The sequence below is a fragment of the Kogia breviceps genome, chromosome 17 (genome assembly GCF_026419965.1).
Source record: "Kogia breviceps isolate mKogBre1 chromosome 17, mKogBre1 haplotype 1, whole genome shotgun sequence".
Classification (NCBI taxonomy): domain Eukaryota; kingdom Metazoa; phylum Chordata; class Mammalia; order Artiodactyla; family Physeteridae; genus Kogia; species Kogia breviceps.
This window is the reverse complement of record NC_081326.1, coordinates 27037042-27098810: the sequence shown is the minus strand read 5'-3', so window position 1 is coordinate 27098810 and position 61769 is coordinate 27037042. Positions and strand designations below refer to the sequence as shown.

Sequence of the window (61769 nt, the reverse complement as noted above, 5' to 3'; positions counted from 1 at the left end):
TATTCTATTGTTTTTCTTCCTTAGGAATGTTGCCCATTCTCAAGCCTCTGACCTTCAAGGGTATAACACTTTTCCATTCATACAGAGAGAAGAAGTTGCAGAACAGAGAATAACGTTTGTTTCTTTGGAGGTTTTCTGTGACCTGACTTAGGTGGACAGCTACAAGAACAAAGGATTCCCACACCAAGATGTCTAAAACAACCAACCACGCCCCTCCCTCAACTTGCCTTTAAAAAGGTTTTGCTGAAACCCTTCAGGGAGTTCTAGCTTATTTGGGGGTATGAACCACCCATTCTCCTTGCATGGCCCTGCAATAAACCTTTCTCTGCGCCAAACTCAGACGTTTCGGTTTGTTTGGGTTCACTGTGGGTCAGGCACACGAACTTGCGTTCGGTAACAAAATGAGATAATGCCAACCCTTTCTAACCATCTTTCCCTGCTTTATTTTTCAACCCAGCCCTTATGACCTAATGATATGTTGTTTATCACTAATCTGTACGCTCCATGAAAGCAGGGATATTATCTGCTTTTTTTCATTGGTATAACCCATGTACCAAAAATAGTGTTTGACCCTTAATGATTGAATAAATAAATGACTGAATGACAACAAAGCACTTAGCACAGTGTCCTGCCATAGTAAACATTCAATAAGATGAATTTTTGTGATTATGATTATACCCTGACATACATTTGCATTTTAAAGATGGCAAAGTTAGCCTCAGGTGTAAGGGAGAATTGGCTAACATTTGTCTTGTGTGTCCTATTTAGTTATCTTCTGCTCATTCCTGCTTCTCCATTAAGCTCAGTTTTTGACTGTCCCGAAAGGTGTTAGGCGATTGGCTTACCCTTCACACTAGTATTTAAGAATTAGGAGAAAATGCAGAATGACTCAACAGCAGAAAGATAAATCCTTGATTGTGTGGTTTGAGATTAGTGGCTGAAATATTGGCACCAGCAGTGGAGGTATTTTGGAGGAGGGGAAGGGATAAAGCTCAGAAATGGCTGAGGGAATCGTTGGTCAACACACCATTCTTTATTCTCCAGCCCTTCCCCCCTTCATTCCACCTCTTAAATCACACCAGTAACCTGTTACCTTCTGACTGAAACACAGCTGGATGATGTTTTCTGGGTTTATAACATGAACTTTGTCTAGCCTGGGATCTGATTACTTGTTTGCCCTAAAGAAAATCTCCCTAAGCCCATGCTCGCCAGGGCTGCAAGTGGTCATAATCTTGACACACATGTGGGGTGGCATAACTAAGGAGAGTTCCTTCTATCTAAGCAAAATCCTGGCAAAGACGCCCTCTGAAATTGTCTCCTTTCATTCAGTCTCATTTTATACCTTCAGAGGTGCTCAACTTGCTATAGTTTCTTAACCCAGATTCTGTTTTCTGTATCATCAGAGAAATACGCAGATACCTTCTTATAGGTTTTCATATCTAACGTGTTAATCTATTTTGGTTTTGATCCCAATGATCGTCTCCATTTTATCTATCTATAATATTTTCTCTGTAGGGTATGTTTTATTTGCTTTCAGTATACTTTAAACTGTATTTCATTTTGTTTTGATGAAAATCATTGATTTATAATTGCTATCAAATGCTTCTTTACCTGATGTAGCTGATGAACAGCTACCAGAGCAGGAAGTTATGAAAAACATAGCTTTGTGAGGATGCTTCAAATTCCAAATAAAGATTAAATGTCTGCTAAATCAAAAATAGTGAAAATACTATAATACATTTAATTCTGAAGTGAAATACTAGGTCAATGTGCCCAAATTCAAACCTCATTTATTATAGGTTCACATTGTTTCACGTAATATGTATCTCTTTAAAATTGATCTGCGTGATTGTTTCATTAAATAAAAGAGTTGTTCATATTCAATTCTTTTTTCCTGTACTTTCTCTATTGAATTTGTAAGTTATGCTCAATTAAAAGGAAATAATTGGACTAAAAGAAAATACTCTCTTCAGTTTTTCTATTTCTACTGATACTGATTTGAAAATGAGGGTAATGCCATTTGCCCAATCAATATTTTCTTCCTAGTATTTTATTCCTGGGGGTGGGGGAAGCTGATATATTGGAATATTTATCTGTTTTATTTTTCCTGTGTGCATTCAAAAAAAGTCTCAAATGCCTTAGAGAAACAATATTATTGTGTGTATGTGTATTCAATTCAAAATAAGACCCACATCAACTTTCTGCTCAAGTACCATAATTATATGGCAAAATTTGATTTTTGTGACAAAGTTTGCTGTTATTATTCCATTTTTGCAGATCCAGTCTCACAGCTTCCAATTCACAGTATCTGGCAGCTATTTAAATTACAAATGAGAATAATCATAGGCCAGGATTATCATCTCTTTAATTCTATATATCAAAGTTCCCTTAATTCCTTTGGAAACCACATCAACCAATAGAGTCATGTGAAACATTGTTTTATAAGTAAAACATGTTAGTCTTTTACATAAAATTGTGACTGTTTTTTTTTTTTTTTTGCGGTACGCAGGCCTCTCACTGCTGCAGCCTCTCCCGCTGCGGAGCACAGGCTCCGGACGCGCAGGCTCAGCGGCCACGGCTCACGGGCCCAGCAGCTCCACGGCATGTGGGATCTTCCCGGACCGGGGCACGAACCCGTGTCCCCCGCATCGGCAGGCGGACTCTCAACCACTGCGCCACCAGGGAAGCCCAATTGTGACTGTTAAGCCTCACTTTCTCTTCCTGGCACTTGATGACAACCATCTTTAGATTGAACTGAGGAGGATACAAATGGAACATATGTAAATAAAGTAGTAGGAAAATATTTTGATTATTATAAATATGTATTTTTTCTCCTCAATGCTTTGTGAATTTTACAGCCATTATACCAATTAAATGTTCTTTTTCAGTGGTGTGCTGGAGTCGGCTTGTACTTGTTCACAAGAGCTGACCGTGACGTCTTCTCAACTCCAAGTTTAGTGACATCTAGTTGTTGGCTTGAAATTAGTCATAGTAGGAGTATCTATACCATGGGAAGTAGCAAATAAGACAAACCAGGGCCTTTTTTTTTTTTTAAACCCGGAGAGTTGGTTGCTAAACATTTACCAGCATTCCACAACTAGTATTGTTACCATTGTTAATTTCCTGATTTTGATAATTGTACTAAATGTGTAAGAGAATATCTTTGTTTTTAGTATACAAACCCCGAAACATATAAGGGCAAAGAGGTTTTATGTCTACAACTTACTCTCAAGAAATTTGATATGGTTATATACATATAATCTCTGCACATAGAGTGACAAAACAGAGAGAGAATAATAAAGCAAATATGGTGAAATATTAACATTTGCAGAATTCAGTTGGTGGTTATAAGGAATTCTTTGCATTATTTTTGTAAATTTTTTGTAAGTCTGAGTGATGTCAAAATAAAAAGTTAAAAGCAGTGTCCTTGAGGCTGAGATAAAGTGCTACAAGAAAAGGAGAATGCAAAAGAACAAGTGAACGCCAAGGGCACATTCTTGAAAGGTTGTACAAGGCAGTGGACAGGAGCACAGCCTCTGGAGGGGGGGAAGGGGTTGGGTGGAAGGTGGAGGTGTGGGGGTCGGGTTTGCCTTGGTTCAAAGGACAAAGATCAACTCTGCTAGCTCTCTTCTGTGGACTTGGCCCACTTACCCTCTATGTGCCTATTTCATCTGTAAAATGGGGTAATAATAACATCTATGCCATGTAGTTGTTGTAGTGATTGAATGACTTAATGTATGAAGCACTTGCATTAGGACCTGGCCCTTAGTGAGCAACTGCTATTGCTTTTGTCAGTGGATGTGAGTTTTAAAACAGGACATCAAAGTTTCCAAGAGCCAGGTGCTCGGTAGAGAAAAATGCTCTCTGAATTCCAAAATCTTGACTTGAAGTGTCAAGAACGAAAGCTGTGGGCTTAAAGCAAATAGTATACCACAACATTATGGAGTATGAGACTATAAGATACAGATAAAAGAACAGTTTTAAGTCACGAGGTAAGGAAATTAGAAAACAAAAACCGAAACAGAAACTCAACAACCAAAAATACGCCCCCTTGGTTTGAGAAAAACATATGGGGAGGATTTGGAAAGGAGAGCCAGAGAGCTTAGATAAAATGCAAAGCTTTATTCCCTGCCTGCCCGTTCTCCCCTTCCCTGGATGAAATCTTCGTGAGTATCAATGATGATGGTAATATTTACTGAGCAGTAACTATATGTCAGAGTGTTCTAAGTGCTTTACATGGATCATCTTTATAATTCTCCCAACACCTCATTGTCAGTGGAATTATTAACTCCATTTTATACATGAGGAAGTTGATGCAGAAATATTAAGTAAATTGCCCAGGTCACACACTTTAAAAATGTTGATACAGAGTTAGAAACCAGACAGTAAACTCCAGAGACTGCACCACCTCTAGTGAACTTTGGGATCAGAAAGAGTGACTCGTGCCTTGCATCCCATGCGGAATTCTGGGAGGAGAGAAACCTGACAGAATATTTACATGAGAGTCAGCCTTCAAGATGTCCTACAGTGACCTCCTCCTCCTGGTGTTGGCATGCTTGTGTAGAGCTGCTCTGCAGTGTAACAGCGTGCCCAGTAGAATGGCATATAACTTCTTAGTCTAGGTCACAAAAGACAGTGTGGCTTCTTCTTTGTTCTCTTTCTCAGATCACTGGTCCTGGGAGAAGCTAGCTGCCATGCACTGGGGAGTCTTCAGAACCCCTACTGAGAAGCCCACCTGGTGAGGAACTGAGGTTTCTGCCAGTAGCCAGTGAAGCCCGAGGCCTTCTGCCAACAGAAACATGAGTGACTTTGGAAGCAGACCTCCTCCAGCCCCAGCCAAACCTTCAGATAACTGCAGCCTTACTGACATTGTTACTGAACAAAAGTTCATGTGCCTGACAAACAGTGAGGTCAAATAAACTGAAATGTCGGAGTTTGGAGCAGAGAAAGGTTTATTGCAGGCGCAAGCGAGGAGAACAGGTGGCTCATGCTCGAAAGCCCCGAACTCTCGGATGGTTTAGGAGGAGAAGTTTTTATAGGCAAAATTTGGGGTGAGGGTTGCAGAGTGTGTGCCTTTCTTCTGATTGGTTGGTGGTGAGGTAACAGGGCTATACTCCAGGAATTTTGTGTTCAGCCTGAAGTTGCCATCCTCTACCTGGGTTGGGGGGCCTTAGCTCTGCAGAAGAACTCAAAGATATGGTTATGTGTATTCCTTGAGGTGGAACCAGGACCCTGACCCAAGACTACACTATTTTTTTAATCTATATCTATATCATCTATATCTATATATTTTAATTGAAGTATACTTGATTTACTATGTTGTGTTAATTTCTGCTGTACAGCCAAGTGATTCAGTTATACATATGTATATTCTTCCTTAAAATATTCTTTTCCTTTATGGCTTATCATAGGATATTGAACATAATTCTCTGTGCTATACAGTAGGACCTTGTTATTTATCCATTCTATATTTAAAAACTTACATCTGCTAACAGCAGTCTCCCACTACATCCCTCCCCAACCCTCCTCCCTTTTGGCAACCATCAGTCTGTTCTCTATGTTGATGATTCTGTTTCTGTTTCATAGATAAGTTCATTTGGTGTTATATTTTAGATTCCACACACAAGTGATATCATAAGGTATTTGTCTTTCTCTTTCTGACTTACTTCACTCAGTAGAATAATCTCTCGTTACATCCATGTTGCTACAAATGGCATTATTTCATTCTTTTTTATGGCTGAGTAGTATTCCATTGTATATATGTACCACATCTTCTTTATCCATTCATCTGTCTATGGACATTTAGGTTGTTTCCAAGTCCAGGGCTGCACTATTGTTTCTTGACTGTTCCTCCCTTGGCTCTGCATTCCCTCCCTTCCCTGATTAGCAACTGAATCTGCCCTGTGGAACTCAGGAAAAGTCATGGAGGCTGAATGAAGCTTATTTCCTACAAACAAGAAATGGAGGACACAGAAAGGATTTGTACCTGGGAGCCCCAAAGTGTCCTGCTTGGTTTCAACATCCTGGTTGCAGCTTCATGAGAGACCCCAAGCAACAATCAGCCACCTAGGTTGTTCCTGAATTCCTGACCAACAGAAACTGAGATAATATACTTTTAAAATTTTAAACCACTAAGGGTTGGGGTATTATGTTTTGCAGCAATGTGTGACTAATACAGTCTAGCACCAACAGAAGATAACTTCCAGAGAAATGGTGGTGTGGCATGTTTGTGAAAAGAGAGAATGATCTGGTCTACTCCTCCTCCTCCAAATGTTTCTGGTTAAGAATTAAGATCTGAGAGGGGAGCCCAAGACTAGGGTGATGGAACCCTGTACCAGGGTCTGCAGAGTGGATCACCCATGCCAAGGCAACAGACTCCATGTAACATCAGCTGAGGATGCATATGGGAAGCAGTGGAGACAGAGGCTGATACCCAATGTCAGGTAGCTCAAACTTCACTCTCAGTGCAGTCGTACCTGAGACAGGTCAGCACACACTTCCACTTCCACAAGCCCAAGACAACTCTCTCAGGAACTTATAAAATCCCAGGAACTTTACCACTGGGTAAAAGGGGTAAAAGCAAAGAGAGAGATGGGACAGTCATGACAGACTAGTTTTAAACTGAAAGTGACTAAGTTACCTTGAATGGACAAGAATGAATTTTCTACCACAGATACAAATTAGGGCTTGAGAATAAAATTAACTTCAGTTATGGAGAAATAAAAGTTATTTACAGACTTTTGCACAATCAATGTTTGTAGTTACAAATCTTCACACCCATTATTTCACAATTCGTAGGGACTTCCTGATACCAGAGCAAGAAAAAAGAAATAGATCGTTAGTGTCACAGAAAGGCAATGCCAATTTTCTTCTGTTCAGAGTTGTAACTGCATTATTTTTGGTGATGAGAAATAAGCCTTTATGGAGAACAGGATCTCTTGCTTTGCGCTAACGCTGGCTAATACTCCTGATACACTTACAATGTTCCAGGGAGTTGTTCTCACTGTTTTACAAATATTAAACTCATTCTGTTCTTACATAGAATCTATGTGGTGCTTATTAGCATCAGCCCCACTTAAAAATGGGGAAACTAAGGCACGGGATGATTAGGCAAACTGCCGAAGGTCGTACATAGCCGGTCTGGTTCTGGAGTCTATAATTTAACCAGTGCCTTCTCATGCTCTTCAGAATATAACTTATATTTCTTCAAATACTTTATTTCCAGTACATCAGGTTTATCTTAAGAGCTGTGACTATGTTGGAAAAGTGTATGATTTGGACCCAGATTTAATGTGGATTTTCCTGATGATACTAGACCAGGAACTTATTGGCTGATTTCTAAAATGGGGTTAATTGCACTCATCTGCATGCACAGATGTTTATGGAGATGATTCCATTAGTATCCGGTTTTCACTTTAAAAGTGAATAGCTTTAGGTGTCCTGGCTATGGAGAGGAGAGCCCCACAGATCTTTAAGGACTGCCTTGTAAACATGTAATCAGAGGATCTGATGCTGCCTGAGAATCCAGAGCAGGTTTTAAATAGCTCACAGAGTGCTAAGCTGGTCTTTCCAAGTCCAAGTTATCAAAAATAGTTTCCTAGTTTGTGTGAGTAACCTTTCCTGGCCACAGACACTGAGCCATAAAGGCTATTTTGCCTTTGCCTGTCGCCAGAGGCAAGAGCAAACTCCTGACTTTTTCAAATATGAACTATAATTTAAAGATCTAAATAATCTCGAACACAGTGCTAGCACACAGCCCTGTGAGGCCCTTGGGTTTTCCTGAATTTAATGGAATCACTCTTTCCAGAAAATACCTCCAAGATAAGGAACAAGGCCTCAATGGCCAATGTCCTACTTTCATCAGAATATTCAACCAGAAACAGAAGCAGTCACAGAGGCCTGAGGATTCTTCTATAGACAAATCGAGAATCTCTGATATTGTTGATTAACTTGTTTTACCTGACTTGTCTAAAATTTACTGGAAGAAGCCTTAATACAAGTCTGATGGCTTTGCTAACTTTTTTCATTAGTCCTGGAAGATAGTTCCATCCAACATTTCCAAATCCATTTTATGAACTTTCCCCTTGAGAGCAGTTCTGACTAACATCTATATGTGAAGCCAGCAGGGAACAAGAAAAATGATTGTTATGCTGAGATATTTTCTAGGTTGGTAATCATGTGGACATGTTGTGAAGTATGAAAACTAAACAAAAACAAAAACAAAAAACAAACAAAAAAACCTGAGAAGATAAACATTCAAAGTACTCAGGGAGTGGAATTTTGGCACTATTCTCCACTTTAAAAAAATCTGCTACTTTGGTCCAAAAAAAGTAGTTTCAGTGTTCTTTTCGGTAAAGAGATTTCTAAATTCCCATCTGGTAGAACTTGTTATAGTCACATGAAATACTGGGTCATAATCTTTTAATACCTTTTTTTAAAAAAAATATTTTTTACTGAAGTATGATTGATTTACAATGTTGTATTAGTTTCAGGTGTACAACAAAATGATTCATATATATATATATATATATATATATATATATATATATATATTCTTTTTCAGATTATTTTCCCATATAGGTTATAACAAAATATTGAGAAGAGTTCCCTGTGCTATACAGTAGGTCCTTGTTGGTTATCCATTTTATATATAGTACTGCATATATGTTATTTTTAATACCCCTTTCCCCCCAGTTTTCCAATGAATATTTATTATTAGGTAAGCCATGATTCAGGATCCTGGGTCGGGATCACATGTACCCAGGTCCTCCTTTGCCACCCGGGGAGAAGGATGGAGGACAGAGGAGGTGGGTGGAGCCAGTTTAGATCTTCTCAGGACGTATCATCCCAGACTGACACCCAAGATATGGGGTTGAGGGACTTGTACACATGGTACCATTTGCACCCTGAGATATGGCTCCCTTTAGGTGTCATTGCCTTCTTACAGGGGTGCAGGTCCAGGGAGTTCTGCCTGCAGTTCTAGGTCTGGTTCTGGTTGGGGAAGGGGCTGTCAAAGGGGCAGTGTGGTGGATCTTGATTTTGGCCTTGATGTCTTCAGCCATAGTGTTGACTCCAAGACATGTCCCCAAAGCAGCTGGAAGCTCAATGTCTGATACCATTGTTCATCAACAAAGGACTTGGTTTAATTTTCTAGGTGAGTTTGCTGCGATTTAATGTGGTTTATTTTGCTGATTCATAATTATAAGTCAACATTTATTCAGAGAACAGAATAAATAGCATTTTATTTTCCTTATTTATAAAATGAATAGATATTTCTTGAAACTTTGCATTACTCTTTTTAATGTGGACAGCTCATTAGGCCTGTTGTTTTTTAATTGACTTATTCTTGAATCATGTAGAAAAAAATTTTAAACTATGCATTTGGGGCACTCATCATGTACTTTAATAACTTCTGCTGTCAGAACTTTTCTTGCACATGAATAATGCTTACCATGGGTCCATTTCAACTTTGTGGAACCCTTTCCGGTTCACAACCACCACTGTTTCTGCCTCTGTTTTTCAGTTTTCATTTCTTAAGTGAGGAATCTGATTGGCCTAGCTCATCTTTTTGATCAGGTCTTAGAGAGCAACACAGGCCACTAAACCTTGTATGTGTTGGGTACATTTGGGCCAACTGCTCGCCCCTGGTAGACACAGATGCTGGGGGAAAGTGAGTTCTCAAGGAAAGAGGTATGCAATGCAGAGCAATATTGGCGTTTTTGGTATAATACAAAGTAGGATACTAAAGGTTAACCTAGCTCCTAGAATATTTAGTTCTTTTGAAATAAAATCTTTGCAATTTATTATGGAGCACTTGAACTTGATTTATTTCATAAGGATCTTAGGACAAAGAAATAAAAACAACTCTTGAAAACTATTGCTTACACTGTTGGTTGGCTGACCCAATAGTTCTTCCTACCACTTAAACTGGAGAATTTCCCTAAATTTTCTTGATTTTCTGGCAAAAGAAACATGTGAAGCAGCACTGCTGGTCTTGGCTTCCACTTGCCCTGGTGCTAAGCCTGAGCTCTAGCAACCATCTTGTGACCATTAGGGACCTTGGCAGGGGTAAGTCACTGAACTGATGTCTACCTCAGTCTTCCTCTGATGCGAGAAAAAAAGATGACTATATTTTTAAAAGCTACTCCAATTTCCTGTAACTTGATTTGCATGTAGTCCTAACTGATACAATAAAATATGGTTATACCGTATTTTATTGGTATAACCATAAAATGACCAATAAAATATGGTCATGCCAACGACTTAGAGGACTGATGATGATATTGAAGCCAAAGTGGACATCGTCCCATTTTTCAATCCAATGAAAAATTTCAAGACCAATTTCAAAATTGAAAAGTGCATTTACTAGTTTGACATTTTTCCTTTTCATTTATCATTTTTGTCTTCATAAGTCTAATTGTTAGTATCACCTCATATGAACTAGGCAAATTATATTGTCTTACAAACACTGGTTTTTACAGAATGGCCATTTCTCTCAAAGCATTATTATAAATGAATATAAAAACTTCTACTTTGGAAGAATTGAATATAAAATTTGAATATAAAATGTAATTAATAACAAAGGATAAATTAGATCTTTTTCCTTTCTCCCTTTCCCTTCATAGAGCACAGGCCCCGGACGCGCAGGCTCAGTGACCATGACTCACGGGCCCAGCTGCCCCGCGGCATGTGGGATCCCCACGGACCAGGGCACGAACCCGTGTCCCCTGCATTGGCAGGTGGACTCACAACCACTGCGCCACCAGGGAAGCCCCCTTAATGTTTTTTTTTTTTTTTTTTTAATCTTTCCACTTTCCTTTAAAAAAAATCTTTCCTATAGTTGGTACTTTTCTTTTATCAGAGTAACGTGATATACTTCTCATAAAGAATATAGACATTTTTCTAAGTATTTATGCACCTTTGTGGTAGACATTTTTTCTTTATGCATTTTGTGGGGATTTTGCCAGCATGTTATACAACAAAGCCAGTAATGGAAACGTTTTTCAGATTTTCAGTTTCAAATAGTTTTCCCCGAGTTTTTTTTTCTGTAAAAATATAATCCATGTTTGAAGTACATGCCATTATGTCACAGGGGATTTTTGATCCAAGCCAAAATATGAGATCACAAATAATAATCACATTTGATTATTTACCAATATTTTTCCACTCACATATATAAAAACACTGTGTACTTTAATGTTATATCTACTTGCTAAATATAGCTCCATCAGTGTCTGAGAAATAAGATAGGATTAAATAATATAATTTGTTAAGTTATAAATATTTTAAACTGAACAGGATCAGAAAAAAAAAAAGCTTAATGTTGAGTAAGACATATTGAAAGCAAGCATAACCATTTCCTTGCACAAAAAGGGCCACTTAGTATATAAATGGGAGAAAAAAACCAGAACATATTTTCCAGAAGTTAAAATAATCTATTGAAACACTGTTTCTCTGTCTGTATTAGTCAGAAAATCTGAACAGATAGTATTTAACCAGAATCCAAAGTTCGGGGGCAAGATTGTTGAAAGATCTCTAAGTTTAAAATCACTGTTTGTTGAAGTAAACCTTTGTTCCCAGTCTGTAAATTATTAAAATAAGTAAATAATGAGATCCCAGGCCTCCTCATTAAGCCTTCTTGTAGGCACAGTGAGCTGTTTCCTGCTGCGCCTCACTCTCTGGCTATTCATTTCCAGTGATGGTACCAGCACTTTCAGATGTGCAGAGGCTACGCCAGGGATTCCATGACTGAGCGCACATATCCTCATGCAAATTACAGGCCAACTGTTCCTGCCATACTTTCTAGAAGTTCAAGTTTGGGAATCTCAGTGGAGGGTAGACTTCTTGCTTTAGAAGCTTCTCTAATGTCCATTCCTTTATTTTCTGTGTAATTCACTTTGATTTTTATCTCAAAGTTCTTATTTTGCCTGAGGCAGAAAACTTAGTCATTTCTAAGTAAAAATAAATTCTGTTATTTTCAGTCATTTAATTTTGAAGTTTAATTATATTCACGATGTTCCCCTTGTTTAGTCTTTTCTTACTATCCTTTTTCCTGGATTGTATTTTTAAATTTTAGGGGCTTATGCAACTCCCACTCTGGGTGATGTGGGAGGGGCCTGATCTCCTGCAGGTCTTGAATTGTTCAGTCCTACACTGGATCCTTACTTTATGTAATTTATCCTATCAGACTCTTGGCAAAGGCAAAGTATGATGTTTTCTCTAATGGCAACCTGGACAGAATGTGGCATTATTTTTGCATCTACTCTGCTTCATAGCACTGGTGATGCCCTGAGCCCATTCTATCCTTTCTGTTTTGAGGATGACCCACAAAGGACCCTTTGGATGTGTGTCTCTTCATCCCAGTTGTAAGGCCATCTGCAAAGGTAACCATGCTTTCTCCCAGTTAAAGTCCATGCCACAAGTGGGACCCAAAGGAACTTTCAGACCCCCTTCTACACTCCACAGGTGCCACAGGTGTTTCTGGAGGATGTGTATATCTCTTTCTCTGCCAACATGCCACACTATCATCCCTACTTCCCCACTGAACAGATGTTCTGAGACTCAATTTCCAAGGTGGGAAAAGAGAATTCCCCACACTTCCTACAAGCAATTCTGGTGTCTGAGAATTCAGTTCAATTCTGACACTACATACCCGGAGATAGAATCAAATTTCATAGGTAAAGGGCTCAGTCCCAGAAGACACTCTCCAATTCAGAGGCCAGATGCAAACACAGCTTTTATCTGTATTTGTGACTAATTGGCTGTAAACAAGAGGTTCCCACAACCCTCTCCTTGGGTTCAATTAATTTGCTAGACAGCTAACAGAACTCGGGAAAATCCATTTACTCAGTAGATGACCAATTTATTATATACGAATCAACAACCAGATGAAGAGATGCATAGGGTGAGGTCCCTAACAAAGAAACTTCTGTCCTTTTAGAGCTTGGGGCACAGCAGTATGTGGAAGCTCTGAAAAAAGCTGTGCCCTGGGGGTTTTAATGGGAAACTCATTACATAGTCATGACTGACCAAATAATTGGCCAATGGCAACTGATGAAACTTCCAACCCCTCTCCCCTCCCAGGAAATCAGGGGGTGGGACTGAAAGTTCCAACCTTCTAATCACTTGGTTGGTGCTCCTGGCAACTAACCCCCTTCCTGGATTGGGATCCAAAAGTCACTTTCATTAACATAAACCCAACTGTGACGGAAAGGGCTTGTTATGAATAATACCCACTTCACCTTTATGGCCGTGAAGACAAGAACTGAGGACAAGGGACCAAAGTATTTTAAAAGATGCTCCCATTACTCTTAGTGATCAGAAAATTCCAAGAGTTTTGGGAACCAGGAACTATGCATGAAGACAAAATATATCTGAGAAATATATTTTGGTCATTAGAATGACCAAATATATATACTGCTTATAAATCACAATGTTGCACCCACCCTCTTCCTATTTCCTTGAGCGTGCAGTAGGCTCCTGGCTTTCAGAAATCTCAGATGGAAATCAGGGCACAAGTTTCTTCTGTTTTTGGTTCCACACCCACACCCCTGCCTCAATCCCCCAGAACTAGACATAGAAGGTACGGCTAAGAGTAGTGTGACTGACTTTCCTGATTTGCCTGAGAGTGAAGGGGTTCCCAGGATGCAGGACTTTCAGTTTGAAAGCATAGAAAGTCGTGGAGTTGGTCACTCTAGAAGAGACATGCCCTCTACAGTGTGCTTAACTCTCTTTTTCCTCTCCAAAGTCCTTACTTCTTTTTTTTTTTTTTTTTTTTTGTGGTACGCGAGCCTCTCACTGTTGTGGCCTCTCCCATTGCGGAGCACAGGCTCCGGACGCGCAGGCTCAGTGGCCATGGCTCACGGGCCCAGCCGCTCCGCGGCATGTGGGATCTTCCCGGATTGGGGTACGAACCCGTGTCCCCTGCATTGGCAGGCGGATTCTCAAGCACTGCGCCACCAGGGAAGCCCAAAGTCCTTACTTCTTGCTCAGAGTATTTCTTATCTACTGGGGGCTGAAAGTACTTTTTCTCCTTTAAATATTTTCTGTCTAAAAAGGGCCTTTTCAGCTTAGAAGTGAAGAATTTGATATCTGTATTTTCCCCGTCAATTTGGAAGTATACACTTTTGTTTTCCATGTAGTTATATTTAAGAAGATTAATGGGAAATCAGGAGGAATAAGAAAAAAATACAAATTAATATTGATACTTCACTTATCACATTACCATGGTTCTTTTTAAAAATCTTTATTTAAGTATAGTTGACCTTAACCCATTTCAAGTGTACAATTTAATGATATTTAGTAATTTTACGAGGTAGTGTTACCATTTCCATAAAACAGTCTTAGAACATCTTTTCTTTCCCAATAAGATCCCTCATGACTATTTAGAGTTCATTCTTATTCCTAGCCCTAACTTCAGGCAAACGCTAATTTACTCTCTATGATCTCTGTAAACTTGTCTTTTCTAGACATTTCATGTAAATGGAATCATACGATATGTGGTCTTTTTTGTTTAGCTTCTTTCATTTAGCACAATGTTTTTCAGGCTCATCCATGATGTAGCATGTATCAGTAGGGGTTGTTCTTTTCAATGCTGAATAGTATTTCATTGTACGGATATACTGCATTTCCCCCCTATCTATTCACCAGTTTATGGATGCTTAGATTGTTTCCAATTTTTGATTATTATAAATAATGTTGTTATGAATGCTTTTGTGTAAGTCTTTGTGCAGATATATATTTTCATTTCTCTTGGGCTTAGGAGTAGAATTGCTGGGTGATACGGTAGGTTTTTTTTTTTTTTATTTTTTTATTTTCACTAATAGTTTGGTCTTATTTAATCGGCTTTCCTTCTTGGCAGAGGTAGAAGAGATCTGTTTTTTGTATATTATTTGGAAATGGATTAAGTCATTTAAGATGTTAGACTATGGAGAGATGATATCCTGAATGCTCTGTTGGAGTTGTATATAGTAGAAAAATTAAACATATTCTTATTTTAGCTACCTACTCAGAGATTCAATAACTAACTCTAGAAATCAGAAAAAAATACAAACCTTTTGGTGAAAAAGTAAGATGATTTGATGATGTCTAAGAGTGTCAAGGAAAATAGGTCTTTTACCTTCATTATGTTTTTTTTTTTTTTTTTTTTGATACGGTAGTTTAATGTTTAACATTTTGAGAAACAACCGAACTGTTTTTCAAAATGCCTGCACTACTTTACACTCCCACCAGCAACATAGGAGGGTTCCTGTTTGTCCCCATTCTTGCCACATCTTTGTTAATGTTGTTAATGTCAACATAACATGTTGTTAATGTCAGTCTGATTTATTAGAGCCATTCTGGTGGACGTGAAATGGTGATTTTAATTTACATTTCCCCAATGGATGATACTGTTGAGCATCTTTTCATGTACCATTTTTTCATCATCCATTCCTGTATCTTCTTTCATAAAGGACTGTTCACAAGTTTGACCATTTTTGATGGATTATCTTATTATTGAGTTGTCAGCATTCTTCATAGGTTCTGGGTATAAGTCCTTCATTGAGCATGTGTTTTGAAAATATTTGCTTCCTATCTATTGCTTATCTTTTCATTTTCTTAATGGTGCCTCTTGAAGTGCAAAAGTTTTAAACTTTGATGGGGTCCAATTTAATAATTTTTTAATTTTATGAATCATTCTTTTGGTCTTTCCCTAACACAAGGTCTTGAAGATTTTCTTTTACATATTCTTCTAAAAGTTTTACTAGTTAATTAATTTATTTATTTTTTATTATTTATTATAAATAAATAAGTTATTTATTTAACTTATTTATTGTTTAGAGTTAAAATCCTACATTCAAGTATATAATTGAGTTAATTTTGTGTTTATTCTGAGATGAAGTCTATCTTTTTGTGTGTGGATCTAATGGTCCCAGCACCATTTGTTGAACAGACTATCCTTTCCCCCCAGTGATTTGTTTTGGCATCTTTGTAAAACAAATCAGTTGACTGAAATATAAGGCTTTATTTCTGGGCTCTCAATTCTCTTCCATTAATCTATATACGGTTGACCTTAAACAACACAGCAGGTTAGGGCCACTGGCCCTCCTCACATTTGAAAATCCACATATAACTTAGAGTTTACCCTCCACACCCAAGGATCCTTAACTGCAGTTCTACATCCGTGGATTCAACCAACTACAGATTGTGTAGTACTGTAGTACATACTATAGAAAAAATCTGCATATAAGTGGACCCTCACAGTTCAAATCTGTGTTATTCAAGGGTCAATTATATTTACATGTCTATATGCTAATACCAGACTGTCTTGATTACTTTAGCTTTTATAGTTAGTTTTGAAATTAGGAAGTGAAAGTTCTTCAACTTTGTTCTTATTTTCAAAATTATTTTGGCTATTAGATATTTTGCATTTTCATATAAATTTTAGACTTTGTCAATTTCTGTAAAAAGTTTTTTGATAGGGATTGTGTTGAATCTATAGATCATTTTGGGAGAGAATTGCCATCTTTACAATATTAAGTCTTCTAATCCATAATCATAGAATGACTATTTATTTAGGTCTTCTTTAATTTACTTCAGCAAAGTTTTATGATTTTTAGTGTGTGCTTTGTACTTCTCTTGTTAAATATATACGTAAGTATTTTATTCATTTTGCTGCTATTGTGAGTGAAATTTTATTCTTAATTTTGCTCATGTATCAAAATACAATTGATTTTTGTAAATTGATATTGTATCCGTCAAAGTTGTACCTTTTTAAAAAAATTAATGGACTTTATTTTTTAGAACAGTTTTAGATTTACAGAAAAATTTAGCAGAAAGTACAGAGTTCCCACATACCCCTCCCCACCACCACTCCCCTCTACCCCTTCTACACAGATTACTCTATTATTAATACCTTGTTAATATGTTATATAATACTAAAAATTGGCTTGCTATGTGATCCAGCAGTTGCTGGATCTACTGTAAGAAATACATTTGATGAGCCAATATTGATACATTGTTATTAACTGAAGTCCATAGTTTATATTAGGGTTCACTCTATGTTGTATATCCTATAGGTTTTTACAAATGCATCCACCATTACAGTGTCATATAAGTTGTTTCATCATACAAGTGGTTTCACTGCCCCCAAATTACCTGTGCAACACCTGTTCATTCATCCTTCCCTCCCTCCAAATCCTTGGAAGCCACTTGTTTTTAACTGTCTCAGTAATTTTGCCTTTTCCAGAATGGCATTGCTGTGACATTACTAAACATTAAATTAGGTTTTTGTGAGTCCTGTGATGACAGATGGTGAGCCTTGGTTCAACAAATGACCACAAGGGAATTGAAATAGAGGTTTATTGCTCACAGGTCCTGGAGGAAGTACACAGCATATGTTGAGGGACCATATGGGGAGGTCAAGGCAGGGGGTAGGCAGAGAGAGTGACAGGATGTGGGGCATGTGTCTTTATTAAGGTCCATGGGTGGAGTGCTTTGGGGTTTCCAGGCTAAGTCAGATTGATCAATTCAAACCAAAAAGAGTAGGGCTTTGATAAGCTCACCAACTGTCTTATCTAAGGGGTACACAAGGGGAAGGCTCTGGGAGGAGGGGTGACTGTTTATCACAAGGGCTGTTGGGGAAGTCATACTGAGAACTTACATTTACTTGTGACTGCAGGCTGTTATCTGGGCAATGTTCTTGCATGAGGAGCTAATGCCAGTTTAAGACCCCTGCAAGTTTCTTGGCCAAAAAAATGGATGCCAAGGCTGCAATACCATGGAGTAGCTTAACTAAATTCTCAACAGTTGGAATCATGTATTATGTAGTGCTTTTGAATTGGTTTCTTTCACTTAGCAATATATATTTAAGGTTTCTCCACGTCTTATCATTTCTTTTAATTGCATGTTTTTCCATTGTATACCACATAACAATACTCCGTTGGTATACCACAGAAGTTTATTCTTTAACCTCTGAAGGGCATCTTGGTTGCCTTCAAGTTTTAGCTAAGATATGAATAAAACTTCGTGGGCAGGTTTTTGTGTGGAGATAAGATTTCAACTCATTTGGGTAAATACCAAGGAGTGCAATTGCTGGATCATATGGTAAACCAATGTTCAGTTTTTAAAGAAACTGTCAAATTGTCTTCAATGTGGCTGTACCATTTTTGCATCCCCACCAGCAATAAATTAGAGGTCTTATTGCCTAACATCCTTACTAGCATTTGGTGCTGTCAGTGCTGTTGTCAATGATTTCAGCCATTCTAACAGGTGTGTAGTGGTACTTTAATTTGCAATCTTCTCATGACATATGATGGGGAGCATCTTTTCATATGCTTATTTGCCATCTGTATATCTTATTTGATAAGGTATCTGATCAGTTCTTCTGCTCAATTTTTAATTGGGTTGTTTGCTTTCTTATTGCTAAATTTTAAGAGTTCTTTCTATATTTTGGATATTTTGGTTCCTTACCAGATATGTGTTTTGCAAATATTTTCTTCCAGTCTGTGGTTAATCTTTTCATTCTCTTAACAGTGTCTTTGCAGAGCCAAAGTTTTTAAATTAGGAAAAGTCCAATTTATCACATTTTTCTTTCATAGATTGTGTTTTTGGTGTTGTGTCTAAGAAGGTGTCACTAAGCCAAAGGTCACCTAGGGTTTTTCTTATGTTGTCTTTAAGAGTTTTGTAGTTTTGTGTTTTACATCTAGGTCTATGATATATTTTGAGTTAATTTTTATGAAATGTGTATGGTCTGTGTCTGGATTAATTTTTTTTTTTGCATTTTGATATTTAGTTGTTTCAGCACCATTTGCTGAAAAGGTTCTTTTTTCTTCATTGAATTGCCTTTGTTCCTTTGTCAAAGACCGGTTGACTGTATTTGTGTGGGTCTATTTCTGGGATCTTTATTCTGTACCCTTGATCTATTTGTCTATTCTTTTGCTAATACCACACAGTCTTGATTGTTGTAGCTTCCTTCTGTTTTTGATTTCTAATTTAACTCTATTTGTATGACAAATCCATTTAAATTTATTAATATTTATTTCATGATTTAACATATGATCTATCTTGGAAAATGTTCCATGTGTGGTTGAAAATAATTTATATTCTGCTGATAATGGGTGTTAGGTTAAGTGGGTTGATATTTTGCAAGTTGTATAAATTCTTTTTGATTTTTGTTCCAGTTCTTCTATCAGTTTTTGAGAGCAACTATTTTTTTTCAACTCTTTTTTTGTTTCTTTTGGCCATGCCTTGCAGCTTGTGGGACCTTAGTTCCCCTATCAGAGATCAAAACCTGGCCCTCGGCAGTGAGAGCTCAGAGTCCTAACCACTGGACTACCAGGGAATTCCCAAGAGCAACTTTGTTGAATTTTCTGTTTTCACCTTCAATTCTGTCAATTTTAGTTTCATATATTTGGGACTTAGTTATTAGGTGTTTATAATTATTATTTGTTCTTGTAAGTCAATCCTTTTATTGTTATAAAATATTTCTCCTATCTAGTAGCATTTTTTTTAAAGTCTATTTGTCTTTTATTAGTATAACCCCTCCAGCTCTTTCTTGGGTACCATTTGCATTATGTATCTTTTTCCATCTTTTAACTTATTTGTGTCTTTGAATCTAAGTGTCTCCTATATACCATATATAATTGGATCATTAAAAAAAAATTCCATCATGCCTGTCTCTGCATTTTGGATCAGAGCATTTAATTATTCACATTTAAGGTAACTGCTGATAAGGTAGGATTTATGTTTGCAATTTTCCTATTTGTTTTCTATATATTTTTTTATTCCTCTGTTCCTTCATTACTACCTTCTATTGTGTTAAATAGATATTTTCTAATGTACCATTTAAATTCTCTTTTTCTGTTTACTCTTTTTTAAAAGTTATTTTTTTTTTTTAGTGTTTGTCCTGAGGATTACAACTGGCTCCTTAACTTAAAGCAATCTAATTTAGATTAATATTAACTTAATTTCAGTAGCATACAGAACCTTTGCTCTAATGGAGAAGATTTGCTCCATTCCCTCCTTTTTCCTGTGTGATATTATTGTTATATAAATTATATCTTTAAACACTATAAGACCATCAACACACATTTATATTAATTGCCTTATACAGTTGTCTTCTAAATCAGATAGAGGAAAAAAGTTACAAAAATTGCATTTGTATTGTGTTTTATATTTATCTATGTAGTTATCCTCACTGATAATCTATTTCTTCATGTGGATTTGAGTTACCATCTAGTGTCTTTTCATTTGAGACTGAAAGATTCCCATTAGAGCTGGTAGTTGTGAATTCCCTCAGCATTTGTTTATCTTGGAATATCTTAATTTCTCTCACTATTTTGAGGAATAGTTTTGCTGAATATAGAATTCTTGATTGACAGTCTTCCCCCCTCCACCCCCAGCACTTTGATTGTATCATTCCACTGCCTCTGGCTTCAATAGTTTCTAATGAGGAGTTAGTATTAATCTTACTGAGAATATCTTATACATTATGAGTAGTTTTCTTTTGATGCTTTCAAGAATCTAAGTTTGATTATAATGTGCTAGGGTATGGACTTATTTAAGTTTATTCTATTTGGGGTTCATTGATTTTTCATCAGTTTGAAAGGACACTAGTCATGCTGGATTAGGGCTCACCCTAATGACTTCATTTTAAATTGATTACCTCTGTAAAGACCATATTTCCAAACATCATCACATTCTGAGGTACCAGGTATTGGGAATTAAACATGTCTTTTGGAGTAACACAATTCAACTCTTAATATAAATTTTATAGAATGAGTCTAGGACAGTGATTAAGCACACACACAGACACAGACACACAGACACACACACACACACCAGCAGCAATAACAACAATAACAACAAACTTTGGGGAGGAGCGATCTGATTTCCAGAGTTGCCACATTCACATTATCTAAAATGTACAGTTTCAAAAAAAAATTTTGTGACTCATGAAGAAACAAGAAAGGCACAGAGGAAAAAGAAGATAAGAAGACACAGGAAGAAAAGAGCATGTAACTGGAGTCTTGCATCTGCAAACCAAGAAATTCTGTGGATTGTCAGAAATCACCTGAATTTGGATGAGATGAGGAAGAATTCTCACCTAGAGATGTCAGAGATTGTGTGGTCCTGATGAGATTTTGATTTTGAACTTCTAGCCTCCAGAACAATAAGACAATAAATTTCTGTTGTTTTAAGACACCTCGTTTTTGGCAGCCCTGATAAACAAATACAGTTTGTATTCCCTAGTGTGCAGCTACTGTATTCTCTACTAGGTGGGCTTAGCAGCCAGCTAATTACTGATCAGAGATTCCCATAAATGCTTGGGACCAATAAGCCTTCCAGTCTTTGCTAAGGAGCTCTCTGTGTGGGTAGAGGCACTCCTTTTATGCTCAGGCAAATTACTAGACTAACTTACGCTTCATTTCCGGTTTTCACAGGGCCTCAGTGTCAGCCAGAGGTGAGAGCTTGGAGCCCTGTTAGGTCTTTCCTGAGCATTTATACAGCCCTGAATGTGAACGTGACCTTCTAGATATTTAAGAATATATCAGCTATTTCCAAAGGCCCTTCTGGACATCTCCTATTTTAGGCTGAATTTTTTTTCCCCTAAACTGACATTGCTGCCTTAGGCTGTTGCTGTGTTCAACAGTTGTAGTTGATTGCTTGAGTTAAATACTCTGCTGAGAGGGATTTTTCCAAGCACTGCATATGGGGTTTTGCAAGGAGCCAAGAGATAGGTCCAGTAAGAAGAATGCTCTGGAGATGGTGCTCTTGGAGGAGCTCCTGGTTTGCCCCTTTTCAGTGGCTGCAACACTGCTCCTTTTTACAGCTACAATATGTCAGGGCTGCTGGTTTTCAAGACTAGCTTGGAATTAGAGGAAGGAGGATGGGAACAGGCCAAATTTAAAAATCCACAAACTCAACTATTCTAATGGAAGTTCAGAAGTTTTTCTTGAATAAATTCTCCCTAGATTGAGGCAGGTCTTGGGTTAGATTCTAAAGTGCAGAAAAAGATGATTTTGACAAAATTTTCAGTATTTTGTTGCTTTAATGGAAGAACAGACATATGGGGATCCTCAATCTGACATTACTTATATTTTAAATCAAGGCTACAAAAAGTAGAATTAGACATTAAGAACATGAAGTAACACAGGATCGGAGGCTTATGAATTGGACAAGTTCCCTTACCTCTGTTAAGCCTCTTTTTGCATATCTGTACAATTGAGGTAATGATATACACTCAACAAGACTGACACCATTAGGTCTGCCTTCATGACAGATCTTCTCTTAGGAGGGTAATTATAGAAAAAGAAAAATAATGATAAACAGGAAAAACACTGTAAACCCTTCAGGGTGGCATCGCGCTGCAAAATTTAGTCTTTTGAAATGTCTTTTCTCTGCTGTTCCCAATCTTCTGTTTCTTAAGTCATGTGTGAAAAGGCATGGGCATGGTAGTTTCTCATTTAGCTTTCCAGAGTTTCTGTCTAAGGACTGAGCTCACCTACATGCTATGTGGAAGATAATTCTCGTGGCACTGGAGGTGCTATGCCAGTGAGCCTAATATTGGATGACTTACACATTCTCCCCTTTGATGGAGTAGCCTCACATAGAATCTTCAAGAATGCCCCTCTTAAAGTAGGGGTCCCACTTCAAAGAGTGTTTCCCCTGAGTTTGGAGAATCTCTGATAGTCCTGAGAAAGCCAGAAATGCAGGTTGGTATTCCAGTCCAAGTTTCTTGTTTTACACTCTTAGTTTTCAGTGTCACAGACATACCCGAATACTATTAAACTCCAGGGGTGCATGAAATGCTATAGCCTTTTGCTCCCTGTATCAATTAGAGCAGCAGAACCACGAGGAAATTGTATCTACGTCTATTTCTATATTTTTGTGTAGATCTATCTATATCTATTTAACTTTATTTCTTTATCTGAATCTCTATTTCTATCTCTATCTATAAAAACTAAAAGGATTTGCTTAGAGATTGACTTTATGTAATTGTGGGATCTGATTAAGTAGTCTCTATTAAGGCTGTTGTCCTCAAGTCTGCTGCTGGGAAGTAGAAGTTCAAGTCATCCAGAAGGGGTCATGCATGTAAAAGTGAAGGAAAACAAGAACAAGCTGGAACCTACAAAGATGAACTAAAATCTGCCAGTTTTTATTACCACTAACCTTGATGGTGTGGACATCTTGCAGAAGTTGGGGCCCTTCTTGGTGGAACTAAACCCATACCAGACCCAGAAGTTGAGCAGCTGAAGGAGGATCTTGGTGAAGGTGGAAGAGTTACAGGCTTATCATCTTATGCTAGAGAGATAAGCCAACAGATATAGAACAATTAAAGCAAAGGGGTGGGCCATCATGTATAATACAATGTATATTGTAAAAGAAAAATTGCCCAGAATGCTGGTTACAAACGGCAAGGCAGATTTTATTCAAGCTACTGCCGTAGGGGAAAGAGACTTCAGTCTAGAAATGAACTTGACACCAAATACAGCAAAGACACCTGGGAATTTATAGCCATGGGCAGAGTGAGGGAGCCAGTGAATGGAGGACTAAGAGGAACTTGATTAGACAGCAAGGGTGTGGGTATTCTTGCTAAACTGTGCTGAGCAGGCCATGGATGAAGGCTCAAAGGAGCCTGATTAAGTTTGGTCAAGGAGGGGTTCCTTGTCAGTGTGAAATATCAAAGTGACTGCTGCTTCGTTTCTGCTTTCTAAATCTCACACAAGAATCTTCCTTATGGTCCATTCTAACTGAGAAATTTGGGAAATGTAGTTTAGCATAGCCAAATGTGTAGTTCATACACTATAAAGCTACCACACTGCTATTTCGGAGCCATAGTTCTTTCTCTAGTCTTATCTTCTTGCTGTGAAATCCAAGGCATGGGTCATGGATTCACTCTCACTGTCTCTCCTGAATGTAGGAAAGTGGGAGATTAATTGACAGGACATTGGCTAACTCTGCCCCCTGCTTCTACTTTGTTTCTTTTTTTCCATGAGTTAAATTATATTTTACCCTCTTTTAAAATATTTTATTGTGATAAGTACCTAACATGGGATCTGTCCTCTTAAATTTTCAGTGTACGTTATTGTTGACTGTAGTTATAATGCTGTACATCTCTAGAGCTTACTCATAGCTGAAATTTTATGACTGTTGATTAACAACTACTCATTACCCCCTGGACTCAGCCCCTGGTAACCACCATTCCAGTCTTTGACTTTATGAATTTGACAATTTTAGGTATCTCACATAAGTGGAATCATGCAATACTTGTCTTTCTGTGTGTGGCTTATTTCACATACTCTATTTCTATTTTAAGGTGAACTTTCTGGTCTCCTTCCCTCACTCCTAGGTCCTTCTCTCTGGGATAGGATGGGAGGCATGCTTTCATTTGGGTAGTGAATCCACTCATGTTTATTGAGATTCCTTCTCTCTGGGATAGGATGGGAGGCATGCTTTCATTTGGGTAGTGAATCCACTCATGTTTATTGAGATCTGTAGAGTATTATTACTGGACTTTCTGGTGGATCAGATGCAATCTGCGAGAAAATAGCCAGTTTACCCACAACCAAAGCAAAAACATAAACAATTTCATTTTCATTTACTCTTAAAGGATAATTTGGAAATAATTTGCTTCTGAGGCAGGGGGTGTGCTCCAAGCTTATGAGGCTTTAGAGATGCTCAGGACAACACTTTGCATTGTAGAGTCAACATATATAAGAGCTATTAAGGCTCAGACCTTGCTCAGATGATTAGGAACCTCTTTGTTTCTGTCCATGGGGGTCAGGCTTCATCCTATACTTCCTGTCCACATATTTCTGCATGTGACCCAGGAAACCAGAATGATGGCTGTTTAGGGGACAGGCTTATGTTGCAGGATCTTTCACTCCCTCACCTTGTTAATTGGTTTCCATGAACTTGATTAAAGATAAATACTTGGTTTCTTGAAAGCTTGATGGTAAAAAATGGGAGGAAGAGGGAGTAGAGTAAGTGAGAGGATAGTAACTGAGCTAATGTCTCAGTGTTCATGGGAGGAAGTCAACGGACACTTTCTTAAGTAGAGATATTTAAGAATAAAAGTATTTTCATACTGTTTAGAGTTGCGGAAGCAACCACCAAAAAGAACCAAAACCATATATACTTTAAGATGGTTGTTTCCAGAGAAAAGAACTGGGAATATGTTCGGAAAGGAGTGAAGTAGAGCAGGAAACCTCTGCTTTTTGCTGTAATACCCTGTCTGATTGAAATCCTTTTTTTCCATCTGAATGTTTTATTTTGATAATTATTTAAAAAAACAAATCAAACTTAAACCCTTCTAAGTAATCTTACATTATTTTACTTGGATGCATCACATATATTTTGTTAATGATTGAACATAGGCTCTATTTAACAACGTTGTAAAAAAAGGGCAGCACTCTTTTATTTCAGAGAATCCATGAACATCCTTTCCAGCAACATAGGCAAGAAAATTCAGAAATTATAATTTATATAAATAAAATTTAAAAATTCTTCAATTACAATGGATGCAGAGAGGAATATACAGCTCAAGAACATATTTGGATATTCCTGGGCCACATGTTTTTTAATTAATATAATTACATATAATTAATATAATTATGTTAATATAATTGGAGCAGGCATTTTTGTGGCCCCCAAAGGGATATTGAAGTACTCGTGCATGAACGTGGGGCTCTCCGTGCATCTGGGCTGGTTGTGCCTTATTGCCCATTATGACCTCTCTCTGCTCCGCAGAGATAGGTATAGCCTTCCCATGCTGTGGAGCTCACTACTATTGTCTCAAGAAGTGTTTTGGCAGCTTGATCTCTTTCCTGAACCTCTGGATAACCTTGTTTCTGGGGCCAGGGCTAGCTGCCAGTCAAGCTCTACTCCTCGCTGGGTACAGCATCCAGCCTTTTAATCCCACTGCTCAGCCCCAAAGCTGTCAAAGAAATGTCTGGCCCCTGGCCATATTGTGGATTGTGGGAATCCTGAATTTTCATGGTGTGAAAGAGGTGTCTTGGCTTCAGATATCCAGCACCATGCTGAAAATGGCCATACTGGCCTTATTTCCCTAAGTGGAGTAGTGTTGCTGGTGAGAGGGAGGAAGCAGAATCTAGAACTCCTTCGGTGCTGAGTTTCCAGAAGCCTCCCAATTTACAGAAGCTGTCTTCCAAGGATATTTTTCATATTCAGGTGGAGGATACTCTATGTAATTAGCAGGTAACCAATAATACCTTGAGAAAAAAAAAATCTCAAGCCATGACTTATTGCATGCCATGTGAAATGAACATCTTTTATTATATTTTGTGCTTCATTTAAAATAAATGATTCAATCTATTTTTCCTTCCTTATTATTTTCTAAATCAGATCAAAATATGCCAGCTCTGCACTTATCACCTACTCTTAATTTTTTCCACAGTTATTCCAAAGTATTTATTTTCTTGAATAACTTCTGTTTTTCAGCTTTCTATTCCGGCACCACAGATATGGGACCTCCATGTCAAACTAGTTTTTATTCTATTAATGGATGAATTCTGGGGTTGTGGAAACACTCCCCTTCCATGAAACCGTGAATCCAAGAATAATCCAATGCAGATTATGTTTGTGTTATGGGTGGGTGCGACACACTCAGGCTCTTAAGTATTTTTAAAAAGAATAGAATCATAGATATCCTTGATTGCTCTAAGGCTGGACTTGATACTCTTCCCTTCAACATCAGGACAAAAGTTTTCTCTCCACTTTCAAAGTCAGTCTCTTCCCTTGAACTCTCCCTGTATCCTTCCCCTCTCACCTGCTCAGGAAACTTGCGCACTTATTTCATGTTTCTCAAAGTCAACCATTTTATCAGTTTTTTTCTTTGACATTTAAACATGAAGCAGACGCTCTACTATTGAACAAATTTTTCCTTTAATCTTAGTACCCCCTGTAGTGACTGATGTGTCCATTGTTCATTAAATCACTTGATCAGCAGATTTTTTTTAAACACTGACTATTTTTACAGCCTTGTATTAGGGCCTGAAGATGAGTAAGATGTATTCTTACTAGTTTGGCAAGTATCTTTAACTCTATGGACTTACATTTTTTTTTTCTCCTTCACTTGAAAAATGGGCATTATCGCTTAAAATCACTATAATTCTGTGCCTTATGAGCAAATAATGGCATGATAGTATTTAATAAGTGGCTACAAGGGAAAAATATAATTACTATGGAAATTCAGTGGAAGGTAAAATCACCTTTTGCTGTGTCATCAAGTGGAAAAGGTAGCAATTTCCATTGAATCCAAAAAATTCTAGCAGTAGAAAAATCTGAGTGAAGCCATGGAAACTAGAAGTGTGCAGGTGTGTATAAGACATGGTACACAATCTTGGGTGACTGCAAAAATGCTTTCCACCTGATGGGCTTAATGATAGATACGATTGCTAAGCCAAGCACCTAGAGAGAGGTAGAACAAGATGGCATAGGACTGGAGACAGATGACTGGAGAATGAAAACTTTTAGACAGTAGTTGGAGAAAGAGGATCTGCTGAAGAAGCCAGAGGAAGTTTAGAGAATTATGAAAGAAAATCACCATGTTTCCAAAAGGGGGTGAAATCAACATGGTGAAATGCTTCAGAAATTGAGGAGTGTGAGAACTGATCAGAAAAAATTTTAAGAGGTCATTGGTGAATTTTGAGCATGAGAGGAAATTTGGCTTTGAATTTAAAAGTGAAGTATTGAGGGCTTCCCTGGTGGCGCAGTGGTTGAGAGTCCGCCTGCTGATGCAGGGGACACGGGTTCATGCCCCGGTCCGGGAAAATCCCACATGCCGCAGAGCGGCTGGGCCCATGAGCCATGGCCGCTGAGCCTGCGCTTCCGGAGCCTGTACTCTGCAACGGGGAAAAAATAAATAAATAAAAGTGAAGTATTGAGAAAAGAAAGATATAAGAGATTAGTCTTTTATGAGTAAATGGGTCACTGCAATTTGAGAGGCTAGCATAATGAGAAAATTTTTCTTTTTGTCTCTCTCTCTTTTAAGGACAGAAGAGATATCTTTGGCGTCTATCTGTGCCAATTTCATCTTGTTCCATTGCCAAAGATGTTTCATTGCTAGATGACTTTGCTGAAAACAGATTAACAAAATTTGTTAACCTATCGATTATTACAGAATTCTTGAAAACCAGCTAGCAGTAAACAAAAGCTGAAGGAATTTCAGTGTATGCTGGGATTGTTAATTCACTTAATAAATTTTAAGTATGACTAACTTCTAAGTAACACTTTTACCAGTAAAATAGTAATTTGCAGGCAGCTGACTTTGCCTATCATAGGAACAGCCACCTCTTAAGTTCAAAACCAAGGATATTCACTACCTGTCTAGCTATTATATTGTATATTATATTGTATTACATTCCTATCTCCTCTGTAACAATCTAATACATAATGAGAAAGAGCAAAAGTCCCAGAGGAAAGTACAGGTAATCCTATAAAGTAGCCCTTTTGCTTGCCCAAAAGCTTTAACTAATAACCGTAGTCATTAATAACTTAAGTGCTAGGCATTTGATTGGAATTTTATTGTCCCTGTATTTTCCATTTCCCCAATATACAGGTCAGGAAATTGAAACCTTGACACTCAATAAATTGTCCAGAAGCCCATAAATAGTTAAGTGGTTCAGGCAGCATTGAAATGAGAGCTTTCTAATTCTTTACTCGTCAAGTACTTAATCAGCTCATATTTGTGTATGCCATGGGCATTACATGTAACCTTTGGGTAGATGCAGATGGAAGGAATCTGACATTTGTCAAAGGACAAATATTTATTAGTCCGAGGGATTTAGCTTTAAGTAACAGAAACCCACACACATTAGCTTAAACAAGCAAAGGGGAACTTGCTGGAAGAATAATGCTGTATTTCAAGGGAGACCTGAGAAACCAGTCTTCAGGAACAGTAGGAATTAGGGAAGCTCTAGAACTTAAAAACTAGAGTTACTACCTGGATTTTTGTGCTGCCATTACGTGCTTTTTTCCTGATTCTCTCAATTTTGTTGACATATGGTTCAAATTCTTGCAAGAAATCTTCTCGTGTACTGGCAATGATTGGCTTCCAGTGAGTCAGAGGTCTGTGCTTGGTCCTATCACCTATCACCAGGGCGCAGAGTCACATTGTGTACACATAGCTATAATGTTCAATTCTTTATGTCAGGGATAATTCTCAGAGAACAGTGAGACTGGGGACAATGGTGTCACAAATGGGACAATATTTGAGAATAAGACTATCTTGGAAAATCATTATATATGATGCTAAATCACAACGTCTTTTCTGCACTTAATATTGGCATAAAGGGAAGGTAAAGAGACGACAGGGAGAGAGTATTTATGACGGACTCTTTTGCTCTTTTCACAAATGCTATGAGAATGTATAATAGGACAATTTTGTTAGCCTAGGAGATTTTTAGCTCCTATTTTCCCAGAAGAAGTTATGACTGCTGAAGGAAGGGTAAGTGTCAACTAGGCAACTAGAAAAGGAAAGAACATTCCACGTGAGAGAATGGGCTGAAGTCAACAAGGAGCACGACACTTTTGAGAAACTGAAAGACCAGTGTACCTGTAACATGGGTAGCAAAGGGGATCACCAACATGTCATTTACTGTATTGTCACAGCCCTTTCTCCCTTTTCAAATGGACGCTTACCACAGTCATTATTTTCACTTTCCTTTAGGTGGTTATTGAATTAATCATAGGTCCTCTTCTTAATGTTGAGCTTCATGTTTATTTTTGCTCACCACTGCATTCCCACTACTCAAACTCAGTACCTAGTACCTAACAAAGGAGACTGAAGACACAGGTAGACTCTGAACCTACAGGGTCTTATGGGCTAAGCTTTCATTTTCATTCTTGTGCATTTCTTTAGAAATTTTACCATCCATGGGGGAAATGAAGACATTAACCCTTTTTTTTTTTCATTTAGCACCAAGCTCTGAAGGGAGGGGTGTGTGTAGCAGTTCCTACTGTGTGCGTACATGCACGTGTGGTGGTGGTGGTGGCTGAGGTGGATAGGAAGAGTCCAGTCCAACACTTGATGCATGGAGCAATTTTAAAGGTTAATTTAAGGCATAAGTTTACCAGTTGTGATTTTGCTCTTTTGCGTGTTATAGGGGAGCTGAAGAAACCCAGGAAGACAATTCTAAAATGCATATTTACTGCATTCCCTCTGGTGATTATTGTTTATTTACTTGTTAACATTTCCTACCTGACTGTTCTGACACCCAAGGAAATTCTCTCTTCAGGTTTGTACGTAAATAACTAAGGCAGTAAATAATAATAAGGACAGTTCTTGTCCTTTTAGCATATGTAAGTATCATTTTACCAGTTGAGACTGCTGTTTGCTTTTCATTATTTTATAGAGAGTCAACTTGTAATTTTCAAAAATAACAGAGGGGCCGAAGAGCATGATTTGGCTTAGAAATGAGTTTCACATTTAAGCATGGTAATGTGTTTTCTGATAATATGGAAAAGTATATATAATGATGGTGTATGGTACAGACGGGGTTCAAAATGTTAGTATTCCTTTTATGATCTCTTCTCACCAGAGTGACACTGTGTAATCAGTGCTTATAATATATATAATACATATATTATATCTACTAAAAATTTCACAACATGAATTTTCCAAATGTTCTTCTAGGTGACATAGAGAATGATAAACTTGAAATGTAGGACATTAGCAGTTAAAAGAATAGATGCTAATGGTCAAGTGATATACATAGTTAATATGATTAATGTGTAATATAATGTTGTTATTTACCATAAATAACTCTACAATTTATGGTGGCAAAGGGCCCTGAACATATTGGGAATTTAACTAAAAGACAACTATTTACGGCCCTAGTTGTAGAATAAAAAATGAAAGAATAGGAAAATCTTAAGGAAATAAACATACATTTAAAAATGAGTAACAGATTCAAGGAATAAAAGGAAATTTGGAAAGAAATGAGGAACAGGAAATATGAAAGACCAGCAATTTCCTCAAGTCAACATTAAACGTTGAGTTATCAGCCAGTACTTTTGGTACTAATGTCTTTTGAGTAGCTATTACTGTTTTGGTAAATCTTTGGGGCACTGGAAATAAATCTAAGGGAGGTTTAATATAAAAGTCCTAACACACTTTGCCTCAATTCTTGTGTTACTGCCATGTAGGAAGCTGCCATATGCATGGTATCAGTGTTGATTCATAGTGGTCTAGCTCTGTTAGGGAGCTGTACACTAGAAATAGTCAAGATTCTGAGTATTTGTGGGAACAAACCAATTGCTAAATTGGACAAAAACAAGTAAATATTTATTAACTACTTTGATTATGTAGAAAATCAATTTATGAAGCTAGGTACAGGTGTGGTCAGGGCTGTTGGTCAGCTGGCTCAGCCGTAATGGCTCACTGAAGCTGGCATCTGTTTTGGCCAGTGCTCTGGCCATACTCGTTGTTAAAAATGATGAATATCTCTTCTGGTGTGTCATAACAGTTGCAGCATTTTTGTGGGTGGCGTAGTAGTTTTGGCATGTATGGAAGACACATGAAGTGTTTTGACTATAATTGATACAACTCTTTTAGACATATCATCCTTAGGTCTTGTTTAAATTCTGAAATAATATTTTTGATTTCAAATATCTACATTTTATTGTATGATGAACTTACATTAAAGAAATAGTCAGAGCTATACATGAAAAATGTATGTACAGGGACAATCATCATAGCATTACCTATGAGAACAAAAAATTAAGGACCACCAAAATATCCAATAAATTTGAAATAAATAAATAATTTATAGAAATTTATATAATAGACCATCCTGAGATTTTTCAAAGATCATATTTTTGAAGAATACTTAAAGTAAAAAGACTGTTTATAATGTAATAATGAGAGCAAAGGCAGGATCTATATTACCATATAAAACAGAAAGTATCCATAACTAATTAATAATGACCTATTGGAATGATATTGAGGGTGATTTTTGTTTATTCTTTACTAAATTTTCCAAATTTTCTTTAACGAACGGCAAAATTTATATAGTAGGAGAAAAAATTGTAAGCAAAAGAAATGGATTCCTAAATTAAGGAATTTTAAGGATTAAGGAGTGAATGTTTTCAAACAGATGGGCATATTTAAAAGACATGAAAATCTACAAAGGGATATAGAGCATCTAGGATGTGTGTGTTTTTCTTAGAAGAAAAAATAGAGTAAGTTCTACAGCACAGTGGGGGAAGCCGGTCCCTCTAGAATGAGGTTTGTGGAAATGTCATAGTGAGGAGAACAGGTTCCTAGCTTTTTCAGTCTGAGGGTTTCAAAGTCCCTGAAAGCCCTGCTAACACACCGTTGACAGGGGTGCTCCCACTTGGTGTTCTTGAGGGTTCCGTGTCATACTTGAAACTAGAGACTATTGGCATAGGAAAAGATAATCCAAAAGAGTAAGTATGTTGTCTGGGAGCAGAGGCTAAGAAGATTTCTTTGACCAGAAGCAGGCTGCAGATAGCTGGTCAACCAGGCATGATTAAGTACTTTGAGAGGAAACTGAAAATGTTCGAATCACTTACTAGTACATGGGTACTATCATTTCTGGAGGGTAATTTTGTAATACCTAGCTTATTTTAAAAAGTATATACCTTTGGACTCACAAATCCCACTTTTAAGAATTTACTCTTGGAGGAGAAGTGCACCAACACCTGAGGGCACAAGTGTGTTCATTAAAGAACATTTTTAATTAGTAAAAAATTGAAAACAACCTAAAAATCCACCAATATGGAAAGAGTAAATAATTTAAGTTGCAGTTATATAATGGAACACTGAAAACTTTTAAAGATAATTAGATGAATATATATGTACTAATATGATCAAGATATATTGGAAGGAGAAAAAAGCAAGATTAACCGTGCAGGCGCACACACATACACACACACACACACACACAAATACATATATGTACACATATACATAACTCTCACAGATGCTTATATATACATAGAAAATTTATGAAAGAATATAAAAAAAGATGTTAACAGTAGTTACTTCTGGGGTGTGTGAATGAAGGATTGGCAAAGAAAGGGACACTTATTTTTACTTTATGTGTTTTGGAGCGATTTATTTTACTTTTTATCAAAAGCATATATAATATATTTTTTTAAAGAAAATAAATGACATAAGGGAAGGAATGAAAAAGAAAAAAAATCACTTGTAAGACAGAGATAAAGATTATGCAGCAGAGCTGAACTAGAACCTCCTCTAATTATAACCAACCAGGTTTGAAAAGGATGGGAAATCAAAACAGAACAAGGACTTCACTACTGGAAAGAAATATTTCTGAAATGTGTCTGAAAATGGAAAATGTGTGGAGGTATGACTGTTCAAGAGGAATAACCAACAATACCTTATGTAAAATGAATATTAAGTGAGGCAGGAGACATTTTAAAACAAGACCCGATATTATAGAATAGCATTAAAGAGAATAGTGAAAAGAGCACTTGTGGCTATTTGAAAGGGTTTTGAAAATAGACTTTAAAGAACAGGAACCACTGATGATATTTCAATTTTATCATATTGAAAAAATTTTACTGTTTGTTATAAGCCAGTATGTTGACGTGCTGGAGTCTCCCCTGGAGAACAACTTTGCCATAACCCTGGAGGACCCCTACCCCCAGGGACACAAGATCGTGTTGCACTCTTTCCACTGAAAAACTGAGAAGTTTTTTTTTTTTGGAGTCTGAATAATCTATCCTAGCTTATATATCCTACATAATATGAATTGGATTCAGATAGATTCACATAGATAGTGGATAATTGTTTTCACTGAGGCCTTTTATAGCTACTGACTTATACTGAATTAGCGTTCATAAGATCTCTTCACCTTTAAGTAAAAAAAAATCACAATATTCTCTAAAGATTTGTCAATACCAAGGTTTCTCAATCTTAGCACTAGACATTTTTCACCATATCATTTTTTGTTGTTTTGTCCCATACATTGTAAGATATTTAGCAGCATCCTTGGCCTCTACCCACTAGATGCCAGCAGTAACCTCCTACCTCCTCAGTTGTGACAACTAAAAATGTCTCCAGACTTTGTCAAATAACCCCTGAGGAGCAAAACCACCTCCCCTGAGAGCCCCTGGTTTATAGTTTAGGCTAGTGCCCAAATGTCATAAGTATTTTAACCTGTGTGTAATTTATTTTCCCTATCTACATGGTTTATTTTTATTTCTGTTAAGTATTTCAAGTTACACCATGATATGGGAATTTGTGAGTCTCATTCCTGTGTCAGCAGCATTGAACCATGCTTTTGTTTTCACTCTGACTGTAATTATCAGCACTCTGTACACTAGTTTTAGTTTAAGCACTCACTCAATCATCCATTCAACAAAAGCAATTTATTTCACAAGTATCATTGAAAATTTACTCTATGTCTGTCACTGAATGAAGTACTAGTTTTATAGAAAGGAAATGATCTTTGCCCTCAAGAAGTGAAATTCCTTGTCTATTGGGGAAGACACATAAAATAATAACTGGTTTGACAGAGCTAAAATGGACACATGCATAAGGAAATAAAGTGTGAAATTAAATGAAATTCACATTTTAATGACTTTTTAAATGTCCTGCTTTTATTTAAAAATAATTTTTAAAGGTTTATCATTCTCTTTTTAAATACATTTTCTTTTGTGTGTTCTGGTTTTTCTGCAGATGCTGTGGCTATCACATGGACTGATAGAGTTATCCCCTCATTAACATGGGTTATTCCTTTTGGTATTTCTGCCTCATTATTTAGCAACCTTCTGATTAATGTATTTGAATCATCAAGAGTAATATACATTGCAGACCAAGAGGGCCAGCTGCCTTTGTTATTTAACATACTTAATATTTACTCCTCTCCATTTATGTCTGTGCCACTACTTGTCATTATGGCGTCCACTGCGGTTGTCTTGACAAACCTAATTGATTTGATAAACTATCTTTATATTGTAGTTTCTATTTGGTCTGCCTTATCAATGACAGGAATACTAAAACTGAAATACCAAAAGCCCAATCTACCTCGACCTTATAAGGTAAAAGTGAGTTTTCTAATTTTCGTGTGTGAAATCAAAGATACTGGGTGTAAATGTATTGGAAGACTATATTCAGAATGTCTACAAGTAGATCTTTTTATTGCTAACAAATTGTGAAGCATGTACAGATAATTTGGTCTTAGTTTTAATTTTATTTTTTTATTTTTTTATTTTATTTTATTTTTTTTTTTATTTATTTTTTTTTTTCGGTATGTGGGCCTCTCACTGTTGTGGCCTCTCCCATTGCGGAGCACAGGCTGCGGACGCGCAGGCTCAGCGGCCATGGTTCACAGGCCCAGCCGCTCCGTGGCATGTGGGATCTTCCCGGACCGGGGCACGAACCCGTGTCTCCTGTATCGGCAGGCGGATTCTCAACCACTGCGCCACCAGGGAAGCCCGTAATTTTATTTTTATTGGGTAGATTTTATTGCATATAAAATCTCTCAGGTTCTGTTCAGTTTATTAGAGAGAAGGATAGTCCTCTGGACTGTCAGACAAATCATTCTGAGGCTTTTCAGCAGAGATTACTTTGTTTAGTTCGGTAGCTAGCTACCACTGCATACCAGTATCTTCCACAGTCAAGGTCAGATTTAGCAGGTGGGAAATAAGAAGAGGCAAGTGCTGCTGTGGGGTTACAAGTTATAACATCTCCTGTCCTGAAATGTCAGCTTTACTTGATCACCAACAAATTCCATCCTTTCGATTCGATTTACATTTAACTTACTTTCAGTCTGGATGAAGAAGAGTTTCACAGGAGTGCACTTTAATCATAGAAAAGGAAAGAAGAAAACACTGGACAGCATAAGAAAACTATTGGAGAAAAGTGGCCTGATGCATTGATTATCAGAGTAGTAAAACAGTCTTGGTTGGCTCAGCATCATGTTAAAAGCTTTGCTTGGATTATCAAAATTATTTCTCTCAGTAATACAGAAGATGGTTACATGGTTACTAGTGTTATCCCTATTTTACAGGTAAGGAAATAGGTCTATAAAAGTTGTCAGTTGCCCCAGGTCACACAGCCTTGAGTGGAGCCAAGATTCAAATCTAGGCAGTCTCTTTAGGATGTGTGTCTCTCACTAAGTACAAAATATAAGAAAGAACTCTGGGAGGAAGCAATGTTCTAATCATCAGCTTTGGTTGACTTACAACCATCGTTTCTTTTCAGTTCCTTCTACTTCCATCCAGCCATCCCCTAATTATATCAATTATTGAGAAGCCACTATGATTTGAGTATCTTGCTAGGTATTCTGGGTGCAGAAAGGAATAAGACTTGGCTTCTGCATTCAGGTAGACTATAATCTATCTAGACAGTCAGATGAGCCAAAACCATAGTATGATCATTGCTACGTGGTGGCCTCCAGAGTATGCTCAGAGAGTATGTAGGGAAGGAGAAACTTCTTGTTTTTTAACTGCTGATCCTCAGTGTCTTCAGACCTAAAATGGGAATAAATAATGCTTACCTCCTAAGAATGTGGGATGTATTAAATGAGCTGAGGCATGCAAACAATACAGAGCCACATTGATAGTTATTATTATTAATATTATTATTTGATGTTCATTTGCATCAAAAAGGAAGGCAAGGGTAACCATACGGTAAGTGGTTGAAATTTGTCTCTAATGCCCACATGAATGCTCTTCTCTCCTCTCTCAGTTTTTGGATAACTGATAGTAAGATCTGAGATGCTAGTTTATCTTTCTCAGGGGTATTTTACCCATTAAAAGGAGTTTCTTAATGATTTAAACCCCAAATGAGTGACCCTCTAATTAAAGGGTTTAGTAAATTGTGACTAGCTGTGTTATACTTTGGAGGTATAGATTCATATCTATGTCTTAAATACATTGCAAAAGTGACTGCCTACTGAATTTTCTCCCTAGATAAGGTAATATTTGGTGCAAAACACTTGCAATCCTAACACAAAGCAAGTGCCAAGGATAGGGATTCAAGGTTTTTGGCAAAAATAGAAACCAAAACAATCCACACAAAATAAGGAGAATTGTTTTGGCCAAAGTTTTTATTTTGATTTGTTTTGTTTTTAATATACTGAGCCTACAAAGCCATAATATTTACCTGTCAATATCTACTTGAGTAACAGAGGGTCTGAGGATTCTCTGTGTTATTGACATGAATTTCCTACTGCCTTGAGATATTTTTCTGGGAAAATTGTTTTGACTTTCTTTGGGCCTTAGGAACTCCCTCTTAAAGAACTCATGCCTTCTAAACCAGAAGATGTTTATCCTACTGGCAAATGGTCATGATTATTTTCACTCACGGTCAAATGCTAGATGTTCATTCCCTACAGCCAACACCCTAACAATAAGAATTTTCAACATCTTAAATAGTAAGTCAGGTTTATCTAAACTCATGGATAATTTAACCCATTTCCTATCAGTAGCTTATATCTTATTTTTTGTTTATGTAAATATGTAAGTCCCTTAAATGGGTTTTCATATCTAATTTTTTAAAAAATTTTGCTCTTTTCAGGAGTTTTTGCCATTTCTATTGGTAGCAATAGCCATCAGCCTGTGCTTGGTTTTGACACCTTTGGTGAAGTCTCCACATATGTATTATATCTATGTGTGTCTCTTTATTCTCAGTGGACTTCTGTTTTATATACCTTTAATATATTTAAATTGAGGGTTGCTTTGGTTTGAGAAGATGACGTGTTATTTACAATTGCTGTTTAATATTTGCATCCCTGAAGTGTTTGATGAACAGGTGTCAGAAGTAGAAGTAGGAACTGTAAAAAAAAAAATAGCCTTCTAAAAACACACCAAGTTCCAAATAAAGATTAAGCACATAATGGAACATTAAGTTAAAGTACCCATGGTAACTTTCTTTCTCAAATGAGATAATATATACAGAAGTACACAGGACAGTACCTATCTTTAAAAATCACACAGAAATTGTTATGTGTAATGAAAGCTCTGTTGTTTTGCAAAAAGCTTAAGTCTTGGTTTGCATTGATATATTGATGATTTCTCTCCCACTCTTCCATTTTTTCTGCACCCCACCCCTTCTTTACTGAAGTTGTGGTTGCCTTGTAATAAAAGTTAACAATTAAAAAGAAAAAAGAATGGGAGTTCCCTGGTAGTCTAGTGGTTAGAATTCAGTGTTTTCACTGCTGTGGCCTGGGTTTAATCCCTGGTAAGGGAACTGAGATCCCACAAGCGGCACTGTGTGGCCAAAAATTTAAAAAATTTAAAAATAAATAAATAAATAAATGAAATGAAAAAGCATTCTCTTCAACTTTCCTGAGTCCTTCTTTTGGTGCTGATTTGAGTATAAAAAACAAACCCACTTGGAGGGGGGTGGAGTCAAGATGGCAGAGTAAGAGGATGTGGAGTTCATGTCTCCTCACAAGTACACAAGAATGCATCGGATCAATTCTTGCAGAGCACCTACTGAACACTAGTGGAGGACCTCAGACACCCACGGGGACTGGAGGAATCTCTGCAACTGGGTATGATGTGGGAGGGAAGGAGGGGGGAAGAAAAGTGGAGGCAGGACAGGACTGGCGCCCCTGAAGGGGGGCTAGGGAAGAAAAGAGATTCCCACACTCAGAGGGCCCCATTCATGGTGAGGGGATCAGTGGGGACAGAGAGGGACCTTCAGGGGATTGGGAGATCAGAGGGGAATATGGCAGCTGGTCTGTCGAGGGCAGGACACAGTGAGACCTATGTGTATGGTCTGTGTCGCAGCACTGTGCACCTCAGCCTGAGTTGTGTGTCTCCTGGTGGAGAGGAGGGCTGGGTGCCTGAGAGTGAGGTTTGGAGGGTGGACCTGGGGAGGAGATGGCTTTTGATGGTGGGGAGGCAGCCTGGGGCAGCAAGAGGGAAGGGCTTCACAGTCGGGAAGGTTGGTAGAGGAAGACCGGACCACCAGAGAAGTGGGGCACCATTGTTAATTGATGAGCAAATGGCAGGGCCGCCATTACAGTGCCCTTCCCCACCTTGGGCAGTGGGCACACCTGAGTGGGCTCGCCCACCCCTCAAGTCAGGGTCTCCTCCATCTGCTTGGGCCCCAGTGAGTCTGCTAGGGTCCCGGGTCTGAGCCCTGCCCCGCCAGGGCCTCCTCTGCCTGCACAGATCCCAGTGGGCCTGAGCACTGCCACCCCAAAGCCTCCAAGAACCAGGTGGGTCCTGGTAGCCTGTGCACTACCCCAACAAAGATTCCTCTGGCTGTGTGTGTCCTGGGCCTGAGCACCACACCCCTCAAAGACTCTGAGGGCTGCATGGGCCCCAGGCCTGTGACCCACTCCTGCCAAAGCCTCCTCTGGCTGCATGGATACAGGTGGGAAGCCTGTGCCCCAGTTGGCCTGTGTGGGCACATGTGCTCTGGGCCAGCTTCAGGAGCAGATGCTGGTGAAAAGAACACACGCAAAAGTGGGGCTGACACAGTGGGTTCAGAGAGCTACCTAAACGTCTTGTAGGGCCTCCTGGGGAAGTGTGGGTTGCACGGAGCTCACCATGGGGGCAAGGGCACTGTTAGAAGAGGCACCATAGAATCCTTACATTTATTTTTAAATTTTTAAAATTTATTATTTATTTATTGATTGATGTTGTGTTTTGTTGTTTCATTTTTATTTTTTCTAACATATTTTTTATTTTTCTAATTTTATTTTATTTTTTCTTTGTTATTCTGCTTTTTTGTTTGTCTGTTTTTTGTTTTTGTTTGTTTTGTGTTTTCTGTTGATTTGTTTGATATTTTTGTTGTTTTGTTTCATAGTGTTTTTATTTTGTTTTGTTTTTGTCTTTCTAAAAATTTCTTTTATTTTTTTATTTGTGTTTTGTCATTTTCGTGTGTTTGTCTTTTGTTCTCTTAGTTTTCTTTTAGCTTGTCCTTTTGGTTTTGTTTTATTTTTTGTTTTCTGTTTAGTTAGTTTTGGTTTTATCATTGGTTTTGGTTTTTGGGCTGTCTTGTTTGTTTGGGTGTCTTCTGGTTTTTAAATTTCCTTGTGGGTTTTTGTTGTTGTTGTTGTTTGCTTGTTGGATTGTCTTTTGTTTGCTTGGATTTGTTTTTGTTATTTGTCTTGGGTTTTATTTGTCTGTTTTCTTTTTTTTGTTTGTGTGTTTGTTTTTGTTTGTTCAGTTTTGCTTTATTATTTGCCTTGGGCTTTGTCTTTATTTTATTTTTTTTTGCCATGTGGCTTCTGGGGTCTTGGTGTCCAGGCTGGGGGTCTGACCTGAGCCCCTGTGGTGGGAACACAAAGTCCAAGACACTGGGCTAACAGAGAACTGCAGGCCCCAGGGAATATTAATCAGTGTGAGCTCTCCCAGAGCTCCTCATCTCATCTTGGCACCAAGACATAGCTCCACCCAGCTGCCTGAAAACTCCACTGCTGGACGCTTCAGGCCAAACAACCAGCAAGACAGGAACACAGCCCTACCCATCAAAAACAATGAGATGACAGAAAAATATATTAAACATGAAGGAGCAAAGTAAAAACCTATAAGACCAAATAAATGAAGAGGAAATAGGCAATCTACCTGAAAAAGAATTCAGAGTAATGATAGTAAAGGTGATCCAAAATCTTGGAAATAGAATGGAGGCACGGATCGAGCAAATACAAGAAATGCTTAACAAGACCTAGAAAAACTAAAGAATAAACAGAAAGTGATGAAGAACAAAATAATTGAAATGAAAAATACACTAGAAGGAAACAATAACAGAGAAACTGAGGCAGAAGAACGACTAAGAGAGCTGGAAGATAGAATGGTGGAAATAACTGCCATGGAGAAGAATAAAGAAAACAGAATGAAAAGAAATGAGGACAGTCTCAGAGACCATTGGGACAATGTTAAACACACCAACATTCAAGTTATAGGGGTCCCAGAAGAAGAAGAAAAAGAGAAAGTGTCTGAGAAAATATTTGAAGAGATTAGAGTGGAAAACTTCCCTAATGTAGGAAAGGAAATAGACACTCAAGTGCAAGAAGCACAGAGAGTCCCATACAGGATAAACCCAAGGAGAAACACACAGAGATGCATTAATATGCATCTAATCAAACTAATCAAAATTAGTTTGATTAATATCAAACTAACAAAAATTAAATTCAACGAAAAAATATTAAAAGCAGCAAGGGAAAAGTAATAAATAACATACAAGGGAATCTCTGTAAGTTATCAGCTAATTTTTAGTGGAAACTCTGCAGGCCACAAGGGAGTGGCAGGATGTACTTAAAGTGATAAAAGGGAAAAACCTACAACCAAAATTATTCTACCCAGAAAGGATATCATTCAGATTTGATGGAGAAATCAAAAGCTTTAGACAAGTGAAAACTAAGAGAATTCAGCACCACCAAACCAGCTTTACAACAAATACTAAAGGAACTTCTTTAGGCAGGACACACAAGAGAAGAAGAAGACCTACACAAACAAAACCAAAACAATTAAGAAAATGGGAATAGGAAAATACATATTGATAATTACCTTAAATGTAAATGGATTAAATGCTCCAACAAAAAGACACAGACTAGCTGAATGGATACAAAAACAAGACCCATATATATGCTGTCTACAAGAGACCCTCTCAGACCTAGGGATAACTACAGACTGAAAGTGAGGGGATGGAAAAAGATATTCTATGCAAATGGAAATCAGATGAAAGCTGGAGTAGCAATACTCGTATCAGACAAAATAGACTTTAAAATAAAGACTGTTACAAGAGACAAGGAAGGACACTACACAATGAACAAGGATCAATCCAAGAAGAAGACATAACAATTATAAATATTTATGCACCCAACATAGGAGCACCTCAATACATAAGGTAAATGCTAATAGCCATAAAATGGAAAATTGACAGTAAAAAATAAGAGTGAGGGACTTTATCACCCCACTTACACCAATGGAGAAATCATTTAGACAAAATTAATAAGGAAACACAACTTTTAAAAGATGTAATAGACCAGATACACTTAACAGATATTTATAGGACATTCCATATGAAAGCAGCAGAATACAATTTCTTCTTAAGTGCACACAGAAGATTCTCCAGGATAGATTACATCTTGGGTCACAAATCAAGCCTTGGTAAATTTAAGAAAACTGAAATATTATCAAGCATCTTTTCCAACCACTATATTATGAGATTAGAAATCAATTACAGGAAAAAAAACTAAAAAGCATAAACACATGGAGTTTAAACAATATGCTACTAAATAGCAAGAGATCACTGAACAAATCAAAGAGGAAATAAAAAATACATAGAAACAAATTACAGTGAAAACATGATGACTAAAAACCTATAGGATGCAGCAAAAGCAGTTCTAAGAGGGAAGATTATAGCTATATAATCTCACCTCAAGAAACAAGAAAAATCTCAAATAAACAATCTAACCTTATACCTAAAGCAACTAGAGAAAGAAGAACAAACAAAACCCAAAGTTATTAGAAGGAAATAAATAATAAACATCAGAGCAGAAATAAATGAAATGGAAATTAAGAAAACAATAGCAAAGATCATTAAAACTAAAAGCTGGTTACTTGAGAAGATAAAAAAAAATGATAAACTTTTAGCCAGACTCATAAAGAAAAAAAGGGAGAAGACTCAAATCAATAAAATTAGAAACAAAAAAGAAGAAGTAGCAACTGATACTGTAGAAGTACAAAGGCTCATAAGAGACTACTACAAGCAACTCTATGCCAATAAAATGGACAACCTGGAAGAAATGGACAAATTCTTAGACAAGCACAGCCTTCCAAAACTGAAACATGGAAAAATATGAGATATGAACAGACTGATTACAAGTAATGTAATTGAAACTGTGATTTAAAATCTTATAACAAGCAAAAGTCCAGGACAAGATGGCTTCACAGGAGAATTCTATGAAACATTTAGGGAAGAGCTAAAGCCCAACCTTCCCAAACTCTTCCAAAGAGTGTAGAGGAAGGAACACTCCCAAGCTCATTTGATGAGGTCACCATCACCCTGATACCAAAACCAGACAAAGATATCACACACAAAAAAAATTACAGACCAATATCCCTGAAGAACATAGATGCAAAATCCTCAACAAAATACTAGCAAACAGAATCCAACAGCATATTAAAACGATCATACACCATGATCAAGTGAGATTTATCCCAGGAATGCAAGGATTCTCCAATATATGCAAATCAATCAATGTGATACACCACATTAACAAACTGAACAATAAAAACAATATGATCATCTCAATAGATGCAGCACAAGCTTTCAACAAAATTCAGCACCAATTTATGATAAAAAACTCTCCAGAAAGTGGGCATAGATGGCACCTACCTCAACATAATAAAGGCTATATATGACAAACCAACAGCCAACATCATTCTCAATGGTGAAAAACTGAAAACATTTCCTCTAAGATCAGGAACAAGACAAGGATACCCACTCTCACCACTATTATTCAACATAGTTTTGCAAGTCCTAGACCCAGCAATCAGAGAAGAAAAAGAAATACAAATTGGAAAAGAAGAAGTAAAACTGTCACTGTTTGCACACGACATGATACTATACATAGAAAATCCTAAAGATGCCACCAGAAAATTACTGGTGCTAACCAGTGAATTTTGTAAAGTTGCAGGATACAAAATTAATGCACAGAAATCTCTTTCATTCCTATATACTAACAATGAAAGATCTGAAAAAGAAATTAAGGAAACAATCTCATTTACCATTGCAACAAAAAGATTAAAATATCTAGGAATAAACCTACATAAGGAGGCAAAAAATCTGTATTCAGAAAACTATAAGATACTGATGAAAGAAATCAAAGATGACACAAAAAGATGGAGAGATATACCATGTTCTTGGATTGGAAGAATCAACATTGTGAAGATGACTACACTACCCAAAGCAATCTACAGATTCAATGCAATCCCTATCAAATTACCAATGGCATTTTTCACAGAACTAGAACAAAAAATTTTACAATTTGTATAGAAACACAAAAGACCCTGAATAGCCAAAGCAATCTTGAGAAAGAAAAATGGAGCTGGAGGAATCAGGCTCCCTGACTTCAGACTGTACTACAAAGCTACTGTAATCAAGAGAGTATGGTACTGGTGCAAAAACAGAAATATAGACCAATGGAACAGGATAGAAAGCCCAAAGATAAACCCACGTACCTATGGTCACCTAATCTACAACAAAGGAGGCAAGAATATACAATGGAGAAAAGACAGTCTCTTCACTAAGTGGTGCTGAGAAAACTGGACAGCTACACTGAAAACAAAGAACTTGGAACACTCCCTAACACCATACACAAAAATAAACTCAAAATATATTAAAGACCTAAATGTAAGACTGCACACTATAACACTCTTGGAAGAAAACCTAGGCAGAACTCTCTTTGACATAAATACAGCAAGATCTTTTTTTTTTTTTTTTTTTTTTTGCGGTACACAGGCCTCTCACTGTTGTGGCCTCTCCTCTTGTGGAGCACAGGCTCCGGACATGCAGGATCAGCGGCCATGGCTCACGGGCCCAGCTGCTCCACGACATGTGGGATCTTCCCAGACCGGAGCATGAACCCGTGTCCCCTGCATTGGCAGGCAGACTCTCAACCACTGCACGACCAGGGAAGCCCAAGATTTTTTTTCCATTAATGTATGCATTTGTTTATTGTTTATAATTCCTCTAATTGAAAGGAAAACTCCATGAGAGGAGAACTTGGTCCGTTTTGTTTTCTGTCATATCTGAGCACCTAAGTCAATAGCTGTTGCTCAATAAACATCTTTGTTCTTTTTTCTTAAAGTTTTTTTTTAACATCTTTATTGGAGTATAATTGCTTTACAATGGTGTGTTAATTTCTGCTTTAAAACAAAGTGAATCAGTTATACATATACATATGTTCCCATATCTCCTCCCTCTTGCATCTCCCTCCCTCCCACCCTCCCTATCCCACCCCTCTAGGTGGTCACAAACAACATAGCTAATCATCCTGTGATATGCAGCTACTTCCCACTAGCTATCTATATTACATTAGGTAGTGTATATATGTCCATGCCACTCTCTCACTTTATCACAGCTTACCCTTCCCCCTCCCCATATCTTCAAGTCCATGCTCTAGTAGGTCTGTGTCTTTATTCCTGACTTACCCCTAGGTTCTTCATGACTTTTTTTTTTCTTAGATTCCATATATATGTGTTAGCATACAGCATTTGTTTTTCTCTTTCTGACTTACTTCACTCTGTATAACAGACTCTAGGTCCATCCACCTCACTACAAATAACTCGATTTCACTTCTTTTTATGGCTGAGTAATATTCCATTGTATATATGTGCCACATCTTCTTTATCCATTCATCTATTGATGGACACTTAGGTTTCTTCCATGTCCTGGCTATTGTAAATTGAGCTGCAATGAACATTTTGCCACATGACCCTTTTTGAATTATGGTTTTCTCAGGGTATATGCTCAGTAGTGGAATTGCTGGGTCATATGGTAGTTCTACTTGTAGGTTTTTTGTTTGTTTGTTTGTTTTTTTGTGTGTGTGCGGTACACAGGCTTCTCACTGTTGTGGTGTCTCCCATTGTGGAGCACAGGCTCCGGACGCGCAGGCTCAGCGGCCATGGCTCACGGACCCAGCCGCTCCACGGCATGTGGGATCTTCCCGGACCGGGGCATGAACCTGTGTCTCCTGCATCGGCAGGCAGATTCTCAACCACTGCGCCACCAGGGAAGCCCTACTTGTAGTTTTTTAAGGAACCTCCATACTGTTCTCCATAGTGGCTGTAGCAATTTACATTCCCATCAACAGTGCAAGAGTGTTCCCTTTTCTCCACACCCTCTCCAGCATTTATTGTTTCTAGATTTTTTGATGATGGCCATTCTGACCGGTGTGAGATTATATCTCATTGCAGTTTTGATTTGCATTTCTCTAATGATTAATGATGTTGAGCATTCTTTCATGTGTTTGTTGGCAATGTGTATATCTTCTTTGGAGAAATGTCTATTTAGGTATTCTGCCCCTTTTTGGATTGGATTGTTTGTTTTTTTTGTTATTGAGCTGCATAAGCTGCTTGTAAATTTTGGAGATTAATCCTTTGTCAGTTGCTTCATTTGCAAATATTTTCTCCCATTCTGAGGGTTGTCTTTTGGTCTTGTTTATGGTTTTCTTTGCTATGCAAAAGATTTTAAGTTTCATTAGGTTCCATTTGTTTATTTTTGTTTTTATTTCCATTGCTCTTGGAGGTGTGTCAAAAAGGATCTTGCTGTGATTTATGTCATAGTGTGTTCTGTCTATGTTTTCCTCTAACAGTTTGATATTTTCTGGCCTTACATTTATGTCTTTAATCCATTCTGAGTTTATTTTTGTGTATGGTGTTAGGGAGTGTTCTAATTTCATACTTTTACATGTCCTTGTCCAGTTTTCCCAGCAACACTTATTGAAGAGGCTGTCTTTTCTCCACTGTATATTCTTGCCTCCTTTATCAAAGATAAGGTGACCATATGTGCGTGGGTTTATCTCTGGGCTTTCTATCCTGTTCCATTGATTATATTTCTGTTTTTGTGACAGTACCATACTGCATTGATTACTTTAGCTTTATAGTATAGTCTGAAATCAGGGAGTCTGATTCCTCCAGCTCCATTTTTGGTTCTCAAGATTGCTTTGGCTATTCTGGGTCTTTTGTGTTTCCATATAAATTGTGAAATTTTTTGTTCTAGTTCTGTGAAAAATGCCAGTGGTAATTTGATAGGGACTGCATTGAATCTGTAGATTGCTTTGACTAGTAGAGTCATTTTCACTATGTTGATTCTTCCAATCCAAGAACATGGTATATCTCTCCATCTATTTGTATCATGTTTAATTTCTTTCATCATTGTCTTAAAATTTTCTGCATACAGTTCTTTTGTCTCCTTAGGTAGGTTTATTCCTAGGTATTTTATTCTTTTTTGTTGCAATAGTAAATGGGAGTGTTTTCTTAATTTCACTCTCAGATTTTTCATCACTAGTGTATAAGAATGCCAGTGATTTCTGTGCATTAATTTTGTATCCTGCTACTTTACCAAATTCATTGATTAGCTCTAGTAGTTTTCTGGTGGCATCTTTAGGATTCTCTGTGTATAGCATCATGTCATCTGCAAACAGTGACAGCTTTACTTCTTCTTTTCTGATTTGGATTCCTTTTATTTCTTTTTCTTCTCTGATTGTTGTGGCTAAAACTTCCAAAACTATGTTGAATAAGAGTGGTGAGAATGGGCAACCTTGTCTTATTCCCTATCTTAGTGGAAATGGTTTCAGTTTTTCACCATTGAGAACGATGTTGGCTGTGGGTTTGTCATATATGGCCTTTATTATGTTGAGGAAAGTTCCCTCTATGCCTACTTTCTGCAGGGTTTTTATCATAAATGGGTGTTGAATTTTCTCAAAAGCTTTCTCTGCATCTATTGAGATGATCATATGTCTTTTCTCCTTCAATTTGTTAATATGGTGTATTATGTTGATTGATTTGCATATATTGAAGAATCCTTTCATTACTGGAACAAACCACACTTGGTCATGGTGTATGATCCTTTTAATATGCTGTTGGATTCTGTTTCCTAGTATTTTTCTGAGGATTTTTGCATCTATGTTCATCAGTGATATTGGCCTGGAGTTTTCTTTCTTTGTGACATCTTTGTCTGGCTTTGGTATCGGAGTGATGGTGGCCTCGTAGAATGAGTTTGGGAGTGTTCCTCCCTCTGCTATCTTTTGGAAGAGTTTGAGAAGGATAGGTGTTAGCTCTTCTCTAAATGTTTGATAGAATTCACCTGTGAAGCCATCTGGTTCTGGGCTTTTGTTTTTTGGAAGATTTTTAATCACAGTCTCAATTTCAGTGCTTGTGATTGGCCTGTTCATATTTTCTATTTCTTCCTGTTTCAGTCTCGACAGGTTGTGCATTCCTAAGAATTTGTCCATATCTTCCAGGTTGTCCCTTTTATTGGCATAGAGTTGCTTGTAGTAATCGCTCATGATCCTTTGTATTTCTGCAGTGTCATTTGTTACTTCTCCTTTTTCATTTCTAATTCTATTGATTTGAGTCTTCTCCCTTTTTTTCTTGATGAGTCTGGCTAATGGTTTATCAATTTTGTTTATCTTCTCAAAGAACCAGCTTTTAGTTTTATTGATCTTTGCTATTGTTTCCTTCATTTCTTTTTCATTTATTTCTGATCTGATCTTTATGATTTCTTTCTTTCTGCTAACTTTGGGGTTTGTTTTTTCTTCTTTCTCTAACTGCTTTAGGTGCAAGGTTAGGTTGTTAATGGGGATTTTTCCTGTTTCTTTTTTTTTTTTTTCTTTTTGTGGTATGCGGGCCTCTCATTGTTGTGGCCTCTCCTGTTGCGGAGCACAGGTTCCGGACGTGCAGGCTTAGCAGCCATGGCTCACAGGCCCAGCCGCTCCACAGCATGTGGGAACGTCCCGGACCGGGGCATGAACCCGTTTCCCTTGCATTGGCAGGCGGACTCTCAACCACTGCATCACCGGGGAAGCCCTCCTGTTTCTTAAGGTAGGATTGTATTGCTATAAACTTCCCTCTTAGAACTGCTTTTGCTGTATCCCATAGGTTTTGGGTCATTGTGTTTCCATTGTCATTTGCTTCCAGGTATTTTTTGATTTCCTCTTTGATATCTTCAGTCATCTCTTATTTATTAAGTAGTGTATCGTTTAGCCTCTGTATGTTTGTATTTTTTTACAGATCTTTTCCTGTAATTGATATCTAGTCTCATAACATTGTGGTCGGAAAAGATACTTGATATAATTTCAATTTTCTTAAATTTACCAAGTCTAGATTTGTGACCCAAGATATGATCTATCCTGGAGAATGTTCCATGAGCACTTGAGAAAAATGTGTATCCTGTTGTTTTTGGATGGAATGTCCTATAAATATCAATTAAGTCCATCTTGTTTAATGTATCATTTAAAGCTTGTGCTTCCTTATTTATTTTCATTTTGGATGATCTTGCCATTGGTGAAAGTGGGGTGTTAAGGTCCCCTACTATGATTGTGTTACTGTCGATTTCTGCTTTTATGGTTATTAGTATTTGCCTTATGTATTGAGGTGTTCCTATGTTGGGTGCATAAATATTTACAGTTGTTATATCGTCTTCTTGGATTGATCCCTTGATCATTATGTAGTGGCCTTCTTTGTCTCCTGTAATACTCTCGATTTTAAAGTTTATTTTGTCTGATATGAGAATTGCTACTCCAGCTTTCTTCTGATTTCCATTTGCATGGAACATATTTTTCCGTTCCCTCACTTTCAGTCTGTATGTGTCCCTAGGTCTGATGTGGGTCTCTTGTAGACAGCATATATATGGGTCTTGTTTTTGTATCCATTCAGCCAGTCTGTGTCTTTTGGTGGGAACATTTAATCCATTTACATTTAATTTAAGGTAATTATTGATATGTATGTTCCTATTCCCATTTTCTTAAGTATTTTTGGTTTGTTATTGTAGGCCTTTTCCTTCTCTTGTGTTTCTTGCCTAGAGAAGTTCCTTTAGCATTTGTTGTAAAGCTGGTTTGGTGGTGCTGAACTCTCTCAGCTTTTGCTTGTCTGTAAAGGTTTTAATTTCTCCATCAAATCTGAATGAGATCCTTGCTGGGTAGAGTATTCTTGATTGTAGGTTTTTCTCCTTCATCACTTTAAATATGTCCTGCCACTCCCTTCTGGCTTGTAGAGTTTCTGCTGAAAAATCAGCTGTTAACCGTATGGGGATTCCCTTGTGTGTTATTTGTTTTTCCCTTGCTGCTTTTAATATGTTTTCTTTGTATTTAATTTTTGACAGTTTGATTAATATGTGTCTTGGCATGTTTCTCCTTGGATTTATCCTGTATGGGACTCTCTGTGCTTCCTGGACTTGATTAACTATTTCCTTTCCTATATTAGGGAAGTTTTCAACTAAAATCTCTTCAAATATTTTCTCATTCCCTATCTTTTTCTCTTCTTCTTCTGGGACCCCTATAATTTGAATGTTGGTGCATTTAACGTTGTCCCAGAGATCTCTGAAACTGTCCTCAGTTCTTTTCATTCTTTTTTCTTTATTCTGCTCTGCAGTAGTTATTTCCAGTATTTTATCTTCCAGGTCACTTATCCTTTCTTCTGCCTCAGTTATTCTGCTATTGATCCCTTCTAGAGTATTTTCAATTTCATTTATTGTGTTGCTCATCGTTGCTTGCTTCCTCTTTAGTTCTTCTAGGTCTTTGTTAACTGTTTCTTTCATTTTGTCTATTATATTTCCAAGATTTTGGATCATCTTTACTATCATTATTCTGAATTCTTTTTCAGGTAGACTGCCTATTTCCTCTTCATTTGTTAGGTCTGGTGGGTTTTTACCTTGCTCCTTCATCTGATGTGTGTTTTTCTGTCTTTTCATTTTGATTAACTTACTGTGTTCGGTGTCTCCTTTTCACAGGCTGCAGGTTCTTAGTTCTCGTTGTTTTTGGTGTCTGTCCCCAGTGGCTAAGGTTGGTTCAGTGGGTTGTGTGGGCTTCCTGGTGGAGGGGACTAGTGCCTGTGTTCTGGTGGATGAGGCTGGATCTTTTCTTTCTGGTGGGCAGGTCCATGTCTGGTGGTGTGTTTTGGGGTGTCTGTGGCCTTATTATGATTTTAGGCAGCCTCTCTGCTAATGGATGGGGCTGTGTTCCTGTCTTGCTTGTTGTTTGGCATGGGGTGTCCAGCACTGTAGCTTGCTGGTCGTTGAGTGAAGCTGGGTGTTGGTGTTGAGATAGAGATCTCTGGGAGATTTTCACCATTTGATATTACATGGAGCTGGGAGGTCTCTGGTGGACCAGTGTCCTGAAGTTGGCTCTCCCACCTCAGAGGTACAGCCTGATGCCTGGTTGGAGCACCAAGAGCCTTTCATCCACATGGCTCAGAATAAAAGGGAGAAAAAATAGAAAGAAAGAAAGAGGATAAAATTAAGTAAGATAAAATAATATAAAGTTATTGAAATAAAAAATAAAATATAATTAAGAAACAAATTTTTTAAAGTAAAAAAAAAATGGAAGGACAGAACCCTAGGACAAATGGTGAAAGCAAAGCTATACAGAGAAAATCTCACACTGCAGCATATACACTGAGAAAAAGAGGAAAAGGGGAAAAAATAATCTATCTTGCTCCCAAAGTCCACCTCCTCAATTTGGGATGATTTGTTGTCTATTCAGGTATTCCACAGATGCAGGTACATCAAGTTGATTGTGGAGCTTTAATCTGCTTCTTCTGAGGCTGCTGGGAGAAATTTACCTTTCTCTTCTTTGTTCGTTCAGCTCCTGGGGTTCAGCTTTGTATTTGGCCCCGCCTCTGCTTGTAGGTCGCCTGAGGGCATCTGTTCTTTGCTCAGACAGAACGGGGTTAAAGGAGCAGCTGATTAGGGGGTTCTGGCTCACTCAGGCCGGGGGAAGGGAGGCGTACGGATGTGGGGCAAGCCTGCGGCGGCAGAAGCCAGCGTGATGTTGCACCAGCCTGAGGCACGCTGTGCATTCTCCCAGGGTAGTTGTTCCTGGATCAAGGGACCCCGGCAGCGGCGGGCTGCACAGGCTCCCAGGAGGGGAGGTGTGGATAGTTACCTGTGCTTGCACACAGGCTTCTTGTGGCAGCAGTAGCAGCCTTAGCATCTCATGCCCGTCTCTGGAGTCCGCGCTGGCAGCCGCAGCTCGCACCCGTCTCTGGAGCTCCTTTAAGCAGCACTCTTAATCCTCCTCGCGCACCAGGAAGCAGAGGCAAGAAAAATCTCTTGTCTCTTCAGCAGCTCCAGACATTTTCCCGGAATCCCTCCCGGGTAGCAGTGGCCCACTAGCCCCCTTCAGGCTGTGTTCATGCCGCCAACCCCAGTCCTTTCCCTGGGATCTCACCTCCGAAGCCTGAGCCTCAGCTCGCAGCCCCTGCCAGCCCTGGCGGGTGTGCAGACAAGCCTCTCATGCTGGTGAGTGCTGGTCGGCACCGATCCTCTGTGCAGGAACCTCTCTGCTTTGCCCTCCGCACCCCTGTTGCTGCTCTCTTTTCCACGGCTCCGAAGCTTCCCCACTCCGCCACCCGCAGTCTCTGCCCGCGAAGGGGCTTCTAGTGTGTGGAAACCTTTCCTCCTTCACAGCTCCCTCCCACTGGTGCAGGTCCCGTATCTATTCTTTTGTCTCTGTTTTTTCTTTTGCCCTACCCAGGTTACGTGGGGGAGTTTCTTGCCTTTTGGGAGATCTGAGGTCTTCTGCCAGCTTTCAGTGGGTGTTCTATAGGAGCAGTTCCACGTGTAGATGTATTTCTGATGTATCTGTGGGGAGGAAGGTGATCGCGTCCTACTCTTCCACCATCTTCTCCTCCAGCAAGTTCTTTTTTGACCCACCTCCTAGAGTAATGAGAATAAAAACAAACATAAACAAATGAGACCTAATTTAAATTTAAAGCTTTTGTGCAGCAAAGGAAACCATAAAGAAGACGAAATAGACAACCCTCAGAATGGGAGAAAATATTTGCCAACGAAGCAACTGACACTCAATTAATCTCCAAAATATACAAAGAGCTCATGCAGCTCAATATCAAAAAAAACCCAAACAACCCAATCAAAAAATGGACAGAAGATCTAAATAGACGTTTCTCCAAAGAAAACATACAAATGGCCAAGAGGCACAGTAAAGATGCTCATCATCAATAATTACAGAGAAATGCAAATCAAAACTACAATGAGGTTTCACTTCACACCAGTCTGAATGACCATCATCAAAAAATCTACAAACATTAAATGCTGATGAGGGTGTGGAGAAAAGGGAACACTCTTGCACTGTTGGTGGGAATGTAAATTGATACAGCCACTATGGAGAATAGTATGGAGGTTCCTTAAAAAATTAAAAGTAGAACTAACATATGACACAGCAATCCCACTCCTGGGCATATACCTAGAGAAATCATAATTTGAAAAGATACATGCACCCCAATGTTCATTACAGTACTATTTACAATAGCCAAGACATGGAAGTGACCTAAATGTCCATCAATAGAGGAATGGATAAAGAAGATGTGGCACATAGATACAATGGAATGTTACTTTGCCATAAAAAGGAATGAAACTGTGCCGTTTGCAGAGACATGGGTGGACCTAGAGACTGTCATACAGAGTGAAGTAAGTCAAAAAGAGAAAAACAAATATCATATATTAATGCATATATGTGCATTCTAGAAAAATGGTACAGGTGAACCTATTTGCAGAGCAGAAATAGAGACACAGACATAGAGAACATACTTATGGACACAAAAGGGGGGACGGTGGGGTGGGATGAATTGGGAGATTGGAATTGACATATATGCAGTACTATGTATAAAAAAGATAAGAAATGAGAACCTACTGCATAGCACAGGGAACTCTACTCAGTGCTCTGTGGTGACCTAGATGGAAAGGAAATCCAAAAAGAGGGGATATGTGTATACATGTAGCTGATTCACTTTGCTGTACAGCAGAAACTAACACAACATTTTAAAGCAACTATACTCCAATTAAAAAAAAATACCATTTGTCTTACTAGATTTCTCTGTTAGAAGTATTTCTTCAACTTAAAAGCCGTTTTAGAAGCATGAATTTTTAGGTTATTTTCCTTTGTGCTCCTTTCTCTAAATTCTGAAGTATCTTAGAGGGACAAATTTACTGTCTTTATTTGATTAAAATCTGACATCTACAACTTTGTAGTTATGTGTATAAAGTGTAAGAGATAGCTGAGTGGATAGTATCCCAATAGTGGCACCCATCCAGTATCATTCAATATAAAAAATTCCTCTACTCAGCTTATTTTTAAAGGATTTGGATTTGGAGCTGTCCTTTCAGAAAGACAGAGGCAATGTGGGAAGATGTTCTTGACTTTTGTTAGTCAACTCTGCTCCCCATCTTCTTTCATCCCTCAAAGATGGTGGCCACAAATGTCAAAGGACTTGATAAGTGTGAAGAGCTATCCCTTGGTGTGATGAATAATTTTATGTGTCAATCTGGCTGGGCCACAGCACCCAGGTATTTGGTCAAACATCATTTTGGATGTTTCTGGGAGGATGCTTTCTGGATGACATTAATATTTAGATTAGTGGACTCTGAATAAAGCAGATTGCCCTCCATAATGTGGGTGGACCTTATCCAATCAGCTGAAGACTTTAATAGGAAGACTGACTTCCTCTGGTCAGGAAGGAATTCTGTCAGCAGAGGGTCTTTGGATTTGAACTGCAACATCAGCTCACCAGGCTACCAGTCCATCTTGCAGATTTTGGACTCACCAGCCTCTGTAAAGGAGTAAGCCAATTCCATAAGGGAAATCTCTCTCTGTCTCTGTCTCTCTCTCTCTGTCTCTGTCTCTCTCAATCTCTCTCTCTCCACCCCCGCTTTCTCTCTAAGTGTATACATACTTTTGAAATATTGTGGATTCTGTTCCAGACCACTGTAATAAAGCGAATATAACAATTTGCTTTGAATCACTTGAATTTTTTGGTTTCTCAGTGAATATAAAAGTTATTTTTACATCATGTTATAGTCTTTTTTTTCTGTACGGGGGCCTCTCACTGATGTGGCCTCTCCCGTAGCGGAGCACAGGCTCCGGACGCGCAGGCTCAGCGGCCATGGCTCACGGGCCCAGCTACTCCGCAGCACGTGGGATCCTCCCGGATCGGGGCACAAACCCGTGTCCCCTGCATTGGCAGGCAGACTCTCAACCACTGCGCCACCAGGGAAGCCCATATGTTATAGTCTTTTTAGTGTGCAATAACATTATATCTAAAAAAAAACCAAAACAGGGTACCTACCTTAATTAAAAATAATGCTGTTGGAGAGCTACATGTAAAAGAGTGAAATTAGAATATCCTCTAACACCATACACAAAAATAAACTCATTGGATGAAAGACCTAAATGTAAGACCAGATATTATAAAACTCTTGGAGGAAAACATAGGCAGAATACTCTTTGACATAATTCACAACAATATCTTTTTGGATCCACCTCCTAAAGTAATGAAAATAAGAACAGAAATAGGACCTAATTAAACTGAAAAGTTTTTGCACAGCAAAGGAAATCATCAACAAAACAAGAAGACAACCCACAGAATGGTAGAAAATATTTGCAAATGATGAGGCTGACAAGGGATTAATCTCCAAAATATACAAACCAGATGGCCAAAAAACACATGAAAAGATGCTCAACATTACTAATTATAAGAAAAATGCAAATCAAAACTACCATAAATGCTGGAGAGGGTGTAGAGAAAAGGGAACCCTCTTATGCTGTTGGTGGGAATGTAAATTGATACAACCACTATGGAGAACAATATGGAGGTTACTTAAAAATTTACAAATAGAACTAACATATGACACAGCAATCTCACTCCTGGGCATATATCTGGAGAAAACCATAATTTGAAAGGATACATGCACCCCAATGTTCATTGCAGCACTATTTACAATAGCCATGACATGGAAGCAACCTAAATGTCCATCAACAGAGGAATGGGTAAAAATGTGGTACATATATGTACAATGGAGTACTACTCAGTCATAAAAAAAGAATGTAATGATATCATTTACAGCAACATGAATGGACCTAGAGACTGTCATACAGAGCGAAGTAAGTCAGACAGAGAAAGACAAATATCATATGATATCACTTATATGTGGAATCTAAAATGATGACACAAATGAACTTATTTATGAAACAGAAAGAGACTCACAGACATAGAAAACACACTATGGTTACCAAAGGGGAGAGGTGGGGGGGGAGGACAAATTAAGAGTTTGGCATTAACATATACACACTATTATATATAAAATAGATAATCAGTAAAGACCTACTATATGGCACAGATAACTCTACTCAATATTCTGTTAATAACCTAAATGGGAAAAGAATCTGAAAAAGAATAGATATATGTATGATTGAATCACTTTGCTGTATACCTGAAACTAACACAATATTGTAGATCAACGATACTCGAATATAAAATAAAAATTTTTTAAAATGCTGTTGGAGAAACTGTGATGATACGTTTGCTCAACACAGGGCTGCCACAAACCTTCAATTAAAAAAAATGCAATATCTGTAAAGCACAATAAAGTGACGCTCAATAAAATGAGGTATGTATGTGTGTGTACATGTGTATATGTGCATTGCCAAAAGTTCTCATGAGAAAAACCATCACAAAGGGGAGAAGAACATGTCGTATATGTTTAAAGTATTAAGTAAAAATATTGCATTAAAAAACCTTAGAGCTTCCCTGGTGGCGTAGTGGTTGAGAGTCCGCCTGCCGATGCAGAGGACAGGGGTTCGCGCCCCGGTCCAGGAAGATTCCATGTGCCGCGGAGCGGCTGGGCCCGTGAGCCATGGCCGCTGAAAAATCTTAAAAGAAAGGGTACAAACTTCAAGATGCTTTTATGTCATGGGCTGCAGTGTCTCCCTCTTGGCCTATAGTGCTTTGGGATCATCTAGTAGAATAATATATATATATGTATATATACATCTCCTATTGGGTGTGTTTCTCTGTAGAGCCCCAATTTTCTCAAGAAACTCAGATGCCCTATTCTTTCTTCCTAAGGACAGCTTCCCAGTTCTCCACGTTCCATCCCTTTTTGGCATACTGATAAACATTATTCCAACTTAAACAATAACATATTCAAGTAAGAAGGATAGATACATCAACAGAGTAAGTGGCAAAATAATTCTTGGGCTTTAGTTCCAGAGAAGTCATTTGCATGTTGCAGACTGAGGATCAGAACTTCAGATTCTGGAGACCTGGGAAATATTTAAATTACAAGTAAGAAGAACCACAGATTTGATTAACATTAGATTTAGAAGAAAGCTTAAAGGTCCACATCACCACCACCCCCTGCAAAGTAACACGGCTGCCTATGCTTGTATACTCCCTGGGGTAGAGGGGTCACTACTTGCCAAATATGCTGCCCCTATCTTTGGACAGCTCTGCCTTTCTAAAAGTGCCTCCTAGTATGAAGCTGAAATGTAACCTCTACCTATTGAATAAGTCTACCCTGTTTCACACTACATCCTTTCAGGTTTTTGGTGATAACGATCTCATGGCTCTGTGTCTTCTATTCTTTAAATCCTCCAGTATTCAAGAGCTGTTGCTTTTTTTGTTGTTGTTGTTGTTGCGTTACGCGGGCCTCTCATTGCTGTGGCTTCTGCCGTTGCGGAGCACAGGCTCCGGATGCGCAGGCTCAGTGGCCATGGCTCACGGGCCCGGCCGCTCCACGGCATGTGGGATCCTCCCGGACCGGGGCACGAACCCGTGTGCCCTGCATCGGCAGGCGGACTCTCAACCACTGCGCCACCAGGGAAGCCCAAGAGTTGTTGCTTTTGGGAGCCTTGACCTCTCCATCCCTCACTAGGCTCTTTTTTTTTTTTTTTTTTTTTTTTTTTTTGGGACACGGGCCTCTCACTGTTGTGGCCACTCCCGTTGCGGAGCACAGGCTCCTGACCCGCAGGCTCAGCGGCCATGGCTCACGGGCCCATAGGCTCTTTTTATGTAAAGATATCCCTAAATTTTTATGTTGCACACAAAGCAGACTTTTCAGATATGGTCTGACTATGGCAGGGTAGAGCAGACTTGTCATTTCCCTTGTTCTAAATATTGTAATTTTGCTCACTGTTTTGGGACCACACTACACTTAAACTTCTTGAATCTTTCCTATCAATTACGGCTGAGACATGCCTATTCTAAGACTATATGGGGTACCCACTAGGCAAGTCTAATAGATCAATACAACTTCTCAGGGAAACTTTTATTTCACAACAAGATAAGAAAAAATTGGCTGATGGTAGCAAAAGCCAGGGTTTAAAAATTTGTCTTTCAAGGAAAATTGCAGAATGAATTTTTTAATAGTTTTTATACTTCATTTTATATATATATATATATATATATATATATATATATTTGAAAATAAGGCCTTCTAGGATATTTGTATAGCAAATATTCTGCTTTTTAATTCCCTTTGTATCACTACTGACCATCAGTGTTTTACCTTCCCTTAAGAAGACTAATATTTTCTTTAAGAAGAGTCGGTTTTGAAGCCATCTATCAAGAATTCCTTTGATGAACTTAGGCAAGGGGCTTATTTGCTATACTCTGAAGTGGAGTTAATGACACGTACTTATTTGACCCAGGTGTACCATGGAGGCTGATGAGTTATATATGAACATACTTAGAAATACAAAAGTAATCTCACCTGTGTTGTACATCTAGATCCTCAGAGATATGACCTCTTGTTCACTTCATAAATTTGCAAAGCAATGCCACTTGAGCAGCTTTTACTTCCCCTCTATCCCGAGTAGGTTTAGAATAGCTCTGAGAGGTGTATTAGTTTCCTGGAGTTATAACAAATTATCACAGATTTAGTGGCTTAAAAAAAAAAAAAGAAGTGTATTCTCTCCCTGTTCTGGTGTCCAGAAGTCCAAAATCAAGGTGTTGGCAGGATTGGTTCCTTCTGGAGGCTCTGAGGGAGAATCCATGCCTCTCTTCTAGTGGTTGGCAATTCTGACACTGCTTGGCTTGCAGCTGCATCTGCCTCTGTCTTCCCCCCTGAGTCTCTCTGTGTGTCAAATCCCTCCTTTCTCTTATGAGGAGACCAGTCATTGGATTTAGGACCCATCCGAAATCCAAGATGATTTCATCTTGAGAACCTTAGCTTACTTACATCTGCACAGACTTTTATTCCAAATAAGGTCTCATTATGATGTTCCAGGTCGGTATGTCTTTAGGGGGCCACTGTTCAACCCACTAAGGCAGGTCTTCCTAGTTATCAAATTCAACTCCCAGTTCGTGTGGTAATCTCTTCCAGCCACAGATGCTTATTTCTGAAGACCACCTTGATTTGCCATCTTTCGGTGGGTACCAACTCATGTGCATGCTAGTGTTGGAACTAAGTATGCAATCTGGAAGGATCTCAAACACTACCCCAGGAAGCAGTGTGTGAGTTTCCACGTTAACGATGTCTCCTGAAAGGATGGGACCAGAACTTCAAAAGAAACTATAAATTAGACTTGAAGATAATAGCCAGGTAATCTCTAGAGCTGGATTATTATGATCCTGGTGTCAGGGTGTTCCACCAGACAAAAAGAGCCCTGAGAAATCTTGCACCATGTTTTGCTGTGTTGACTAATGATGTGGTTGTGAAGGAAATAATTGTGCTTCAGTGGCTCTGCTGGTGTTTTTCCACTAGGCCTAGAAGATGGACTGGGGGTCTCAGAGAGAACATTGCTTCTGAGTTGCTGCAGATTGCAGCTTTGTTCAATTTCTTGTACGTGAAGCCAGTAGGAAGAAAAGAAAAATCACTTTGCTTAAGTGTCAGCTCTATGACAGTGGGCTAGGCCTTCTGGGATATTTCCCAGAATACAGAGTATGTGCTCACTTAGAAGCATGAGAAACAAACTGCCTGAATGTAGAGAAGTCACACAGTAATTTCTGCAAGGAGCAAAGTTTCAGGATTATATTTCTAAATTCAATGTCAAAAGAACTCAATTTAGTTCTTTTAGACCATTTGAGGGCCCATTATGTTCATTCAAACTATTCTAGATAAGAGTCTAATCTCTCCATCTATTTTCACTTTTACTAACATAGCATTGATTGGACAACCCTCTTTTCTCATTTTCTATATCTGAAAGTCTCTTAATTCAGTGACTCCAATACCTGACCTATTGTTCGAATCATGAAGATTTTGAAGAACATAGATTCAAGGCCTCTGGAAAATTTAATTTAGTAGGTCTGGAGTGAACCCCACAACCTTATTAGTATCTATTCTTAAAATTTAAATTTTTTGAAAAAATAATATATTCTTGTTGTAAAAGATCCAATTATAAATAAATGTCTACAACAAAATGAGTAAGGAATTAGGAAGTCCTCTTCTATCCAGAGGTAAAATTGGTGAAAATATGTGGCATATAAACTTATAGTTCTGTTCCTATAAAATTAGGCATATCTCTACATTTTTACACATATATTCAATTTTTTAAATAAAAAGGACCATTTATTTACAATACTTTGAAACTACTTTCTAATCTAATAGTATGTTATAATACAAACATTATTTAGTGATTGGTTTGTTTTTCCTCAATTCTGAATTTTGGAGATACTTCCTTGTCTCCATATGCCACTATGCTTTATTCTTTTTAGTGGCTGCTTAATATTCTGAACTATAGTTTTTTCATTTTTGAATAATTTTAATTATTAAAAATAACGCTAAAATGAGCAGCATTGTGCACATGTATTAGCAATTTTTGTGGTGGGATAGATTTTTAGAAGTGATGTTGCTCAAAGTATAATATTAATTTTGAGATACTGCCTAATCACCTTGCAATAAGAATTTAGCTACACACTTAACTCTCATACTAATATGCAGGTGTCTTTTTTACTCTAAAATTTAGCTACACTGGAAATAATACACTATCTGAATTTTGCCAAGATAATGGCTAATATATATTTCACATTTCTTTGCTTATTAGGGAGGATGATTATTATATATGTATACACTGCAAAGATTTCCTGCAAGTCTGTGGGTTTTTGTTTTCTTTTGTTTGGTTTTAGTTCATTGTTTGAAAAGTCTTTTCTTTATATGAATTGCTTACATTAACTTCCTAATATTTTATGGGTCTGTTTCTGAATGATTTATTCTGTTCTATTGATCTATTGATCCACTTGCCTATTCTGTAATGGTATGCAGTTTCTAAAAAGTACGAAGTTTTAGTTTCTGTACTAGGTTGAATACTGTCTCCCAAAATTCATGTCCTTCCCTGAACCTCAGAATGTGAACTTATTTGGAAATCATGTCTATGCAGATGTAGTTAGTTAAGACGAGGTCATACTAGGTATAGGATGGGCCCTTAATCCAACATGATGATGTCTTTGAAAGCAGATGAGCAGAGCCGTGCAGAGGGAAGATGTGTGAAGGCACAGAGAGAATGTCATTTAACTACCGAGGCAGTGGTTAGAGTAATGCATCTGCAAGTTGGGGAATGCCAAGGGTGGCCAGAAGCTTGAGCCTTCAGAGAAGGCATGGCCCTGCTGGACTTCTAGTCCACAGACCTGTGGGAGGATAAATTTCTGTTTTTTTAAGTCACCCAGTTTCTGGTACGTTATGGCAGTCCTAGAGAACTCACACAATTTTTAATGCTCTTAAACAAAAACAGCGTTAGGTTATATGGTAGGGCATGTCAATTTTCATTGGTCTCATAAAAAATATGTCTTAGTTATTATGCTTTTCATACACCACAGCAAATTCTGTTGGAATTTTTATTTTCATTACTTTGTTGTACTGATTAGTTCAGGAAGGACTCACATCTTTCCAATATTGAGCCTTTCTCTTCAAGAAAATTATATTGCCATTTATTAGGTCATCTTTATGTCTTCAAAGAAGTTTTATAATTTTCTTTATAAAGATCTTACACAGTTCTTGTTTATTCCTGTATATTTCATGTTTTCTTTCTTTTTTTGGACAGCAGTTATGAAGGGGATACTTTAATCCCTCATTATTTTTTCCAACTGGTCGTTGTTGGCATTTAGGAAAGCCATTTTTATTGTATATTGATCTTGTGTTTGGTTAGTTAACTCAATTCTCTCATTATTCCAATTATTTTTTAGATGAACATTTCTCATTTACTAGGAAGATAATTGTCATCTTCAGAAAAGGAATTTTGTTTCTTCTACTTTATTTTTTAGATATCATTTATCTGTTTTACCTTGTGGCAATGACCCCTACCTCCAGAACAAGGTTTAAAATTGTTGTGTTATTTGCAACCTTGTTCTGATCTTAA

The 61769-nt window shown here is 37.9% G+C and overlaps 1 protein-coding gene across 1 annotated transcript; it reads left to right on the top strand.

Annotated features, from left to right (window-relative positions):
* Positions 1-25603: 25603 nt before the first annotated feature.
* Positions 25604-37290, top strand: SLC7A13 (solute carrier family 7 member 13; the record flags this gene model as incomplete). Its single annotated transcript, XM_059042741.1, is given in 9 exon segments — positions 25604-25674; positions 25676-25899; positions 25902-25939; positions 25941-26040; positions 26043-26094; positions 26096-26172; positions 30108-30239; positions 34673-35034; positions 37222-37290. Coding segments are annotated over 9 exon segments (1125 nt in total), but the record flags the coding sequence as incomplete, so codon positions are not given.
* Between the last annotated feature and the right edge of the window lie 24479 nt (positions 37291-61769).